This window comes from Geotrypetes seraphini, chromosome 1 (genome assembly GCF_902459505.1).
Source record: "Geotrypetes seraphini chromosome 1, aGeoSer1.1, whole genome shotgun sequence".
Taxonomy (NCBI): Eukaryota; Metazoa; Chordata; class Amphibia; order Gymnophiona; family Dermophiidae; genus Geotrypetes; species Geotrypetes seraphini.
The window spans coordinates 164,059,025-164,131,113 of record NC_047084.1 but is presented as its reverse complement, the minus strand read 5'-3'; the positions used below and the strand labels follow the sequence as shown (position 1 = coordinate 164,131,113).

At 42.0% G+C, this 72,089-nt stretch overlaps 2 protein-coding genes across 4 annotated transcripts in view; both read left to right on the top strand.

Annotated features, from left to right (window-relative positions):
• Positions 1–11,697: 11,697 nt before the first annotated feature.
• Positions 11,698–39,083, top strand: FGG (fibrinogen gamma chain). 2 transcript variants are annotated; one of them, XM_033931132.1, is made up of 10 exons: positions 11,701–11,895; positions 12,015–12,062; positions 12,172–12,352; positions 12,720–12,813; positions 20,325–20,455; positions 25,680–25,813; positions 27,777–27,961; positions 33,909–34,186; positions 37,161–37,318; positions 38,803–39,083. In XM_033931132.1, the coding sequence occupies exons 1-10, from the start codon at positions 11,824–11,826 to the stop codon at positions 38,815–38,817; spliced, it is 1,296 nt and encodes a 431-aa protein (XP_033787023.1). In that variant the 5' UTR covers positions 11,701–11,823; the 3' UTR covers positions 38,818–39,083. The 2 variants fall into 2 exon arrangements, with proteins under 2 accessions (XP_033786144.1, XP_033787023.1); XM_033930253.1 differs by lacking the exon at positions 38,803–39,083 and having other exon boundaries at positions 11,698–11,895; positions 37,161–37,522.
• Positions 39,084–59,731: 20,648 nt separating this feature from the next.
• FGA (fibrinogen alpha chain) overlaps positions 59,732–72,089 on the top strand; it is a 45,500-nt gene continuing 33,142 nt past the window's right edge. Inside the window, exons 1-2 of one of the 2 annotated variants that reach the window (XM_033941147.1) lie at positions 59,732–59,812; positions 64,957–65,085. In XM_033941147.1, the coding sequence (XP_033797038.1) occupies positions 59,759–59,812; positions 64,957–65,085 (183 nt within the window). In that variant the 5' untranslated portion in view covers positions 59,732–59,758. Of the gene's footprint in view, positions 59,813–64,733; positions 64,772–64,956; positions 65,086–72,089 lie in introns of those variants that run through there. The other variant, XM_033941157.1, reaches the window with a different exon arrangement.

Below are 72,089 nucleotides of genomic sequence, written 5' to 3'. Positions count from 1 at the left end.
TAGGACGGGTAGCATCCTGGCGGCGAACTCCCAGACGGTGCGCTCTCTCAATCCGCAGGGGCCCCGCAGTCGAAGGAAGCTGAAGAGACTGCACCAGCCAGGATTCCAGAAAGGAATGCAGCTGCCCATCCAACACCGACTCGGGAACGCCAACAAGTCGCAAATTGCTGCGCCTGGAGCGATTCTCCAGGTCCTCCACCTTGAGTTCCAGCTGCCGTATTTTTGAGTCTGCCGCTGTCTGGGCCTCCCGAGACTGCCCAGCCGAGTCCTCCAAATCGGACACCCTTTGCTGAAAGGAACCAAACTCCGCTCTAAGATGGCTCACAGAATCATCCAATCCATCCATTTTGTCAGAGAGCTTTTGGAGCTGGGAGGTAAGGGTGTCTTGAATCGCTGCCCGCACCTCCGTGATAATATCCGCCACCCACTCAGAGCGTGGTGAAGAAGGAGACACGAGGGCCGGTTCCGCCATCTTGGAGTCAGCAACCCGAGGCTACTCCCGATCCTTGCGGGTCACTTTAGCAGCCATAGCTCCCCAAAAAGAGAGCACGAAACGCTGCAGGGACTTCCCCTCCGAAACCGGAAGTCGGGGAAAGCAAACTGCGCCGATAGCAACGCCGGCAGAGCACAGGAAAAGCGAGCGGGCCCGGGAGCTCCCTTCACGCGCGTCGGCTCACCAAGACGGCATCACGTGACTCCCTGTATCTGGTTGAACATAATTGTTTTTTAAAACAACACACATTTTTTAAATTTAAAGACAGACTAAGTAGAGTCTAATTTTACAGTGAGAGAGGGCAGAGTCTCAGCGGCAAAAACTGGGACTTAACTGTTCATTTTTTAAATGCCTGCATGGTTGAAAATGTTGTCCATTTCCTTGGGCAGATCATTCTGTCTATAATACTAGTTTATACTTATTACAAAATGGTCTAAATGGATAAGCTTTTTTTTTCCTGTTTCTTTCAATATGTAAACAGATTGCCAATGGTGAGAGAGAACAAAGCTGTTACTGTATTTTTCTAGCATCGGGGAAGCGGCGAGAGTAGCTCCGCCCCCCCCAACGCATCAGCAGTAGGCGCCGGGCCCCTGCGAGCCGACGGTCCACCACTGCACAGGGAGCCAGGCGGAGAGAGGGCAGTTAAGCGCAGTGCCTGCGCGGAAGGATGCAGCTCGGGCGACTTCGTTGTGTGAAACGAAGTTCGTTGTAGGAAGCAAGACCTGAAGTTCGTTGTGCGCAGCGTTCACTGTGCGAGGCGTTCGTTATGTGAGGCACCACTGTACTTGTATTGAAAACTGCCCATTCAGTAGGCACTGAAATGTACATGCATTTTCTCCCGGATTCTATATAGGGTGTCCAAAGTTGTGTGCCGAAATTTGGGCACACACTGCCGAGCTCTTAACTAGCAATAACTGGATGATTACAACCAATTATTGCAGTTAATTGACATCAAGTGGGATCTGTGCATGCTATTCTATAAGGCTTGGCCCCTAGCTCTCATAGTATGTATCTGAAAAGGGGCATGCCCAATAAACACAGTATGATAATCACAGCAAAACACTTTCGCCAAATATAGTGCAATGGATGGAATCTTCACCAAAAACCAGCAAACACAAACCAGTCTAGCCTGCACGAGTTAATGTAAATGCAAAAAAGGAGGGAAAAGCCTCAGAAAAATGTAGCGCAAGACAGCCACCGCCGCAGCTTAAGGCCTGCCCCAAGAGAACCCCATGGACATTAACAAAACCTCCTTTTTGCCAAATTCAAAATGACTCTGTGCAATGCAGTGAATAAGAACTGGAGAATAGTATAAAAACCACTTATCTTGTGCAGAGGATTGGCGCACCCAATGATGGCCAGCGTTTCACAATTCTATGCTGCCTCAGGGTGTAGCCGCCGGTCAATCCTCTTCTGGGATTGCAGTGCGGTGCGGGGAGAGCTGTTTGTTTGAGCTCCCCGAAGAGGATTGGCCAGTTCGTATTCACTGCATTGTACAGAGTCATTTTGAATTTGGCAAAAAGGAGGGTTTTTTTTAAATGTCCATGAGATTTTGTTGGGGCAGGCCGGCTGGCTTGCGCTACATTTTCTGAGGGGTTTTTTCCTCCTTTTTTTTTCATTTAAATTAACTCGTGCAGGCTAGACTGGTTTGTGTTTGCTGGCTTGGGGTGAAGATTATGTATAGCAATGTCTGTAATTATTATTTTTAACTCACTTCGAAAATTGTTTGTTATATTTGTCACCCCAACTGATGTTTAATGAGATTGTACATCGCCTAGGAAATGTGATAGGTGATTAATCAAATTTTTCTAATAAACTTGGAAAACTTGGAAAAAAATCCATTGCGCTATATTTGGTGAAAGTGTTTTGTTCTGAAAAGGGGCATGACCGGGGGCATGTCAGGAATATTCCAAAATGTTGTGCTCGCAATTACTGTATACCACTTAAGTGCACCCAAGTTGGGCACTGGCATTTAGACCTGGTTTCAGCAGGTGTAAGTCCAGTGCCCAAAGGTTAGGCAAGGGGTCTGCCGTAAACGTTATTCTATATAAGGCATGCACCCTTTATAGAATAGTGCTTAGCGCTGAATGTTTGCGGCACCCAAGTTTCAGCACCATTTACGGAATTCCCTCCATTGTGCACACTTTTACACATTTTGGGGGGGACATTTGTCAAAGACCTTTGGTCTGCATGAAGCTTCAGTGCTATTAGAAACTCGTGGCTTGGAATAGACTTCCATACCAGTCCTCATTAGCTGAGGGGGGAGGAGGAGGGAGACGACAGACTGTCCGTTATTTTATAGAAATTGAAGGGGAGAGGCCTGGCAAGGACAAGTGTTGGTACTGAAAATTTCTTTTTTCTGACCGACAGAAAAAAACTATCCTAATTTTCCATTGTTTCAGAAACATGAAACAGCTGATGATGGGAACAAACAGTACAGCTGGTAAGGTAAGGGTAGCACGGCTCTGCAATGACTCTCTAGCAAACAAAGTGATCAGTTTCAAGTTTATTAGGTTTTTTTATATACCGCCTATCAAGGTTATCTAAGCGGTTTTTACAATCAGGTACTCAAGCATTTTCCCTATCTGTCCCGGTGGACTCACAATCTATCTAACGTACCTGGGGCTATGGAGGACTAAGTGACTTGCCCAGGGTCACAAGGAGCAGCGCGGGGTTTGAACCCACAACCCCAGAGTGCTGAGGCTTTAGATCCAACCACTGTGCCACACACTCCCCTAGATGTTGTCTATCAGCTGAGACTGTATGTGCTACAAACAGTAATAGATTGTTTAATTAATGAATACACTAACAGCCTTCAAAATTTAACCAACACTTGTCTTGGTTGTTTGTTCAAAACTAGCAGCCCACGACAAAAGCTAACATTCAGGATATCTGCTTGCTGCCTGTGTTTAAATACTGATTCATTTGTACCTTGCAGCCCAATAAACAGAGTTCCATTGGGTAAATTTGCTTAAGACATTTGTACTGTTTGCTGTGGTGCATGACTTGTGACATGCAGTGACACAGACTTACTGTATCCATTACCTTGCAGAGGAAAAACATCCTTGCACATTATCTTTTCCTCTTATGCAACGCTTGCCAGCAGTATTTCTTATCCTCAAGTTCAGAGACTACAAATCACCTTTCAGACATTTACCTCCTCAGTCTTCAAACTTGCGGGTCCAGTTTTATACTTGGTATGCAAAGCCGCGTGCACAAATTATAGAATAAGATCGGTTGTGTGCGTAACGTAATGGAGGAATTACCGTAGATAGTAATTGCGTTTAACAAGCAATTATTGGCTACACTTTATGCCAATAGCATTGTATGTGTAACTGGCATTAGTCGAAGTCTATAAAATGTGCATGCAAAAGTGTTTCGGACATGGTTTAAGATTCTCGTCATTGCACACAAAGGCCCGGGTTCTATAAACGATGCCTTAAGTTGAAAATGCCTAAAAAGACGGCACCGGGATCACGCCTACAGAGGTGTTTTACGACACCTAATGCCACTGTAGGGCACGGCTAATGCTGGAAGTGGCGTTAGGCGTTGTTTTCACTTATGGCACCTACACTCCGGAATTCCTTACCTTACCTTTGCATCGTGAGCTCGTTTTCAAAATAATGTTCAATTAAAGGCATATTATTTTTTTCAGGCATTCAGTTTATATTTATTTATTTAGTTTTACAGCCTATCCTCCTCAGGAGCCCAGAAAGGGGTTACAAGGAGACATACATAGAGTTTTCAGGATCCAAGATACATACGCTACAGACTCAATAACATGCTACAGGATCAGAGAGACAAAAAGTTACAGTAACATAGTAGATGACAGCAGATAAAGACCCGAATGGTCCATCTAGTCTGCCCAACCTGATTCAATTTAAATATTTGTTGGGTTTTTCTTCTTCTTAGCTATTTCTGGGCAAGAATCCAAAGCTCTGCCCGCTACTGTTCTTAGGTTCCAACTACTGAAGTCTCCGTCAAAGCTCACTCCAGCCCATCTACTCCATCCCAGCCATAGAAGAGCTCCCCAGCCCATCCTCCACCAAACGGCCATATACAGACACAGACCGTGCAAGTCTGCCCAGTACTGGCCTTAGTTCTTCAATATTTGCTATTATTTTTTGATTCTAGATCCTGTGTTCATCCCACGCTTTTTTGAAATCCGTCACCGTTTTGCTCTCTACCACCTCTCTCAGGAGTGCATTCCAGGCATCCATCACCCTCTCCGTAAAGAAGAATTTCCTTACATTGCTCTTGAGTCTCCCACCTCTCAACCTCAAATTATGTCCTCTGGTTTTACCATTTTCCTTTCTCTGGAAAAGATTTTGTTCTATGTTAACAGGATCAACAATAGCATACAACTTATAGAGAAATTAGACTGTTTTGTAAACGTTTGCTATGGGGAGCTAAATGCATACCATGGGGAAACTGGGAAACACATGCTTTGCAGAATCTAAGAGGATACAAGCAAGAGAGTCTCGTAATGGATATCTACATGGTTGCAATGGATTGGAGAACTGGTTGGCAGGCTCAGGTGCTCCGAGTTATGGTCTGTTAAAGTTTGAGACCAGGAATGTTCCAGTTCATGAAAAGTAGCTTCTTTACTGCTTTCCGGAAGGGCAGTAAGTTGTCAATTGTCCTCATGGCAGAAGGGAGTTGATTCCATAATTTGGGTATGCTGTAGGAATATGATCGCTATGATATGATAGTTCGGGTATAAAAAAAAAAGTGATTTTTTTTTTTAATCCTATACCTCATGTTTTACCCTTCTCCCTTTACCCCAGAATTTAATGTAACCAGTCCATTCTTTTTATCCTCATGTTCCTGTAAATGACTCCAGTCTGTATTTGCGTGTGGTTTGTATTCTCCCCTCTCTCTTTTTTACATCGTAAACCGCTTAGATTTTTAACCCTGGTTTTATATTTGCAGTATATCAAATAAATTGAACTTGAACACACATATGGAATCAAGCTTAGTGCTCCTAAGTGACATTAGGCATCACTGGGCACCCTGACCTTAAGTGCATCATATGATTTTCTTTGCCTAAACACCTGCGCCTAGGTTAGACACCTAACAGTGCCTACCGAATTTAAAAAGAGGTGCCTAACTCTAAAATCTGCCCATGACCGTCCCTAACCATGCCCACTTTTAGGTAGGGCTTGGGACTAGGCACCTGCTTTTTATAGAATCATGTTTTTCAGGTGAGGCGCCTAACTTTCAATTAAGTCCAATTAATTAATTTCAGCAACCATAAAGTGTTAAATGCCAATTATTGGCACCGATTAAACCTCTTAACTAATCAATTTAGGTGCCTACATCGGCTAGGCGTGCCAAGGTAGGCATCTAACTTTAGGCGGACTGTATAGAATTTGCCAGTGTGTATTTGAAAAGGGTGGAACATGGGTGGGGCTCCCACTTATGCGCATAACTTATGGAATACTGTAAATTACACAGCCTCAATATATAAGGGATTACAAACCTTATATACTTAAACCTTTTTCAATTGCAAAATCTCTCACATGATCCTCAGCGAGGCCATCTCCCCACTCAATAAATCTTCATAGTAGGTGGCTTTACACCTCCTCTCGTCATCGGATCCTTATAGTTTCTTAATTTTCTTAAACTTTTTTTGTGCTTGTATTCTTTATAATTTTTTATATAATTTAATGTTTAAATACTTAAATAGTTCATAAATAGTGGCTAAAATAAATTTACTTAGCTTTAGATCAGCTCAATTTCTGGTCTCAATTCATAGAACGGGGGGATAACCGACATGTTTCACCCATGTGTTCTAATACGGTTTTTTCAAGGTTATCTCTCCCAATAAATATCACTCCATTCCGAACAGACCATTCTCCTCACCAGAAGTTATATGAGTTGGGTGCCTTTGAGTCTAATATACTGTAAATTACATACATATCTCTGACGTTTTGGAGATATGATAGAGACGTTTAAATACCTACGTGGCGTAAATGTGCATGAGTTGAGTCTCTTTCAATTGAAAGGAAGTATTGGAATGAGAGGGTATAGGATCAAGTTAAGAGGTGATAGGCGCCGGAGTAATCAAAGGAAATACTTTTTTTACACAAAGGGTGGTAGATGAATAGAACAGTCTCCCAGAAGAGGTGGTGGAGACAGAGACTGTGTCTGAATTCAAGAGGGTCTGGGATAGGCATGTGGGATCTCTCAGAGAGAGAAAGAGATAATGGACGGTTACTACAGATGGGCAGCTCTATGACCTCACAATGCAGGTGCACAGAGCCTCAGCCTATAGGAAGAGGAGATGCAAATGTTAAGAGCCTTAGCCAATAGGGAGAGGAAGAGATAATGGTTACTGCAGATGGGCAGACTAGATGGGCCATTTGGCCTTTATCTGCCATCATGTTTCTATGCTTAGTTGATTCCAAAATTTTGCTAATTGATATTGGATGGATAAGGTAATTTTGCTCTGTTTCTATGAAAAGCACTAACAAGCCAAATAAACAACGGTGAACAGTGTTTTTCAGAACACCTAGGATTAGATTTAGAAAAGTGCATTACCACATTAGCACACACTAATAATAATAATAATAATTTATTTCTTATATACCGCTATACCGTGAAGTTCAAAGCGGTTTACAATAAAGATACATTTTGTCAGTACATGAGATACAAGGTGAGAGAGACATGCGGTCAGAGCTTGAGATACAAGATAGGCACTGATGTGTATTATTTACTCCAGCTCCTATGTTATGCAATAAATTATATGTAATGTTAATGGAGTTAAGACATGCTAATGTAGTCGCATACTTTAATACAGGGATTCTCAACCGAGCCCTTGGTACGCATCAAGAAGGAGGTTGAAACCAAAACTGTCTAAAAGCTTTCAGCTGAAACCAAAATTGTAGCCGAAACTCATCACATGGTTTTGGCTAAAGCCAAAATTCATTTGTCTGAATCTGAACAAGTGAGGGCCACTGGGTATTATAAGAGCTTGCAGTCTGTATCCCTCTGCTAAACCCACAATATCCATAGCAGAATATAATTTATATTTGGGCCAGCGCCCAGACATTCCCCTCCCAGACTTATTGCAGGCCTCCGCCAGGCATTGCACCCGGTCCCCCCTCCCTGCTCTGTCCATAGTAACACCTCTGCAGCTGGAATCCCTGTTGATCCAGAGATGTAGCGGGCAGGAGTGAGCTCTCCACGCTCCTGCCCCGCTGCTAACCCAGTCGGTCAGTCGCTGTGAGGTCTGGCTTCAGCTGCTGAGCGGTACTGAGTAGGAGCATGCTTTGGCACTGCTGCTCAACGCTGAGCGGCTTTCTGAATGGCTCCCACGAATTATTAAAAAGGACTTCTACTTATCATTTCTATAGTGCTTCTAGACTTATGCAGCACTATGCATTAACATGTAAGAGACAATCCTTGCTAAATAGAGCTTAAAATCTAATTAAAACAAACAGGGCAAATAGAGATAACAGAATTTCTCATAGAGGAAATGATAAATCAGGCATGGGTACTTGACAATTGAGTGGGAGTGTCCTATGTGTCCTTTATATAAGAAGAGAGGTGGTTATTGACTAATTTAGATCATGCAGCATGCAAGCTAATATTGTTGATTTATTATATGGATGTAATGCTATTATTGTATTGGAAATTCCAGTAGGAAACTTAAGGAAATGTTGCATAATGTGCATATTAGGCTGGTTCTGTAACCCTAGTTTAAAAATACAAGTGAGACTAATACAAATCCCTTTCTTATGTCCTAATAATCTCTGCTAATTCTAGAGAACTTCCTAGAATTTTCATCACAAATTATTGCCCATAATTCTGTTTGCCACCGACAAAGCTGTTTTGAAGAGACAGCTGGGGGTCCAATGCACTGAATAATTTCTGCAAACTGCACTCAACAAATAAAATAATAATAATTTCTGAACTGGAATTTTTGAAACAAATTCCCAATCTGGAATGTAATCTTACGGTGTTAATTGACCCTTGCCCAGTCAAGGCAGCTTCCTTTTAAATTTAGTCAAAATCCAAAATTCAATTCCCAGAATAATCCCATTAAAAAGCACAGTGCAAGGCTGGGCATAGCCAGGCCTTATTTCTGTTACTGAATAATATTTAGACACCATATTCTAATCTTTTTGCATCATATTTTATATTTTTTAATAAGAAATGCAATTGCCTGGACTTAAACGAAGGGGTCTGAGCGTTATTTTGCCACTGTAGCTGAAGAGTGTTATCTTATTTCGTTAAGTGCCAATTTGCAGAAACGAAGTTCTTTTTTTTTTTTTTTTTTAGTCAATGTTTATTTATTGAATTTTTACAAAATTACAAAGTATGGAATAAAACAATCCATAATAGTGGAAAACAAAAGATATGCCAATGAATGGAATCAACAAATACAGAAAATGAAATGCAGACCATGAACATGGATTCGTACATTCCTCAAGAAATTTTCTTCATAGCATATCTAATACAACAAACTGTATCCTAACTACCTAAACAAGCACGTTCCAGGTAAAATAAAGGTAAAGAAAAAAAAAAAATACATAAATAAGTGAGTAAATAAATAAATAAACAAATGAGTGAGTAAGTAGATAGACGAATAAGTAGATGAGTAAAAGAAAAAGGAGGAAGGGATAAGAAAGACTAGAGAAGGGTCATACAGCATCACACTTTTATAAACTTCTCAAATCTCTCCTTCCTTCCTCGCTAACCCCATTACACTCCGCATGGGAAGTGGACTTGGGGATTCAAATAACCGATGAAGTCTGGAATATGGTTTACAAATCCACTTTTCGAACGTCCCGCTCTGCATCCATTCTTCAACATATGTTTTTCTTGCTTCACAGAACTCCGTGGACCCCAGTCAAATCTCATAAAATCAACCCCACTTACTCCAATAAATGTTGGACCTGCAGAAACGAAGTTCTATATTTTGACATTGTTTAGGATCACTGATTGAACCATAGCCACGTCATTCTCTTCTTGGTAGAGCTGAGAACTTTTAAGCACCCCCCCTTGTAGCATTCTGCATTTGCAACGGTCACTGCTAATCAGTAAAGTCTTATAATAAAACGAAATGAGACCTATGTTTTTAATTCAGTAGATTATGGGCTCCTTTTACTAAGCTGCATTAGGGCTTTAACGTGCGGAGTAGCGCACGCTAAATTGCCGCCAGCGCTAGACCTTAACGCCAGAATTGAGCTGGCGCTAGTTCTAGCTGTGTAGCGTGGGTTTAGCGCGCGCTAAAATGCTGCTTGCGCTAAAAATGCTAACGCAGCAATATATGCAAAATAACTTTAGCAACCTGTATTTGAAATTTTACTCTAGTTATTTAGGAAAATAATCACTCCATTCAAGCATATATTATTGTTGGATAATTTTTTTTAGCTCACCTTTTATCTTTTTAAAGCACAATTTAGAAATACATATACTTTTTTTCAGCGTCACGAAGCTGTTGATGTACTGATCTCTTTGTCATTTAAAGGTAAATTATTTGTTAACCCTATAAAGAATATTTAACGACCCCACCCCCACCCCCGAGGAAGTCAAAGTGCTGCACAAGAAATAAAATGATTTCTGGGGCTGTGTGATATTTTTTTGGTACTCCATTATAATTTCAGCAATCAGATCTAGCAAAATGTGCCATGGAATATAAAGGATCAACAAACATAAATATTGGACAAACCAAATGGAACATTGCATGACCATGCAACAGGGACGTTTAAAGAATTTTATGGATGTTTGGGAGCCATTGGCTAAATATTGTAAAGAGGAATAATTAATTTAATTTTATAGTCAAGTAAACATACAGATCCGGGGGGGGGGGGGGGGGTAAGGGAATAGAATAGAATAGAATTGGAATTGATTCAAGGATTTTATGAATAATTTCATGAAGGTTTTATTATATTTGTTTATTAGCTGGGAGGGTGGGGGAAATTTCATTATGCAGTAGTATTTGTAAGTTTTGTTGCGCTTATTATGTAATGTGCAAATATGTGAATCATTTATTGCGCATTTGTAGTTTGAAAAATCAATAAAGATTAAAAAAAAATATTGGACAAACCATAAGCTGCAATTGTATTTTCTAAGTGATAACAGAATAAATCTATTTAAATGAACACATTTTCTAAAGAGCTTAAAAATACTGTGCTAAGATAAAATTAATGTTAACAAGATATGTTCTTAAAGTAGGAAGTGGCGCTAGAAAATTATTTTGTTAAATATGTAATTTTTCGACATGAAAAGATTGGGATACAAACTGAGCATTAAACGACAAAAAAATCCCAGAAAAAAATGATGAAAACTGTAAACAAAAAACGAACCCCAATTGTATTTATATATCTTAAATAAATAAAACAAAAAAATAAAATAAAATGACTTGTAATATTCAGATTGATATGTTGACTTTATTTACTGTGCTTCATATGAATCCTAGGGCTCCTTTTATCAAGGCGCGCTGTAGGGATTAGCACGTTGGACATTTCATCACGCGCTAACCCCCATGGCAAGCCAAAAAACTAACGCCTCGTCAATGGAGGCGTTAGCGAGTAGCGCGGCAGGCGGTATTCCGCGCGCGCCTTGATAAAAGGACCCCCCTAGTCTACCAAGCATAATTTGCAGGCGAGGTGCCCTGTCTTCCTCTCTTGTTGACGAAAGCCTCACCACAAACTCCCGCCTTTAACTGCAACACGTTCTGTTTTACTTGTAAAAATGTATCCACGGGTTCGAAAACATGAGTGAACAAGACCTGATTCAAATATTAAAGAGGTTAAAAGTCGTGACACAAGCGCATATCTATTCATATGCAGAACGAAAACTGCTTTCGTATTTCGTCTTTAATTCGGGCTTCAAATTCCCTGGCACAAGCCTTGCGGTAGTGTTCTCGGGCGGACTGCGAGTACGGGAAAGTACTCGGAGAACCGTCGCCTCCTAAATGCAGCGCGAGCTCCCCTGCTGGCCGACGGTTAGGCCCGGGGAGTGGAAAGCGTGACAGGGGGGGGCAGGGCGCGCGCCGGCAGCATATTCTGAAGTGGAGCGCGTGCCGGTCAGGGACAGCAAGCTAGTGACGGCAAAGCGGTCGATTAGGGAGCCTCCAGTTCTCCGGTGTCCTCAAAATCGGGGCAGCTCCGCCTTTTCACCCCCCCCCCCCACGAACGCCTCAACTCCTCCCGTCCCTCCCTCTCTCTTCCGTTAGCGCGCGCACACTTGAAGCGGAAGAGCTCGTGCTTTCAGGACTGTGTCGCGTGGGTCACGCGATCAGATAAAAACCGCGGGAAGCGGCTGCATTTGTGCACTTGGTATTTCTCAGCGCAGGCAACGGGTGTAGGAGAGCCGAAATGCTTCAGACGTACAGCCGAGCGCTGCTCGCTTTCCATTCCTTCCTTCTGCTAGTTTCAGCGTGCTTGGCGGTAGGTATCCCCCCCCCATCCTGCTGTCATATATGTATATATTCACCCACCAGCACATATAAATCAAATGGCAATACAGGACATGCCTACAAATTTTTTTTCATCTTTCTTTTTTACAGCAGTATGTTCCAAACAGAGATAACTGTTGCATCTTAGATGAACGATTTGTAAGTATGCAAGCATGTCTTATGTTAAAGGAAAAGTCGAGTACAGTGCAACCGTGCTATGCTGCGCTAGATTAATACATATGTCTCTATGCATTTGCCTTTTCTATAGGGTGAATTTTGTCCCACAACGTGTGGCATCGCAGATTTCTTCCACACCTACCAGACAGATGCAGACAGGGATTTGACCATCCTTGAAAATAAGATAAAACAGATCACCAATTTCACAAACGAAGCTGCTCATATGATTCGAGAAATTAAAATTACAAATCCACAAATGACAGCACCGCAAAGTGAGCATATTAAATAGATTATTAAAAAAAAATGTCTAAGGGGTCCTTTTATCAAGCTGCGGTAGAGGGTTTAAACGCGCATAATACCACGCATTAAACCGCCTGCTGCGCTAGCTGCTAACGTCTGCATTGAGCAGGCGTTAGTTTTTAGCCGGCCGCGGGGGTTAGTGCGTGATGAAATGTCCGACGCGCTAACCCCGCTAGCGCAGCTTGATAAAAGGACCCCTAAATTCTTTCCTTTCTGATATCAGTTTAGTTCTCTTTCTTCTACTTCCTTTTTTAAAAAATTTTATTTTCTCCTGAAAATTAATTTGTGTGTAGTAGTCATCAAGAATTTTAAAGAGTTTTGTTGACCTTATTTTTACAGACTTGGCAGATCCTTTCATCCATAAATCTAGAAATATGATCGAGGAAATTAGAAGATATGAGAACACTATTATTGAGCAGGAAACCAACATACAGTAGGTAGTTTTTATCTTTTCATTTGCATTTCACTGACATGTTGCACATAGGTGATTCTAGGACTGATTATGCTGAAGTGCTGAAGGACTGAAGTGGTCTAAAAAGTTGACAGGAGGAAATACAAGGGATTATGTCTGTGAAAAAGCTCCAGCATGTCGGCAAGATAATCCCGATTTGTTGGATCACAGTTTAAAAGCTAAGTACTTTTACAAGCATTTTGAAAATTAATAAAAAAGAATCACTTAACTATTTCAAATTGTTTAATAAATTAAAATTCTATAAAGAATGCACTTAAAAAAATTGAACCGGTGAGGAACGTACATGTCAAGCTCAAGGCTAAGAGCTGAGTGAGCCTGGAGTGGTGTTCTGAGGTTCTTGGAAGAATACAGTACTTGAAAAAATTGAACACGTTTTGGATACTATGGGCTCCTTTTACTAAGCTGCGATAGCGGTTTTAGCGTGTGCTTAGCACACGCAGAATTTCCGTGCGCGCTAGACGCTAATGCCAGCATTGAGCTGGCGTTAGTTCTAGCCGCATAGCGCGGGTTTAGCGCGCACTAAAATTCTGCACACTAAAAATGCTATCACATCTTAGGGCTCCTTTTATGAAGCCGCGGTAGCGGCTTTAACACGCGTGATGTTTAATCACATGCTACCCCTGCGCTAGCCGAAAAACTACCGCCTGCTCAAGAGGAGGCGGTAGCGACTAGCGTGGCTGGCAGTTTAGCGCACGCTATTATGTGGGTTAAACCGCTACCGCAGCTTCGTAAAAGGAGCCCTATATGTATGTATCTTCTTACTGGATATGCATATTAGGTGGATAACATAGATATGCTACAGGTTAAGGCCACATGCTTCACTAGAAAAAAGTAATGTAATTTCATTATTTGTAAATAATGAAAATTACAATATAAAATAATCATAATTCTCATTTTATAATTAAATGTTGGTGGGTTTTTTTTAATTTATGGTGTACTAAACCTAAAATTTGTTTCTTAATCAAGAAGGGGGGCTTTTAAATGTTACAGCTTAGGGGACACTACAACCCCCCCTTTTTACTAAACCGTGATAGCGGTTATTAGCGCAGAGAGCCGCGCTAAATGCTCCACGCTACTGCTGCCCGATTCAGGGAAAAAAATTTCAATTCGATTCACCATGTTGAATCGATTTTTCAATTCGAGTCGATTCACTTTCAGTGACACAGCTTTTTAAGTTTAAACATTTTATTTAACCAAGGCAATATCATGTCAAAAATAGGAACATCCAAACTATAACATAGCTGTAAAATTAGTTAGAAACATAGATTCACAGCTTCCCCAAAGCAAATCATCCCCAAAGCTTGCCCAGCCCCCCCTGCCCGATTCACAGCTTCCCCAGCCCCCCTGCCCGATTCTCAGCTTCCCCAGCCCCCCTGCCCGATTCTCAAACATACACTGTGGAATCGCAGGCAGGAGAGGATAAATGCTTTCGCAGCACGAAGGAGAGAGCCAGCAGGAGGTCCGCTTGGCACTCCCAAGTCCTTCTGATGTAATTTCCGGTTTCGCAAAACCGGAAGTTACATTAGATGGGAACGACTCCGGCGGGCGTCGGTGGCAGAGGGAAATCATGAACGCCGTGAACGGGTCTCGGGGCCGACATGAATCGGTGAGTTCGATTTTGCCAAACCAAATCGATTCGAATTGATTCAGGAATCGATCAGCACTACAAAGCCCTGCCTCCTGGCTAGAACACTTGCAACCAGGGCATGCACGAAAACTGAGCATCTGAGAAGAGTGGGGCTGGAAGTGGCTTGGACACACTTTTCGCAGGCTGTCTAGGTTGCAAGTATTCCAGCCAGGAAGAGAGGTCTTTAGCTGGTAGGGCTTGAGGATCCCCACCAGCCCCACTAAGGGAGCACCAATTTTAGGTGAGCCTGAGCCCAAAGTGGTTAGGCCCTAATACTCCTGGGCCCACCTATGGAATGCCACAGCGTAGTTCAGTATATGCTGTAAAGTATCAGTGTTACTAATAAAGGACCAGCAAATGCTGGCAGCATCTTGTGAGAATTTTGCCACTTTGAATGGTGCCTATAGGACATGATGATAATCCTGAAAATTTTAAACATATCCTGCTACTGGGGTTTTTTTTTCAGAATTTACCTATAAGGCTGTACACTGGTTAACATCTTTGATGAATCAGTTTTTAGATCATGGATTTTTTTTCCTTACCTATAGGCCAGATTGTGCATACCTAATTTGAATGGGCCATCCCGTTTTTAGGTAGCCTATCCCATTGTCCCCAAGCACAGCTTCGGGACGCCAAAATGTCCCGTTTTCAGAAAGAGCAATTTCAAAAAAAGGCACTGTGCTTGGGGACAACGGGATGCGAGTTTACAAGCGGTGGGCCCACAAGCCTTACTCCCCCCCCCCCCATGTCAATTCGGATGTTGGAGAGAAAGTTCCAGGCCAGCTGCCTGGCTGGCCCGGAACTTCCTCTCCAATGTCAGAATTGATGTCGGGGGGGGGGGGGGGGAGAGTGGTGGAGAAGGCTTGTGGGCCGCTGCTTGTAAAGTCGCTGCACACACCTAGCCTGTTGCATCAGGAAAGCAGGAAGAAATCAACGGCGGCTTGAAGAAATCAGCAGTGAGAGAGAAAGAAAGACAGATATCTACAATGTTATTACCTAAAAATTAGTAGATATCCCATTTTGAGGAAAAAAAATAAATGGTCACGTTATGCATATCCCACCAACAAGTTATCATCCAATAGCTATCATCCCTAAACTGACCACATTATTGGAATCAATAGTTTCAAAACAACTTTCAGACTTTTAAGATAAATTTTCAATATTACATCCATTTCAACATAGCTTTCATCCATGTTATAGCACTGAGATGCTATTACTCTCTTTTACCTCTCAGATTAAAAAAAATATTAAGTTTCAAGTTTATTTAAAATTTCCTATACCTTCCAATCAAGCCTTCTAGGCGGTGTACAAAAACGCCAAAACCAAATGCCAAATAAAATACATTTTACACAAAAACAGACCGGGGGTAATGACAATTTTTAAAGATGTTGACAAACGGGAACAAAAGGGAAGAAGGGTTGGAACTACAATTGATAGAGAGAAAGAGAACATGCAAAAGGAAGAATAACAAAGGGAGGGAGGAACTGAAGGTTTTACAATTTGATTTATCGGCTGTGTTTGATGTGGTCGATCACAACGTTTAAACATTCCTCCTTTCACAAATAGGTGTAAGAGGTAGCATTTTTGAAATGTTTCTATCTTTAAGATCCTACAGGATACAAATTGGTGGAAGAACATCCACAGCCTGGTTTCCTGATTGTGGTTTGCCCCAGGAACCTCTACTGTCCCCCATCCTTTTCAGTGTTTATATGACATCCTCAGGTGCTCTCTCTTTAGGTCCAGGCTAATTTCTTTTTATATATGGAGAAGATATTTTTATACTACAAGAAGTTAGTTCAGATTTAAATAACTTTACTTCCCTACAAGGGGCCACTGAAAAATTCTCAGCCTAGCCAAGAAGCAAATGATGTGGAGCCATGAAACGTAGACGTTATTTCACACTTTTCTTGATACTTTTTGTTTCATTTCATATCATTGAAATGAAAAGTGTCAAGAAAAGAGAGAGACACTGAAGCCCAGGTCTTTCTCGGGCAACATTCTAGAATATTGGGTATTACACTAGATTCTACATTATCTTTTCATTAACAGATAAATAATCTAGTTAGAAAATGCTTTCTAAGCTTATGTCAGTTGAAGTCAGTACGAGCCCTATTTTATCAATATCATTTTGCCACGATTCTTCAGCTCTGAACTACTGTAATTCAGTTTTTTGTAGTATTAGTAAAGGTCATTTAAAATAGTGTTTCTCAACACACAGTATGCGTACCCTTGGGGGTATGCGGGCCCCCTGTTGGGGGTATGCGGCGTGGCCGCTGCCAGGGATTCCTCCCTGCCCCCCACTTAAGCCGCAGCCACCAGGGATGCCTCCCTGCCTCCATCTGCACGCCCACTCTACCACCCCCGGAGCCGACATGCTTCATCCCTCCTCTCCCTAGTAGCAACTCCACGCAGGGGATGGGCCATGGCTCATTCAGCAGCCAGCCTACAAGCCTTGCCCCCAATGTCAATTTTTATGTCAGAGGGAAGGTTCCGGGGCATCCAATCGCTGCCTGGCTGGCCCAGGACTTTCTCTCAGTTGTCAGAATTGATGGGAGGGATAGGGTTAGGGGGGGAAGGCTTGTGAGCTGGCCTCGTGCAGCTTGTGAGTCTGTGCCTGCTTCTACCTGTCTGGTACACTTTGATTCTAATATTAAAATCAAGATCCATATGGATTGCACTATTTCATCACAATGAGGACTATTTGGAAAAAGGCCTTTAATAATTACTTTCCCTTAGTGCCAGATCCTCATGCTGTTGCACTGATGTCATGTTGTATCAGTGGTGCCAGATATATGGCCAAATGTATTATTTTGTAGAGTTAATTAACCAAACTGTGGAAAGTCGCTCAGTGTGAGATTCTCTGTAGTGCATCCTGTCTAATAAAATATGTAGGGTTAGTAATTATGAGGTCAAGGGTCAAGACATGCAGTGTTTTTAGTGTGAGCCGCAAGTAGATTTGCCACACTTTAAAAAATGAGTTAATTAAAAAGCTTTGAGGGGCCCATCTGATGCTGTTTTAACACATTATTAAAGATAATGGGCCTGTGGAGGAGAGTGTGGCCTAGTGGTTAGAACTACAGCCTCAGCACCCTAAGGTTGTGGGTTCAAAGCCCATGCTGCTCCTTGTGACCCTGGGCAAGTCACTTAATCCCCCATTGCCCCAGGTACTTAAGGTAGATTGTGAGCCTGTTGGGACAGATAAGAAAAATGTTTGAAGACCTGATTTGTAATCCATTCTGAGCTGCTTTGGGAGGACAGGCTAAAAAAAATCAAATAAATTATGTGTGCATTGTCTTGAATTATTTATTTAATTCAATTTTTATCTCATCCTCCCCAAAGCGCCCAGGACAAGTTACAGGTCAACTTACATAATATACAGTTAACAGGTTACCATTTGCCATAGTTACACTACAAGTTTTTATCGTAACTCGACACATACTATGGATCTAATACCAATATCCATAATATACAGTTTATGTTATAATTTATTTAAAAATTTATATACCATCTAAGGTCTAAGCAGTTTACAAAACAACATACAAAATAAATAAAATAATACAACATGTGAAGGGGCATAATCGAAAGGAATGTCTAAGTCCGTTTTCATCCAAGTCGTAAGTCATCCAAAGTAAAAAATAGCTTTGGACACATTTTCGAAAAATACATCCAAATTTGTTTTCTTTTCGAAAATCATCTAACTATATGTCCTGCTGATCTAATCTTCCATCTTTATATCACATTGTCGTCCAACTTTTCGTCCAAGTCAAAAACACCTAGAACAAGCCCTGTTGGACGTGGGAGGAGTCTGCGAAGTGATGGACTGAACACCCAGACAGGGCACCTAAATAGTGGGGTACCTTACAGGGCACTGCTGTGAACTTCACAGAAAGGGTGCCATGTCTTCATCTCACTACAGCTCCTTTATAGGTCATGGTGAGCCCCCCAAACCACTTCCAGAATCCCCTAGACCCACTTATCTACCAACCCAATAGCCCTTATGGCTGCAGGAATCACTTATATGCTAGAAAAAAAGGGTTTGGGGGTATATACGGGAGTGCACATGTTTCAATATCAATGCAGTGATTACAGGGGCTTATGGGCATGGGTCCACCTCTCTATGGGTCCCTAATCCACCCCCAAGACAGTTTAAGACGCCTCGGTGCAGCATGACTAGGCTTTCCTATGCCAGGCTTCCAGGTGATGATGTTCTGGAGGCACAATTTTCAAGTTGTGATTAATATTTTTATGGGGGGGGGGGGGTCGGTGATCACTGGGGTAGTGTGTGGAGGTCTGTATTATGTGTTTGCAATGCTTATTTGGTCACTTTAGGTGGTTTTTTGTGACTTAGCCGTGTTTTAAATGGTCTAAGTCACAACGTCCAAGTTCCGTCTAGGCTATGCTGTATAACTTTCGGTTATACATGCAGTATGACTAAGTCTAAGCCTGCCCACGTCCCGCCCAAATCCCGCCCTCGACACTCCTCCTGAAACACCCCGTTTAGCTGTGGTCGTTCAGCGGCACTATGAAAGTCTAGGTCGTTTAGAAATACGTCCAAAACCCGGTTTGATTATCGGCACTTGGACGTCTTTCGTTTATGATCGTCCAAGTGACGATTTAGGCCGGTTTTTGGATGTTTTTCTCTTTCGATTATGACCCCCTTACTGTGAAATTTAAGAGCAGGCATAGGGCTGTAGTTAATTGCTAGTGTACAAGATGGCCGTGCTTAAGAGTGCTTACATTCTTTTCAAAACAAACACAACAAATAAGAGATTAGGGAGTTTCATTTATTATGGCAATGATTAAAACAACCTGGGTTAAGATTTTAAAAAAACTCAAAAAGCTGGATTTTAGGCCTGAATTTGAATAGGACCAAAGGCACAGAATGACATACTTACTCATGAAGTCTGTTCTAGGTATAAGGTGCATCAAGGTAGGAGGAACAGAGTCTGAAGCTGGCAGTGGAGGAGAAGGGCACAAATAAGGGTGACTTATCTGATCAGAGTTCCTGATGATGGGTCTACTAATAATAATAAAAAAGGAGAGATATTGAGAAGCTGCATAATGAATGCACTTGTAGGTCATTAGGAGAAGTTTGAACTATATGCAGAAATAGATACAAAACCAATAAAGAAAAACTTGAGAATAAGGGTTATATGAGTGTGGCGACATTAGTGGAAAAGACATGCTGAAGACTTTTGAATAGACTGAAAACAAGAGAGATGATTTAGTGGGAGACCATGAGAAGCAGGTTGCAGTAGTCTAAGTGGGAGGAAATGACAATGTGAATGTGTTCAGAAAGGAAGAGATTAATTTTGATGATAAAAAGAAAGAATTTTTTTTTAGCAATTTGTTATATTTATACAGAGTGAGAGCAATCAAAGATGAAACCAAGTTTAAGAGGACAGAGAGGATGATAGCATTATCCACAGAAACAAAGAATGTGGGAAGGGGAGAATAGATGTGGGTTTAGGGAAAAGTCGTGGGGACCAGGAAGTGGCATCAGAGAGAAGGATGAAGCCAGTGTGCTCGCGGCTGGTGAAGATTTGAAGAGGTGTGGGGGTGGGGATCAGGGGTGGGGCACACGGAACAGCAATACTAGTGGTAGTGCACAGTGTGGCTATGCCAGGTACCTCCACCCCAGACGCAAGCTTCTTTTATTACACCACTGCGCTCTACATAGGTTAGTCATTAACCTATTTAAATGTATTGAAGTACTGTACATTTAGTGAAATAGATTAAATATGGTGCAAATTTCAGAAAAAAATGTAAACAATCCTCAAATTTAAAAGAAAGTAAAAACAAGGCAAAACCTTTAATTTAAGCCAACCTGGTTCCTCTGCTCTAGGTATCTCCAGGAATTGTGGCAAATGAACAACAATGCAATTCTAAAACTGAAGCAGAGGGCTGCTCAGCTTGAGAAGCAATGCCAAGAGCCATGCAAACAGACTGTACAGATACAGGAGCTCACAGGAAAAGGTAATAGGAAGGGTTGGTCACTGAACACACTGTACTTTGCAGTAGAGAATGACATGGTGACAGAATTAATCACGGTTCCTGTCCCTGCGGGTAATCACTGGGAATCATCTTCGTGTCATTTTTTAAGGAGAGAGGGAAGAATCAGAGCATGAATGGGCACAACCGCTGACCCTCAAGCCTTGCACTGAAGAATGCTGGTGTTGAAGGACTGAGGATGAGATAGTCTCTAGTATCCAGAGCAGATATTCTGATGTCATAATGCCTCATTCCACCAATGCCTAAGAACCAATCACATCAGTGATGTCACAATGGCTTCATTATCCTAAATTTGGCTCACATAAGAATTGGAGGATGATTGGGCACAACCACTGACCTTCAAGCCTTGTACTGAAGAATGCTGGTATAGAAGGACAGAGGCTGAGATAGACACTAAAGAATGACACGGTATTGTTTCTCGCGGTTATCTGCAGGGATTGGAACGGTGATGAATCTTATCACCATCATTCTCTACTTTGCAGCAATGAAATATCTTCTACCCACAAAGCTAAAACTCTTTGCGTGATTGCCAGATGCGACTCCCTTCCATAGAAAAACTCAACTTTTTTTGGGGGGTGCTTCTGTTGTAGAAATGTCTTCAATGGGGTGGCCACCAGGTTCTTTGTCAAAGGGGCAGCCTGAGCTAATCTTGGTTTTACCTCATGAAATCTAGGTACAGTGGCATAGCGAGGAAAGTTTGCACCTGGCTCCCTTCTGATTTCACGTCCTGATCCCACGACCAAGAAGTGACATCAGAAGGGAGCCAAGTCTGGTGCGAGCAGCAGGTGGAAGATGCTGCTTGCGCTGGTGAATATTTCAAGAGGTATATGTGGAGTGGGGGTGGGGGGAGATCAAGCAGTGAGGAAGAGTGAGATGCATACAATGCAATGATGCCGGGCACTACCGCCCCAGGCGCCAACTTTCCTCGCTACGCCACTGTACCTAGATTTCATGAGGTAAAACCAAGATGGAAGGCAGATAATGACCAGTCTGTCTATGCATGACATTTACTGTCCCTTTCTCTCCCAAACTTTCTTGAATTCAGATACATGTTTTGTTTCCACCACCTCCTCCAGAAGGCCAATCCATGCATTCACTATCCTTTCCATGCAAAAGTATTTTCTGAGATTACTTTGAGTCTATCCCCTTTCACCGTCACCCTATGCCCTTTCATTTCAGAATTTCCTTTCAGCTTCATATGCATTTATGCCACTTAAGTATTTAAACAACTCTCACAAGAAAAATCGTCAATAGTAACAGAATCAATCAACAACAAAAATGTTACTAACATAGAAACATAATGGCAGATAAAGGCCAAATGGCCAATCTAGTCTGCCCATCTGCAATAACCATTATGTCTTTCTCTCTCTGAGAGATCCTACGTGTCTATCCCAGGCCCTCTTGAATTCAGACACAGTCTCTGTCTCTACCACCTCTTCTGAGAGACTATTCCATGCATCTACCACCCTTTCTGTAAAAAAAAATATTTTCTTAGATTACTCCGGAGTCTATAAACTTCATCCTATGCCCTCTCATTCCAGAGCTTACTTTCAAATGAAAGAGACTCAACTCATGCTTATTTATATTATGTAGATATTTAAACATCTCTCAAGAAAAAATCAGAGTTTTTGAATTTAAACATCTCTATCATATTTCTCCTCTCCTGCCTTTCCTCCAAAGTATACAGGTTGAGATCTTTAAGTCTGTCCCCATACTCCTTATGATGAAGACCACAGACCATTTTAGTAGCCTTCCTCTCGACAGACTTCATCCTTTTTATATTTTTTTTTTAAGGTACGACCTCCAGAATTGTACACAATATTCTAAATGAGGTCTCACCAAAGTCTTATACAAGGGCTTCAATACCTTTTTTTTCCTACTGGCCATACCTCTCCCTATGCACCCTAGCATCCTTCTAGCTTTCATCATCACCTTTTCAACCTGTTTGGCCACCTTAAGATCATCACATACCATCACACCCAAGTCCTGCTCTTCTATCGTGCACATAAGTTCTTCACCCCCTTAACTGTACCATTCCATCGGGTTTTTGCAGCCCAAATGCATGCTGCCAAATTTCAGACCATTCTTCAAGCTTCGCCAGATCTTTCTTCATGTTATTCATACCATCCTGAGTGTCTACTCTATTGCAGATTTTGGTATCATCAGCAAAGAGGCAAATCTTACCTGACAGCCCTTCAGCAATATCACTTACAAAAATATTAAAAAGAATAGGCCCAAGAACAGAACCTTGAGGCATACCACTGGTAACATCCCTTTCCTCAGAGCAATCTCCATTGAGCACTACTCTCTGTCGCATTCCACTCAACAAGTTCTTGACCCAGCCCGTCACTTTGGGACCCATCCCGAGGGCACTCAGTTTATTTATTAGACATCTGTGTAGAACACTGTCAAAGGCTTTGCTAAAGTGTAAATACACCACATCTAGAGCAAATCTTCTATCCATTTCTCTGGTCACTCAGTCAAAGAAATTGATCAGATTTGTCTGACAAGACCTACCTCTAGTGAATCCTTGTTGCTTCCGGTCCTGTAATCCAGTGTTTCTCAACCTTTTCAAGCCAAGTACTCCCTAGGCCTAACAAATGCCAACCAAGTACCTCTGGGCAAGGAAGGGTCAGAGACTGGCGTGTGCAGTGATTGCATGCCGCCGACCCACAAGCCTTCCCCCTGACGTAAATTCTGGTGTCAGAGAGAAGGTTCGTGTCATCCAATTGTCGTCGGGAAGGTTTGTGGGCCAGCGGTGTGCAATCGCTGCACGCGCCTGGCCCTTCTTTGCCCAGAGTTACGGCTGCAGCGGGGGATGATTAAATGGTGCAGTCAGGTTGTGGCGGCGGGGGGGACAATGGCGGACAGGGGGGGAAGAATCAGCGGCGGCTTCAGTGGGCGGGGAGGATCCCGGGTGACAGTCAGTCTGCGTACCCCCAACAGGTGGCCCACATACCCCCTAGAGTACACATACCACAGTTTGAGAAACACTGCTGTAATCCACAGAATTTCAGAAACTTCACCATTCTCTGTTTTAAAAGTGTTTCCATTAATTTGCTTACCACAGAAGTCAGACTTACTGGCCTGTAATTCCCTACTTCCTTACTTCCACTTATGTGGACAGAGACCACATCCGCCCTTCTCCAGTCCTCCGGTACCACTTCCTACTCTAGAGACTCATTGAAAAGGTTAGTCAGTGGAGCCACCAGAACTTCCCTAATTTCCTTCAGCACCCTTCGGATGGGTACACCAGCCGACCCCATCACTTTATCTACCTTTATTTTAGCTAGCTAGGTGTACAACAACATTGGAAGATGGTGGACCCCATGCTCCAGAGCTAAATGAAAGCTTTCTCTTTTTTCTATTACCCTGTGTACGGTGGTGGGCTTAGGCCCTGTGTGAGATTTACATTCAGACATGAAGTTTTTTTTTATGCCAATGACAAGTAATTGGGCAGCTTGAAATCTGTATGGATTGCAGCTGAAATATGAAAATATGAGGCTTTTTCTATACAATTGATTACTAATGTGTCTCTCTTTGTGGCAACCCCACTGCTAGCTATTAACATTTTTTTAAATTATTATTGTTGATTTAATCATCTCTATCGTGTCTCCCCTCTCCCGCCCTTTCTCCAAAGTATACATATTGAGATCTTTAAGTTAATTTAAACATCTCTGTCGTATCTCTCCTCTCCCGCCCTTTCTCCAAAGTTTACATATTGAGATCTTTAAGTTAATTTAAACATCTCTGTTGTGTCTCCCCTCTCCCGCCCTTTCTCCAAAGTATACATATTGAGATCTTTAAGTCTGTCCTCGTATGCTTTATGATGAAGACCATCAACCATTTTAGTAGCCATTCTCTGGACTGACTCCATCCTGTTTATATCTTTTGGAAGGTGCGGTCTCCAGAATTGAACACAATAAAAGCCATGCTAGTGATTCCAACATGGGAAATGCGATTATACCTATAGGAGTTGTCATAATTACTACACAGGAATCACTAGGGCAGCTTTGTAAAAGGAGCTCTAAATAATGTCTCAGCAGAGTTTTATATGGCTGTACAATTTTCTAAAAGGCCTTTTTTAAATGTAAAACTGACTTTGTGCATAGAAAATCCATTCTAAAATTACATCCACAAAGTGCATCTTTCACAGGAAATTGCAAAATTATTCATACTGGATGTAAATCAGATACAGATATTATGTGAAGGAAGATGTTGCTATCGGGCTCATTTTCAAAAAAGAAAGATGTTCAAAAGATGGCATAAACTAGAACCTTGCATAAGCGCCAGGACGTCCAAGTGCCAATTTTCAAAACCATCTTTCTAGACATCTTGCTAGACTTTTTGTCCGCTGTGTATCCAAAGTTCAAGGGGACTTAACACTTGGACGTCTTACGGTGATAAACTAGACCTGTTTTAAAAGGATCTAAGTGCCAAAAAGGAACATAAATTGGCCAGATGACCACTGGAGAGATAAAGTAATGACCTCCCCCCCACACTCCCCTAGTGGTCACTGTCCTCCTCCCACCCCAGAAAGATCTGAATGAAACAGTACCTACCTGTCTCTAGTACAGCTGCATCTGTTATGCGAAAGCCTATTAGAGTGTTTTAAGTAGCCTGGTGAGTGGGCTACATTTATGGTGGAAAGTGTGAGCCCGTGAAAACCCTACTGTACTGCCATATAGGCGCTACCTGCAGCCATAAGGGCTTTTGGGGTGGGAGACAGAAGGGTATAGTAGGTTTTGGGAGTGTTTTGGAGGGCTAAGGATACATTATAAGAGGGTTATGGTGAGCTGTACATCTTGCACCCTTTATGTGAAGTTCACAGCAGTGCCCTCTAAGGTGCCCCACTTCACTGTTGGCGTGTCTGTGTGGTGAGTCCATTGCAATGCTGGCCCCTCTCACTTCTGGATTTAGACGTTGTGAACGTTGAACGTGGACATTTTTGTGGTCGAAAATGGTGTACAAAGTTAGACATCCTAAGGTTGGACATCCTGATGACCAAAATATCTAAATAGGTGATTTTTGAAAAAAAAAAAAATATATATATATTAGGACATCTAGCAGTTTTACTGTTTTACTCTGGACATCTTGCAGGAAACGTCCAAAGTTGGACTTAGACGTCCTATCAAAAATGCCCCTCCACCTCTACATATTGTAAGCAAATCTTGTGTTGTGTTTGCAGATTGTCAAGATGTTGCAAACAAGGGTGCCAAAAAAAGCGGCCTTTACTTCATCAAACCTCTGAAAGCAAAGCAGCAATTTTTGGTCTATTGTGAGATTGACTCAGCAGGCAACGGATGGACAGTATTACAGAGAGTATGTTATTTTTTTTTAGTTTTTAAAATTCTTTATTCACCAATAGTAAGCCACATACACAGGCAGAATGCCAACAGCAATAGAAAACAAGGTCCAGCAGAACAACCCCCTCCTCCCCGCACGAGTGATACCCATCATCAATATACATAACAAGGAAGCTACAGAATGGGCTAAAGGCATTAGAGCAAATGTCCCAAACAGTTAAGTTATGTTTTTCCATCATCCATAAGGGCGCCAAATGCAGTGAAAAGTACCACAACTGTCATGGCTGCAGTGCATTCAATTTTTGACATGGTCCACTTTAAGGAAAAGATCAGACTGTGTAGGAAGAGAAGATTGTTTCCAAAAGGAGGCCACACACAGTCTGGCAGCCGTAGCGACCAGCGCCACAAAGTGAGCTTGCTCAAGATCCAACCCCCGGGCAGGAGAATTAAGCAAGAATACATCCATCTTCAATGGTACAGGAGTATGCAAAATATCAGACATCACTTGTTGAACCATTCCCTAGTACAGAACACTCTGAGGACAGTCCCACCACACATACCAAAAATTCCCCATCCCCCCACAGGATCTCCAATAGCGGCCATCCCCGTGGGTGAATAAATGGTACAACCGCTCAGGAGTGTAGTACCACTGAAAGAGCATCTTATACCCCTGTTCAATCAGTGGAATAGCCAAGGAGACCCTAAGTAATGCTCCATAAATTTGCTTCCATTGTGGAAAGTCCAAAGACCTCCCCAATAAGTCCATTTATGCTCATAAGTTCTCACCAGAGGGCGACTATACAAGAGAGCCCTATACAATCTAGAAATAAATCCCACCCCAGAGCCCAGGCGAAACACTTGAAGAAATGCAGAATCTGCCCCCTCCTATTCAGGAAGAACTCTCCCTAAAATTTGTCATTTTTCTCTCCTTTCTTCTCCTTTTCCTTCTATACAGTTTTCAATTTTCCTTTTTCTTACTTTGTCTACTTATAACTTTCCATTTCTTTCTCTCACTCTGGTTCTTCTTTTCACTTCCTCAAGCATTTGCCCCCTCTCTTTCTCTCTTCCATCCAGTATGTGCCTTCTTTATGTCCCTTCTCTTTCCCCCTTCCATCCAGCATATGTCACCTTTCATTCTCTCTCCTCTCACTCCCCACTTTCATCCAATGCCTGTTTTCTGTTCCTCCCCATTTCTATCTAGGGCCAGCCTTCTCTCTCTCCCCAACACTATCTAGCACTTGCCTTCTCTTCCCCCATTACTGTCAAGTGTTTCTGTCCCCTCCCCTTAAATCTAGCATTTTTGTTCACATGTCCCTCTGTTATTCAGATGCTGTCTCCTCTCTCCTCCTACATCTCTGTCTTCCCCCTGTCTTCCTCATCTAGAAAGTCCATCCTCCTCCCCTTCCATCCAGCCTGTCTATCCCCTCTCTTCCTTGTATCTAGACTCTGCCTCAAATCCCCTCCTACATCCAGCATGTCAATCCCCCTATCTCCCTCATCCAGTGTGTCTGTCTCCCTCCCCTTCCATCTAGCGTCTGTCTCCGTCTCCCCTTTTATCCAGTGTGTCTGTCCCCCTGTCTCCCCTTCTATCTGTTGTATCCGTCCCCTTGCCTCTCCTTCTATCCAGCGTGTCTGTCCCCGTCTCCCCTTCCATCCAACATGTCTGTCCTCCTCCCCTTCCATCCAGCATGTCTGTCCCCCTCCCCTTCCATCCAGCATGTATGTCTCCTTGTATCTCTCATCCAGTGTGTCTGTTCCCCTGTCTTCCATCCAGTGTCTGTCCCCCTGCCTCCCATCCAGCGTGTCTGTCTTCCTATCTTCCTTTTTATCCAGAGTGTCTTTCCCCCTCCTCTTCCATCCAGCATTTGACCCCTTTCTCTCCTTCTATCTAGCATATCTGTCCCTGTTTTCCCTTCCATCCAGCGTATCTGCCCCCTGCCATGAATATTAAAATGTTTCTGTTATCTGTTACCTGCCAGAGACTTGATGGGAGTGTGGACTTCAAAAAGAACTGGGTTCAGTACGCACAAGGATTTGGACATTTGTCTCCAAGTGACACAACTGAATACTGGATTGGAAATGAGAAAATGCATGCATTAACTACTCAGTCGACTCTCCCATATGTACTGAGAGTGGAGCTGAAAGACTGGAACAATCAAAAGAGGTAATTTCAATATACAGCTTACATTTCAAGTAAACTTTTTCTTTTGAAGCCGTGAATTTTGGATAAATTATAGGAGTTTTTTTTGGTAGAAAAAATATTTCAGATATTGAACAGTCTTCCTACTTGAGAATATCACAACAATATAAAGACTAAGGGGCTCATAATCAAAACTTTAAAATGTCCCAAACCAGCTAATAGCAGGGATGTCCAAGTGCCAATAATCAAAACCAACTTTCTGGATATGCATCAGCACTTCTAAGCTGCTGTGTGTCCAGAGATCAAAGGGGCATGTTGGTAGATGTGTTATGGGCAGGAATCGGGTGAGCTTCAACTTGGACGTATCCCAGCCATAATCAAAGCTTTCCTAGAGGGAATTTAGATGACGCCGGCAGTTAGACCTGTTTGAGTTGCATCTAAGTTCCGCAAAGGTGCCCAAACCGACAAGAAGGACACTGGAGGATTTAAGGCATGACCTCCTCCTCCCACTTACTCCCCCAGTGGTCACCACCCAAAGAGCAAAAAAACCCCCAAAAAACCCATCAGCTGATTATGGCAGAGGAACCCCTATCAGCTGAGTCGGTTTTGGGGATTCTTGGCAGCTCAGCTGATGAGGATTCCTCCCTGCCAGGATCATCCCCTGACATCTCCGACATCCCCCTGATTAGAGAGTGACACTGTGACAAAATTCATCATCGTTCCCGTCCCCGCGGATAACAGCGGTAAACCATCTTCATGTCATTCTTTAAGGAGAGAGGGAAGAATCAGAGTATGAATGGCCATAACCACTGACCCTCAAGCTTTGCTTTGAAGAATGCTGGTGTAGAAGGACTGAGGCTGAAATAGACACTAAAAAATGACATGGGATTATTTCTCGCGGTTATGGGAACGGTGATGAATTTTGTCACCGTGTCATTCTCTACCCCTGATATCTTCTCCACACCCCCACCCACATCCCTCCATATTCCTGGACTCCCCCATACCTTCGGATGAGAAAATGGCAGGAGGGAAGCTCACTCCCTCCTGCCTACAGGGCTGCGTGCTGCAAATGACGGCTCAATGAATATTGGCTTGGTTGGCTACATCCACAGCGGCTGCACTTAATCCAGAAATTCAATGCCGGTGGCTGGATTGGACCCCAGCTTTGAATATCTGGATGTACCGCCAACCACATAGGATAACTTATAAAATAGCCCTTTTGACATTTAAAACCATGCAAACTAATTCTCCAGCTTTTATTGACAGATTATTGATCCCTTATGACCCACCAAGATCTTTGAGATCCATAACCCAATCTAATCTTAATATCCCTTCATTAAAAATAATTGGCACACGTCGTACTACCATTTTTTCTGTAACAGCCCCAACGATTTGGAACTCTCTTCCACTGTATTTAAAAATGGAAAATAATTTAAAATCATTCAAAAGCAACTTAAAATGCTTCCTTTTCAAAGTTAATTTTAACTGATGTCTTATTTTAATTTCTTTTTTTTTTTTTAACTCCCTGCCCTTTTGTACTTGCCATTAATGTTTCTTCCATTTACTATAGCTATTGTATTTCCTCCCTCTTCACCTTGTGTGTCTTTTGTTCGTTCGTCCACAATAACTTTGCATGTATTATTGTTCGCCTTGAAGTTTTTAGAAAGTATGTAATAATTGTAATATTGTTTGTCTAAAGGAAAAATTTTTTACTCTGTACAACGCTTTGTAGAATCGATAAGGCGTTTAATCAAATAACTAAATAAACAATAAACAAACAACCAGGAGATAGCTAGGCTGCCTTCTACAGTCTGTATATACCAAAAATGCTTGAGTACCTGAATAAATTCATAGAAACATAGAAACATAGAAATAAACGGCAGATAAGGGCCCACGGCCCATCTAGTCTGCCCACCTTAATGTCCCTCCCCTACCTTTGCCCTGTGAATAGATCCCATGTGCCGATCCCATTTTGCCTTAAAATCAGGCACGCTGCTGGCCTCAATCACCTGTAGTGGAAGACTATTCCAGCGATCAATCACTCTTTCAGTGAAAAAGAATTTCCTGGTGTCACCTCGTAGTTTCCCACCCCTGATTTTCAACGGATGCCCTCTTGTTGTCGTGGGACCCTTGAAAAAGAAGATATCTTCCTCCGCCTCGATGCGGCCCGTAAGATACTTGAACGTCTCGATCATGTCTCCCCTCTCTCTGCGCTCCTCGAGCGAGTATAGCTGTAATTTGTCAAGCCGTTTTTCGTATGGTAGATCCTTGAGTCCTGAGACCATCCGGGTGGCCATTCTTTGCACCGACTCCAGTCTCAGCACATCCTTGCGATAATGCGGCCTCCAGAATTGCACACAGTATTCCAGGTGGGGCCTCACCATGGATCTATACAATGGCATAATGACTTCCGCCTTACGACTGACGAAACCCCTTCGTATGCAGCCCATGATTTGTCTTGCCTTGGACGAAGCCTGCTCCACTTGATTGGCAGACTTCATGTCCTCACTGACGATTACCCCCAAGTCTCGTTTTGCTACCGTTTTTGCTAGGATCTCGCCATTAAGGGTATAAGACTTGCATGGATTCTGGCTGCCCAGGTGCATAACTTTGCATTTTTTGGCATTGAAGTTGAGTTGCCATGTCCTAGACCATCGCTCCAGTAGGAGTAGGTCGTGCATCATGTTGTCGGGCACTGAATCTTCGTCTGTTGTGCATTTGCCCACTACATTACTCAGTTTGGCGTCATCGGCGAATAATGTTATTTTACCTCGAAGCCCTTCAGCCAAGTCTCTTATAAAGATGTTGAATAGGATTGGGCCCAAGACTGAGCCATGTGGTACTCCACTAATCACCTCCGTCATTTCGGAGGGGGTGCCGTTCACCACCACCCTTTGGAGCCTACCTCCAAGCCAGCTCCCAACCCATTTCGTCAATGTGTTACCTAATCCTATAGAACTCATCTTGCTCAATAACCTGCGGTGTGGTACGCTATCGAATGCTTTGCTAAAGTCCAGGTACACGATGTCCAGGGACTCCCCAATATCCAGCTTCCCCGTCACCCAGTCAAAGAAGCTGATCAGGTTGGATTGGCAGGATCTCCCCTTAGTAAATCCATGTTGTCGGGGATCCCGTAGATTCTCCTCATCCAGGATCTTATCTAATTGGTGTTTGATTAGAGTTTCCATTAGTTTGCTCACTATCGATGTTAGACTCACTGGTCTGTAGTTTGCTGTCTCCATCTTTGAGCCTTTCTTGTGGAGTGGAATGACGTTAGCCGTCCTCCAGTCCAACGGGACGCTGCCTGTACTAAGGGAGAGGTTGAAGAGCGCGGACAGTGGCTCCGCCAAGACATCACTCAGCTCCCTAAGCACCCTGGGGTGCAAGTTGTCCGGCCCCATTGCTTTGTTAACCTTGAGCTTTGACAGCTCACCGTAGACACTGCTGGGCGTAAACTCAAAGTCACTAAACGGGTCAACTGAGACAACCCTTGTCTGTAGCTGAGGGCCGAGCCCTGGCGCTTCTCGGGTGAAGACTGAGCAGAAGTATTCATTTAATAGTTGGGCTTTTTCCGAATCCTTTTCCACATAGTCTCCGTCTGGTTTCCTAAGACGTACAATCCCGCCTGAGTTTTTTCTTCTATCACCGATATACCTGAAGAAGGATTTATCTCCCTTCTGGATGTTCTTTGCTAGAGACTCCTCCATGAGGAATTTAGCCTCCCTGACTGCTGTTTTGACGGCTTTTGATTTGGCCAGGTAGTCTGCTCTAGAATCCTGCTTCCCTGATTGTTTGTAAGAGATGAATGCTTTTTTCTTCTCCTTGATCAGGTCTGAGATCTCCGCAGTAAACCACTATGGCTTATTGTTCCTTCGCCGTTTACTTACTGATTTTACATAGCGGTTTGTTGCTTCCCCTGGGAGAACGGTATAGAAAATTGAATAAATAAATAAAAAATAAAAATAAATAAAAAGTATATTGGCCCCATAGACTCTCTATCTGTCTTTTAAAGAGAAAGTGAAAGAGAGAGTACATATATTTGTGTATGCCAGTAAAATTTATTCAAAGCACTCCGGTATAGCAAAAGATCATTTATATGTAATTTTTTAAAGTTTTTATTGAATCTTATACAACTTGTTTGAATAAATTTTTCTATTAGTGAATTTGGTCTTAAATAATTTGGCAGCCTTTTTACTAAACTGTGTTAAGCCTTTAGCACATGATTTATTGCATGGTAACGGCTAGCACAGTGCTTCATTAAAAGGCTTTGTGGTCATTTAGCCATTACTGAGCAGTAAACTGCACATTAGAGGCCCTTTTACTAAAGGTCAGCGTGTGATAATAGAATTAGCATATGCTAAAAGCTAAGAAGCCCCTTTTGGGTTGCACGCTGTAAGATTTGGGTACCCAGCATTATAGAATATCGTGCAAATCCAACTAACAAACTGCACACTGCACTAGAAACAGTGTCAAAACGGATGAGAGACCACAAATTAAAGCTGAATCAAGACAAAACCAATTTCTTACTTCTAGAAGAAAACAAAACCCCAACCATAACAAACCTAGAAATAGATTCCATCACATACCCCATGCAACCCAACCCTAAAACTGCTGGGAATAATGATAGACAAAGGCCGCACCACGCAACTTCAAATCAGCAAAACGATCCAGAAGGCATTCGCAACCATGTGCAGCCTAAGGCAAATCCGAAAATACTTCAACAACGAACAATTCAAACTCTTGGTACAAGCGCTAATCCTAGGACTCCTGGACTACTGTAACATCCTATACCTGTCATGCCCAACCAACATGCTAAAACAATTACAAACAGTCCAAAATACAGCTTTTAGACTGATTTACTCGCTGAGAAAATATGACCACCATTACCACCGCCTTCCGAGATTCACACTGGCTCCCAGTACAAGCACGCATACAATAAAATATTCTACTGCACCCTATTCAAAGCCCTAAATGGAAACGGACCAAGCTATCTGAGCAACCACCTAAACAGGAAAAACACATCCAGACCAAGGAGAACTCATTTACATTTTACCCACCCCCTAATCAAAGGTATACAAAGCCAAAAAATATACGACGGACTATTAGCCACCAGAGCAGCGAAACTAGACCGCCACCTCTCTAGTCTGCTGACTATGACGCCAACTACAAAACATTCAGGACCCTCCACAGAACCCGACGCATACTACATCTATTAACCATGTATTCTCCCTGGAAATGCCAAGGCCAACTCTTGTTGTAAACTGCCTAGAAGTGAAAGGTATTGGTGGGATAGAAGACACCAATGTAATGTAATGTAATTGGTTCATAGTCTTAAGCGCGCGAGACTGACGCACGCCGACAAACATGCGCCGACAATTCAGTGCAGGACTTCATCGTGCCGAAGAAAAAACTTATTTTAAAGGGCTCTGAAGGGGGGTCTTGGTGGGGAACCCCCCCACTCTACTTAATAGTGATCGCGCTGGCGTTGGGGGGTTTTGGGGGGGTTGTAACTCCACATTATACTGTAAACTTAACTTTTTCTCTATTTTTTTAGGGAAAAAGTTAAGTTTTCAATATAATGTTGGGGGTTACACCCCCCACACTCCCCCAACGCCAGCACGATCCCTATTAAGTAGAGTGGGGGGGTTCCCCACTAAGACCCCCCTTCGGAGCCCTTTAAAAGAAGGCTTTTCTTTGGCGCGATGAAGTCCTGCGCTGAATTGTCGGCGCTCGTTTGTCGGCGCGCGTCTGTCTCGCGCGCTTAAGACCCATCACCATGTAATTGGTGCTAATTAATGTCAATAATTGATTGTTAGCCCCCAATTATTTGTTAATGACTCGTTATCCAATTAAGCTACACACACATCTAGGATCAGTGCCCAAATTTGGGCACCGTATATAAAATGCAGGGAAATATCTATGTTCATATTTATTTAGTTTTGCATGCTACCATGTTTGTGTTTGTCAACAGAACTGCTGACTATCACACATTCCGCGTGGGACCTGAAACAGACAAGTACCGCTTGACTTATACATACTTCATGAGTGGTAATGCTGGGGACGCATTTGATGGTTATGACTTTGGAGATGATCCCAGTGACAAGTTTTTCACAAGCCACAATGGCATGCAGTTCAGTACATACGACCAAGACAATGATAAGTTTGAAGGCAACTGTGCTTTACAGGTTGGAGCTGGCTGGTGGATGAATCGATGCTCTGCTGGCCTTCTCAATGGCAAATATTACCAGGGTAAATTGCTCTTTACTAGGTTTACTTGTTCTTTCAGAGTTTACATTTTTAACATAAGTTCACAATAAACCCTTGTACTTCATCTCTGATCATCAGAAGGGATACTGAACTTGGCACTGGGAATGTATACTTTTGCTTTGAAACTTGACCAGGGCTGGCTTAACCATTGGACCAAGTGAGGCTGTGGCTCTGGGCACCTACGAAGAAAGGTGCCAAAATATCCAGCCTCTGACTTCACCTAGTCTACAGGTTTCTTCCCTCTCCCGCAACCCGATATGATTTCTCCCCTTCCCTGTTCCCCTTTCCCACAGGTCTGGCACTACTCCCTCACTTCTTTCTTTCCCCCAGAGTCCTGTAAAGTTTTTTGTCTGTCACTGTTGGTAGCAGCAGCATGACAGGTTGTCTTCAGAGAGTCCCTGGGTATTTTCTCTGCCATGTCCTGCCTCCTCTGATGCAATTTCCTGTGGACGGGACCAACAACATGGCGAGGGTGGGAGGCACCCAGGGCAGTGATGCCCTCCCCCACTCCTCCTCCCCACGCAAATCCTTTCCTTTCCCTTTGTACCTCTTTAACTTTGTCACACACTCATAGAAACATAGAAATAGACGGCAGATAAGGGCCCACGGCCCATCTAGTCTGCCCACCTTAATGTCCCTCCCCTACCTTTGCCCTGTGAATAGATCCCATGTGCCGATCCCATTTGGCCTTAAAAATCATTCCTTCCCGAAACCCTCCACATGCACAACCCTTCCCCTTGTACCTCTTTAACTTTGTCCCATGCTCCATCCCTAACTCCCTCCACTCGCACACCCCTTCCCCTTGTACCTCTTTAACTTTGGCCCCGCTCCTTCCCCACCCCCTCCACATGCACACCCCTTCCCTTCCCCTTGTACCTCTTTAAATTTGTTCCCCGCTCCTTCCCCACCTCCCTCAATTCGCACACCCCTTCCCATATACCTTTTTAACTTTGTCCCCTGCTTCCCCACCCCCCTCCACTCGCATATCCCTTGTACCTCTTTAACTTTATCCCCCACTCCTTCCCCACTCACCTCCACTTGCACACCCAATCCCTGCCCCTTGTACCTCTTTAACTTTTTCCCCCGCTGCTTCCCCACCCCCTCCACTCGGACTCCCCTTCCCTGCCCCTTGTACCTCTTTAACTTTGTTCCCTGCTCCTTTCCCACTCCCTCCACATGCACCCCCTTCCCCTTGCATCTCTTTAACTTTGTCCTCCACTCTTTCCTCACTCCCTCCACATGCACACCCCTTACCTTCCCCTTGTACCTCTTTAACTTTGTCCCCTGCTGCTTCCCACCCAACTTCCCTTCCCCTTGTACCTCTTTAACTTTGTCCTCTGCTCCTTTCCCTACCCCTTCCACATGCACACCCCTTCCCCTTGTACTTCTTTAACTGTGTCCCCAGCTCCTTCCCCACCCCCTCCACTCGCACATCCCTTCCCTTCCCCTTGTACCTATTTAACTTTGTCCCCTCCACCTTCCCCACCTCCCTCCACTCGCACACCCCTTCCCTTCCACTTGCACCTCTTTAACTTTGTCCACCACTCCTTTCCCACCCCCTCCACCCGCACACCCCTTCCCTTACCCCTCCACCTCTTTAACTTTGTTCCCCGTTCCTTCCCCACTCCCCTCCACACGCACCCCTTTTCCTTCCCCTTGTACCTCTTTAATTTTGTCCTCCGCTCCTTCCCCACCCCCTCCACTCGCACATCCCTTCCCTTCCCCTTGTACCTCTTTAACTTTGTCCCCCTCCACATGCACACCCCTTCCCTTGCCCTCGACGAGCAAGGTGATTAAATTTGCAGGAGATACAAAGTTATTCAGAGTAGTGAAGACACAGAAGGATTGTGAAGACCTGCAATGTGACATTAACACGCTCGAGAAATGGGCTGCGACATGGCAAATGAGGTTTAACGTGGATAAGTGTAAGGTGATGCATGTAGGTAACAAAAATCTTATACACAAATGCAGGATGTCTGGTGCATTACTCGGAGAGACACCCCGGAAAAGAGATTTGGGAGTACTGGTAGACAAGTCAATGAAGCCGTCTGCGCAATGTACGGTGACGGCAAAAAGGGCGAACAGAATGCTAGGAATGATTAAGAAGGGGATCACAAACAGATCGGAGAATGTTATCATGCCGCTGTACCGGGCCATGAACGCCCTCACCTAGCACTGGTCGCCGTACAAGAAGAAGGTCATAGTACGACTCAAAAGGGGCTTGAGGAGTTGCCGTACAGTGAGACATTAGAGAAACTGGGCCTCTTCTCCCTTGAAAAGCGGAGACTGAGAGGGGACATGATCGAAACATTCAAGATAATGAAGGGAATAGACTTAGTAGATAAAGACAAGTTGTTCACCCTCTCCAAGGTTGGGAGAACGAGAGGGCGCTCTCTGAAGTTAAAAGGGGACAGATTCCGTACAAACGTAAGGAAGCTCTTCATCACCCAGAGAGTGGTAGAGAACCGGAACGCTCTTCCGGAGGCTGTTATAGGGGAAAACACCCTCCAGGGATTCAAGACAAAGTTAGACAAGTTCCTGCTGAACCAGAACGTACGCAGTTAGGGCTGGTCTCGGTTAGGGCACTGGCCTTTGACCTAAGGGCTGCCGCGGGAGAGGACTGCTGGGCACGATGGACCACTGGTCTGACCCAGCAGCGGCAACTCTTATGTTCTTATGTTGTACCTCTTTAACTTCGCCGGTGTAAACAGCATCGTGCCGGCCTCGGTTCTCCCTCTGATGACACTTTTTGGGTCCCTGGGTTTACAATTAAAAGGACCAAATGAAAGTGACACAAAGCAGCTTGATTATATCTTTTGTTTGGTCATCTCCACTTTTTTTCATCTTCTGTTGCTGAGTGTTGAGCGTTTGTTCCTGTTTCTGGATCTTGAGTCTTTTATACGAGACATACATTTAAGAACATATCTTGCATTAATACCATTTCTTTTATTTTTAGGTGGAAATTACAAAAATCCCAACTTAGTCTATGATAATGGTATTACCTGGGCAACCTTCCATGACAGATGGTATTCTATGAAGGAAACTAAGATGATGATCATTCCTTTCAGCAGAATGGGACTAGATGGACAGCAGGCCCAGGATGGTAGCAAAAAGGTCGGATCAGATAAACGAGGGGACATTTAAAACCAGAAAATGGCACTAGTTCAGCTTAAACAATGTACTGTACTTCTTTGTCTACATTATGGTGCCTAACATTTAAGAAAAATGTTGTAGATAAACTGTCAAAGAACTGTTTGTACAAGAAATTCTTGTTAGGATGCTTTGGTGGGAAATAAAAGGTTGCTACCGTTATGTGGACAGTGAAGCCTATCTTTGTGTCCTTACAAGCTGCGTCATTGTCTAGAGTTAGGCTAAAATAGTTCTTATTTATTTATTTTTAAAATTTCTATACCGTTTTGTTCTAAAACAGTTTACAAATAACATAACATCGGATTTCTAGACCAGTGTTCTTCAACCTTTTGACACCTATGGATTGGCGGAAATAAAATAATTATTTTGTGGACCGGCACCGGTTCGCGGACCGGCAGTTGAAGAACACTGGGCTAAGTCATGCCCATCTCCGCCCCAGATCCCACCCCCATAATAATACTAATTGTAACACCATTTTTTCTATCCATTTTTCATATATACACATATACAATATAATCGTATTAACAACACATAATGGTTAAGCACAAAATTAAACTACACAAAACACACTGTAAGCTTTTCAACATTCTTTCCTACCAGAAAACAGATAACCCCTATGCAAATGCAGGACCAAAAGCTAAAAGTACTAATATTCACAAACAAACCCAAGACTCTGCAAGCAGTACAACCCCCAGAGAAAAACAAACAAATGCATTTCTTCCTGAACAGACAGCAGATGTAAAATCACTAAATAAAAAAAATAAAAGCATTTCCCCTGCCATTGTCTCTCTCCCTCCATGTGCCTTGCCTTCTGGCCTGCTCCCCGGTGTTAGCTTCAAGCTAGTCCACGGTGCGATCAACACAGGGTCTTCGGGCCAGCTCCCTGTGCTGCATTGCACAAAGCTGTGGGAAGCGGCTCTGCGTGCGCGTCCCCCACCTCATCTGGAAGCCTTCCCTATGATGTTGTGATGTCAGAGAGAAGGCTTCCGGGTCAGGCGCAGGCCGCGGGTAGGAGTCTTTTCCCACGGCTTTGTGCACTGCAGTACTCAGGGAGCTGGCCTGAAGACGCCGCAGTGATCGTACCGAGGACCAACGGCTACAGAACAATCTCTTGGGCCCAATGGAGGTGCCGGCCTTGCAGACCGGCAGAAAATTTCTGCAGACTGACACCAGTTCACAGACCAGCGGTTGAAGAACATGGTTCTAGCCCGCTTAACCAGCAAAAGTTGCATACATAAAATATAAAATTCAGAACAAGATAAAAACAAATAGATTCAATCCTTGCATAAGATCAATTTCTCAAAGAAATGCATCTACAAATAGTTGTGTTTTCAGCATTTTCCTAAATGAGCTCCGCAACTTAACCCCTTCACATGTAAAAGATCCATAAAATTCTCTTGTTTTCTGTTTGTTAATAAATGCATTGATATTTATTTCTTTTGTTATAGGTTGGAGACATGTAAAAGAACATTTTCAATTTAAAAAAAAAACAAAACAAAACCCAAAATTTATCTGAACAGGGAAAGAATTCCACTTGCCAGCGAGACTTCATGAATATGCATGATGACCCTTCACCACTTAACTTTGACTGTAAATTAAGACCCAACACCCACACAAGAAGCAAAACTTATTAAATGCGAAAACTGCTCTTCAGTGGAAAGGTGATTTTTGTATGTTATGTTTTGGTTTTCCCACCTAAATTTTCAATAAACAAATTGATTTGCCACCACATTATTAGTAAATAAAATATACATAGAAATGTAAACAGCACTGATGATGGCAACACTGGGTCAGTGTGGACACCCTAGACTTGAGTGTTCTCTGCATCACCGGCATTGAAGATCTGCTGTGGACTGTGCACATCTAACACATTTCTCTTGGGTTTGCAACATTCTATATCAATGATGCTCTGTGTTTCAGATCATTGTTCAGGCTTGTGTGACAACCCAAAAATAACCCTCTGAACCTAGGTTTCAGTGGAGAGAAAATCAGATCTGTGCAAAAATTGATGCACAGCAATAGATTTCTGTCGGACAAAGTTGAATGTCACCATGAGCCAGCTTGAATATCTAGTTTTGTAGCATGAGATGAAAAGACACAGTTTCCCAGGTATTTGACCATTGTTGTAGCTCAAGAATTTTGCAAAGCTGTGGCCAGTTTACTGTTCTGTTGCAGTGATACAAGAAACAGGGGTGATTACTTTAAGTTGAAGATGACCTGGGAAGTAGCACCGTTCTACAGCGCACTTGAGCCGTCCAATACCCTTGTCAAGAAGCACGGAACAACAACTGTTTCAGAGGAGAATGTGATGCAGCATTGCTGTTGCTAGCTTTTTGTGTGCCAACGCTGAACTTTGCAGCTCTTTTTCCCTTTGTGATTCAAGGAACTTGATTCATTAAATGGCTTCACAGATAACTTGTTTTGTATATATATATATATATATATATATATATATATATATATGTTTAAATCACATCACAATCACACACTAAGGTGCTCAATTTCAAAGGAAAAAAAAAAATTCTCAAAAACAGCACAAAGGGACAGATGGACATTTTTCTTACCTAAATGTGTAAATTGTGATTTTTAAAAAAGCAGAATTGGGATGTTTTTCACTGAATCCATCCAAACAGCAAGGGGGCATGTTGGTGGTATGTTTTGGGTGGGACATGGGCAGATTTAAAATCTGGACAGTTACTTATGTTCCATTATCGCTAAAAATAATGTCCAGGACAATCAAGAAGTATATTTTATCTAGACCTGTTTCAGTCATGTCTAAGAAACAAAAAGGTGCCCTAACTATCCAGCTGTCCATTGGAGGGATAAAAGCATGACCCTTTTCTAATCTAATCTAATCCTCTATTTGTGTATCGTGCATACCTATGCAGGCTCAAGGTGACTTATAGCGAGAAGAAGGTAGGAAAGGCAGACCATATACTAGACAAAGTGAAAGAGAGGAGAGAAAAAGAGACAAGACAGACAGATGGAGGGGGACAAAGAGAAACAAGAAGGCTTAGGCATCAAAGAGAAGGGTTTTCATTTTTTCCCGGAATGCGGTTCGGTTAGGCTGTATTCTGATCGTTTCTGCGAGGCCATTCCAAATTTTCACTCTTAGAAAGGTTAGCATGGAGTGAAAGATACGCTTGTATTGGAAGTTTTTGGTAGATGGGAGATTGAGTTGTATCCTGTTGAGAGTTCTCCGAGAAGTTGACCATGATGTTGTGAAGAGATGGATAAGTGGAGCATCAGAATTTACATGGAGTAGGTGGTGAATGATGCATGATATTTTGACTTTTATTTGTGAGGTGATGGACAGCCAGTGCAACTGTTTGATGAAGGCTGTGACCAAGTCACAGGTTGAAAATTAGTCTTACTGCTGTGTTTTGAATAAGCTGTATTTTGTGGATTAGTGCAGTGTTAATTCCCATATAGGCAGAGTTACAGTAGTCCACTTGTGGTAGAATCATCATCAGGGTGAAATGGTGCTGGTGAAAGTATGGTCTGATGAGTCTTAATTGCCTCATGGTGTAGAGGGATTTCTTCTGGAGATTGGAGATTTGTGGTTCCATTGTAAGTGTGGAGACCAGAATATAGCCTAGGATTTTGGAAGTTTTATCTACTGTAAGAATGCTGCCCGATGATGCTTGTCGGTGCAGCCTGGCGGGTGGTGTGGAAGTATAGAATTTTGGTTTTGGCAGCATTTAGCTTTAACTTGTTTATTGTTGCCTAATATTGGATTATTTTTTATGTTGACTGAGATTTTATTTTCAGTGTCTGCTTGGTTTTTGGTGTAGGAATGAGAAGAATGTCATCAGCATAGGACATTATGCTTTCGTCTTCAAATATAATGTTTCCAAGGGAGCTCATGAAAAGGTTAAATAGAATGGGGGATAGTGGCAAACCTTGTGGAACGCCACAGAAGGCCTTCTAGGAGTTGGAGTACTCCCCATATTTTTTTTATGGTGTATTCTCTGTTCTGTAGGAAGTTGTTGAACCATTTTAGCACTATTCCTATCTCTGACAGTTTTTTTTAGGAGTAGGTGGTGGTCCACTGAGTCGAAGGCTGCAGAAATGTCAGATTTGAGGAGTACAGCCTGGCAGCCCATACTGAGTAGTTGTTTGGTTTTAGTTATTATCGTGAGGACAAGAAATTCTGTGCTATGTTGTTGTCAAAATACGAACTGGGATGGATGTAGACATGAATATTGCTCTATGTAAGTAGTAAGTTGTTTGCTGTTTGCTTACATGGGTCTTGAGAAATTTGGTAAGAATGGGGATGCCGGCGATAGGCCTGTAGTTTGAAGCTACAGATAGATCTGCCTTTGTTGTTTTAGGTATAGGGGTGAGGACAATTTTTCCCATTGCTTCCGGGAAATGGCCTTGGTTTAGAAACATAGAAATATGATGGCAGATAAAGGCCAATTGGCCCATCTAGTCTGCCCATCCACAGGAACCGTTATCTCGTTCTCTCTCTGAGAGATCCCATGTGCCTATACCAGGCCCTCTTGAATTCAGACAGTCTCTGTTTCCACCACTTCTTCCGGGAGACTGTTCCATGCATCTACCGCCTTTTCCATAAAAAAGTATTTCCTTGGATTACTCCGGAGCCTATCACCTCTTAACTTCATCCTATGCCCTCTCATTGCAGAGTTTCCTTTCAAATGAAAGAAACTCGACTCATGTACATTTATATTATATAGGTATTTAAACAACTTTATCATATCTCCCCTCTCCCACCTTTCCTCCAAAGTATACAGATTGAAATCTTTAAGTCCCCATATGCCTTATCACGAAGACCAGACATCATTTTAATTAATTAGCCTTCCTCTGAGCCGACTCCATCCTTTTTATATATATGGAACACTGCCCATACGCCGAGAAGTTGGATAGGCTGGGGCTCTTCTCTCTGGAAAAAAGGAGGCTCAGGGGAGATATGATAGAGACCTTCAAGATCATGAGGGGCATAGAGAGGGTGGATAGGAACAGATTCTTCAGACTGAAGGGGACAACAAGTACGAGGGGGCATTCGGAGAAACTGAAGGGAGATAGGTTCAAAACAAATGCAAGGAAGTTTTTCTTCACCCAAAGGGTCGTTGACACTTGGAATGCACTACCGGAGGAAGTGATCAGGCAGAGTACGGGACAGGGATTCAAACAGAGTTTGGACGGATTCCTGAGGGATAAAGGGATCGTGGGATACTGAGAGAGGTGCTGGGATGTAATACAAGTATGGAAGGCTAACCAGGTAATAAGTATAGAAAGCCAACCAGGTCGTGCATGTGCAAGACCGGGGGGTTAGGACTTCGATGGGACAATAGGACTTCAAATGAGAAACCAAGGGGGCCCCTTCTGGTGATTCAGACAGGTCGTGACCTGTTGGGCCGCCGCGGGAGCGGACTGCTGGGCAGGATGGACCTGTGGTCTGATCCGACGGAGGCACTGCTTATGTTTATGAAGGTGTGGCCTCCAGAATTGTACCCAATATTCTAAATGAGGTCTCACCAGAGTCTTATACAGAGGCATTAATACCTCCTTTTTCCTATTGGCCTACCTCTCCCTATGCAACCTAGCATCCTTCTAGCTTTTGCCGTCACCTTTTCAACATGTTTGGCCACCTTAAGATCATTGACCCTCCTAGTGTGATGTGTATAAGACGGAATTCTTTTCAAAATCTTCTTAATTATAAATACTGATTTTTATATATAAATACTTTAAAAAAATATATTTAAAGGTTAGAAGACCTCAAGTGTTCACGGCCATCTGTCTTTGGAACAAGTCCTATCAGAACAGCCCCTTGTGAACTATCATTAGTCTCGTATGCCTTTTCTTTTATCTTTTTATCTCAATTAAATTCTTTTTTCTTTTAATCTTTTATAACTTTGAAACTCATTAATAAATGCCTATGGGTGTGGTGGTATACCAAGTACTGAACCTAGAGTAATATTGCTCAATATTCAGGCTTATTAGCTTGTAAAGCCTAAAATACTTAGCACTGTTAAATGAATGCTCTGCTCAACAGAGTGTCTCTGTTTCACTCTAATAAGAGCTTCCTCAGGAGATCTTGAATTGTTAAAGTTAGTTGCTCATTCTTATCTGGCCATCTTGGTAAGAAAAGAAATACCATCAATCAGGAAAAGCAAACTGACTTAAGCAAAATGGATCCGCAATCATTTACAATAGCATTGTCCTCCGTCGAACAATACAACGGGGGAGCTCAGACTGACTTACAGCTTTCTTCAAATCCACATAAACTGATTACTGAAAGTTAAATTAAGACAACCTTAAAAGGCTCCTTTCCAAACTAGAGACTACTTAAACTACCCTAACAATACAACTGTTGTACTGTTGACTTGAGGTACCTACTTGGGCCAATCGCTCTGCCTACATAGAACAATGGAGAAACAAGCTCCCTAGTAATGCCATAGTGAAAAAAAACAATGGCGAACTTCTAAACGAAGGCGTCTTGAGTTTTAATTTTCCCCTCCTGGTGCACGTGTGGGTGCAACAGCGTCTTAAACGTAATGACGTGAATATCTTCTGAGCAGCACCAAGTCAGAGGAAACTAAAAGTTAGCCCACAGTGTAACACTAGAGGCACACTAGATTCTTAAAGGAGCCATTCAAAGGCACACTAAAATATATTGAACTAAATGTATTGAACTAAAATTTTATATTGAACATATGAGCAAACCGAATATTGCCAGTCATCCATTCACCTACTATTTTTAACCCGTGTTCTAATCTTCATAAATAAGTTTTTAAAAACTGACTTTAAGTTATATATTTTAAGAAGAATGGTAATCATACTGTGGTCATTAATTAAAAATTAGATCCATTGTTTAAGTGGATTTATATGAAAAGCCTATGATTGAGACAGTTTATGATGAATTGAATGACATTATTTTATAATAAATTAAATAGAAATATGTTGCACTTATTTTTGGCTTTAAAATGAATAAAGATGTTACAAAAAAAAAAAAGAAATTTTTTAAATGAATTAATTAAAAAGGTTTTTTATACTAAATCAACAAAAAATATACTTTTTTTTTTAACTAAAATTGATGTTTTCAAATGACAACTATAGATTAATGGAGTGGCCAGAGAATTACATTTACATTCAAAAAAATGTTTGCCCATTTATCATGGTATTTGAGACCCTTAGGATGTAAACATACAATCACACCCATTTAGGAGGCTGGTGATCCAGATGATGATTTGTTCAGGGGCAGTCGCGAGGAGATAAGAGGGGCAATTGTCCAGGGGGCTGCTGTGTGTGGATACTAGTTTTCTAGTATCGGTGATGGATAGATTAGAGAATGTGGCCCAGATTTGGCCCGCTTTTATGGGCAGTGGTGTACCAAGGGTGGGCTGTCCGCCCCGGGTGCACGCCCCACCCTCCCTATTCTTCTGCTGCCTTTCCTTAACAAGCAGCAGCGGCAGTAAACAGGGGTGTCCGCGGGTACTCACCGGCATTGCTGAGCTTCTGGCTGGTTCTCCTGCTGAAAGCCACGCGTGTCCGCCCCTCAGAGTGAAGGCTTCAGACGCAGCCACAGATCGGTGAGGTGTAGACGCCCGCGGCTTTCAGCAGGGGAACCAGCCAGACATGCTGGGCAGGGAAGGGGGGAGGGTAGAAATACTGCACAGGCAAGGGGGGGAGAAATGCTGCAAAGGCAAGGGGGGGAGAAATGCTGCAAAGGCAAGGGGAGACATGCTGCTGCTGCTGCATAGGAAAGGGGGGAGAAATTCTGCACAGGCAAGGGGGAGAGAAATGCTACTGCTGCACAGGCAAGGGGGGGAAGAAATGCTGCACAGGCAAGGGGGAGAAATGCTGCTGCTGCACAGGGAAGGGGGAGAGAAATGCTGCTGCTGCAGCACCCAATTGGAGAGAGAGAGAAGGAGGGAGAAGGAAGACAAGGGAGAGGAATCAGAGATGCCAAGTCCATGGGAGGGAGGGAAAGGAAAAAAGGAAAGGAGATACCAGACCATGGAGGGGGAGGAAGAGATGCCATGGCATGAGGGAAGGGAAGGAGATAGGGATACCACACCATGGTGTGGAGTGGGAAGGAAGGAAAGGAGAAGAGAAAGAGAGAGATGCCAAACTATAGGGGAGAGGATGGAGACAGAAAAATGGAGAGGGTGAAGCTGAAATGAATCATGTGCAAAAGAGAGAAGGGACTCCAGATATACTGTTTATTGAAGGGACATAGAAAGAGGGAAGATGCCATATGGAAGAGAGAGAGGATGGACAGTAGATAGAAGGGGCAGAGAGAGTGTGGGCAGTAGATGGAAGGGGTAGAGAGAAGGCAGAAGCTGGGTGGAAGAGGCAAAGAAAGGGCAGATGTTGCATGGAAGGGAGAGAGGACAAACGCTGTATAGAAAGAAGAGAGCAAAGAGAAGATGATTAAAGCAGAAACGACAAAAGGTAGAAAGATTTTTTTGTTGCTTTACTTAGAATCAAGTAGTACTGTAACTGTATTGATAAAAGTTTATAAATAGGAAATGGAAATAAGGCAATTTTTTGGTCTAAACCCCTTTCCTCAGGTCAGGACAGGATACCATAACAGTAGTATACTGTACTGTTCTGAAGAAAGATTTGGCCTCTGAAAGCTAATTGAAAAATGGATTAGTCCAATAAAATAGTATTTTCTTATTTCTCATTATTTGTTTTATTTTTATTTGTTAATTTGTAAAGTGGTGATTGTTATGTATCAGTTTTTTCAAATTTACATTTCAGTAAATTTACATCTACATTACATTTACATTACAGTAGATTTACATCTACTGTCTTTATATTTTGCACAGTATTAGGGGACATGTGTCACTGTTTTTGTGATGTTGTGGTGTTGTATGCAGAGTGGTTTCTTGGTGGTTCAGTTTAACTTTTGTCTACATATTTCTATTTTTAGTTTGTGATTACTCCATATTGGGCGAGGGTGTATCTCTGTTCTGTGTGTATGAAAAGGACATAGTTTTCAGTTGGCATTGACTGCAGGATCAATTGACTGTGCGGGATCTGGCTTGTTTAGTTTTACAATGTATGTGTTGGTGTTTAAAACACTGAAATGTTTAAAATGCTGCCTTTTCCTAGGTACACTCTTGTGCGATATGTGGATTGTTTCTAAAAATCATATTTTTGATATAGATTGGGGGGGTCATAAAATGATGGGCCCCGAGTGTCACATATGCTAGGTACAAAAAACTCAGATATTATGAAAACAAAATGCATAAAATAATAAACACTTTCAAAGTAGATTACTGTGATGTCCTGTGCAGGACATCACAGTAATCTACATATGCTAGGTACGCCACTGTTTATGGGTTCTGTTCAGGAGTGAGTGTCGCTGTGCTGAGTATCTTGGATATTTCTGATTGAACTGTTTTGATTTTATTTAAAAAGAAGTCTGCTAGTTCTTGTGCTGTAACTTTTGTGGTACTATTAAAGTTAACAGAACCCAAATATATATGGAACACCAGCATAAACTGAATCTGTCTCTGCTGCGCTGGGTGTTCGTCAGTTTTTTTGCTGCCACTTTTGTCTTGAGCTCTCAATAACTGGAGGTTCCTGAAGAAGGATTTTTATCAGAAACCGAAGCTCAGTTGAACCATCTACACTTTGAGCAACTTCTGACTTATTTGTAGCGAATCATCTTCATGCATCCAGGCTTTTGGTTTTGAAGCATCTCTGGGAGTCCTGGCTTTATATTGGTTCTCCCATTGAGATAAATTCGTCTGATTAACTTTTATGGCCGTGCAGTTTCTGTTTTTTCAAATTGTGTTGGCACAGCACCGTGAGTGTACACTTTTATATTAATTATTAGTGTGATTACACTTTACTTTCACTTAATTTATACAGTACACACGAAGACTCTATGATGGTGTGGTGTGCTGGGCTATTGCCCGTACATGGGTTGAAGTATTCATTCATTTTCATTCATTCATTTATTTGATTTTTTAGCCTATCCTCCCAAAGGAGCCCAGAATGGGTTACAAAGTACATCCATAATAATCCAGACAAAGCAGAGATGACATAGTTTACATAAATTACAATATAGACATGACAATAATTTACAATATAGACATGACAATAAAACATATGCACTAAGTAGCATCTGGTGAGATTAAGTGGCATAGGTGCGTTGACTGGGTGGCATTTCAGGGTGAATGACTTTGAGGCGCTGGGTTACGTTTATCTAACTTTTCAATCCACACTGAGATCTTCTCACAAAATTTATATAAAGTTTTGATATGCATTATACCTCCCGTGGCTGCGCGCCACAATTTGTTAGACAGTGATACCATAGAACTTTTTTGATTCAGTAATTTTTGTGGAGGCATTTGGATCCTTGAATCGGGGAGTGGGGGTGGGTGGGCGGGTTTAAGCTGTCACACCAGGATAAATAATTTACTATTGTCTCTAGCGTTTTGGTTCCTAAACTGCTGGCTAAGTAGTTTTTCTGGGCTTCTGAAATGTTGAGTTTGTATTTATTTATTGCATCTCTCCACTGTCTTCTGTGTTCTCGTACTTTGCCCTTTCACCATTTCCTTTCTCTCCGCCGGCCTAGTTGTTTGTCATTTCTCAGTGACTCGGTGAACCATGGAGTACATGTGCAATGATATCCAGAGAGTATAACCTCTAGCACATCAGCACACACAAGATGTTTCTATTATTTTCTGAAATTTATTTTATTGAATAAATGTAGCTAATTTACTCGCAGTTTGTAGATTCTCAGAAGCTTGTCACCCTAAGGCAAGAGACTTTATAGTCCTGAGAGCTGTACCAGTGGGGCGGCCATGGAAATTTGAAGAGAAAGGGGTTTTATGGCAGAGGCGGGTGAGTCGTCAGAAGGTAGTTCTAGAGGTGAGAGGCTGAGCTGTGCAATATTGTGGTAAAAAAAAAAAAAAAGACAAACATTCAAGGGGAGCAGAAAGACGTGGTTCTGAGACAAGATGGACATGTCTGTCCTTGTAGGAGGGAACTAAAGAAAATAGAAGGCAGAGGGTGAGGTGAAGGGACCTATAGGGACAGATTCTAAGACCAGGTCATAGAGGATGGTCTTTGATTGGAGAGAGAGGCCATATCCTTGCAGACCCATCAAAACAAAGATAGAGATAATCAGGAAGTAACAGCAGATAAACAAAGGATCCAACCTCAGCTGGGAGAAAGAGGAGGTCTTTCAAGGAGAGAAGACCACCAGCAGGAAAGATACAGAAAGGTAAGAATGGCTGCAATAGAAGTGAGACTATATTACACACATACGATGGCAGGAAGTGACTGAAGCACTAAAATGGGGAAGCTTCGGGGCAGTGAGAATGCTTCGGGAGAAGCTTCGGGGCAGTGAGAATGGCTTCCCCATCAGGGTCCATCTGAGAGAGAGAACTTTGGTTTTGGAAAGTGTCCGTGAAGGTGAGGGGAAGGGAGGGAGATGGTGAGGGGAAGAGGTTGAGTAGCGCTTTAGGTTTATTGTGTGGAGAAGGACAGATGCTGAATGGAAGTGGGGTGGGGGTGAGAGAGGGGAACAGACAGTAAATGGAAGGGGGTGAGAGAGGGGAGCAGACATGGAAGGAAGTGGGGAGGAGAGAGAAAAAGGCGCATGCTGGATTGGAGGATGATGATAGAGTTAGATACTGGAAGGGGTGAGGGAAAGTGGTGGCAAGCTTTAGGTAGACACAATGAAAAAGGGAAATTGAGGACTGAATAGTAAGAAAGAATTTAGACAGAGGCAGAAAATAAATTGAGAAGGAAGACCAGGGAAGAAAAGAAGGAAAGGAGAGGAGAGAGAGATGCCAGAGCATGGGGGGAAGGGGAGGACACAGATACCAGATCTGGGGGGAGGAAATGAGGAAAGAGATATGCTAAAATCTGCTGGGCGGGAGAGAGAGATGGAAGGGAAGAAGACAGATGCCAAACCACGGGGGGAGCAAAAGGAAGTAGATGGATGCCAGACCAATGTGGAGGAGGGAGAGATGGAAAGGGAGAGGCAGATAGTTTCTAGAAGAGGCATAGAAATAAAGCAGATGCCGTATGGAAGAGGCATAGAGAGTGTAGACAGTGGATGGAAGGAAGAGAATGATGAGAAGATGAGAAAAGTATAAACCAGACAACAAAGTTAGAAAAAATTTTCTATTTATTTTATTTCTTTCTCTTTGCTTTAGGATAAAGTACTATTGTAGCTGTGTTGATAAATGGAAATAAGGTGATCCTTTTTATTGGACTAATTTTAATACATTCTTTACTAATTCAGAGACCAAAACTCCCTTCCTCAGGTCAGGACAGGGATACTCTCCTGCGGTCCTGAATCTCCTCCTCACCACCCCGACTCTCCTGCCCTTCCCTGCACTGCCCCGAATCTCTCCTGCCGCCCCAACTTGCTGCCCTGCTCTCACCCCAAATCTCTGCTGCTGCCCCGACTCACCGCCCTGCTCTTGCTCCAAAAATCTCCTGCCGCCCCGAATCTCCTCCTCTCGCCACCCCAACTATCCTGCTCTTTCCCGCACTGTGAGCCCGCAGTTTTAATCTGGTGCTTGCTTGCTGTGGAGCCCAACTGTGAAAGTTGACTCCTGCTCTGGTCCTCAACAAATAAAAATAACTTTGTGTCCCTTTCCAGTTACTGGGTTACACTAGTAATAAATTAATTCTATCGGTCAATAAACCTGAAACTGTTTCTGTACTAAAAGATAATCTGAAACCAGATTGTGAAGAATGGATCCATTGATCCATATAGCCTGAAAAAAGTCCTTCCATAAGCTTTGTAAAGAAAGGGATAGATGTTATTGGTCTAAATTTAAATGTTAAATTACTAGACTCATTTCTGTTCTTTACAATTGGAGTAATAATAATCTCACCCAAATCTGATGGAAAGGTACCCAAAGACAACATTTCTCCTAACCAATTATAAAGTTGAAATTAAAAGTCAAGTGAAGCAGTTTCAAAATATATGGAGGCCAGTTATCTAAGAAACTATAAGATTTTAAATATTTTCAATAAAGAGGATTAACTGGGGACCATTCAATTGGTGCAAATTCTGACCATTATTCTGTCAGCTGATGTTGTAGGTGTACCGTATAATAGGTATTTGCATATCCCATCGTGACGAGTATGCTGAGACTAGTAAAATGCCGTTCTGTTGTGCAGGACTTAATAATACTGATGTTTTGCAACAGTCAGAGGAGGAAGATGAAACTCTTCATATTCTTATTGTGGAAGGTTTTCTTCTGTACACCTGCAAGCCATTAACTGATATATTTAACCAACGTTACTTTCTTTCTATTCCCTATGAAGAATGCAAAAAGAGAAGAGGCTTATTCACAATTATTTCTCACTTCAAGAAACTACACTATTCCTTTTTTTAAAATATATTTATTCATTTTAAATCCAAACTTAAGTGCAACATATTTTACAGACATTTTACACTTTAACAACACTTAGGGCTCCTTTTACGAAGCCGTGTTAGCGGTTTAAAGCGCGCAATAGCGTGCGCTAATTTGCCGGCCACGCTTGCTGCTACCGCCGCCTCTTGCGCAGGCGGTAGTTTAATGGATAGCGCAGGGGTTAGCGCATGCTAAAAATGTGCTTGCGATAAAGACGCTAACGCGGCTTCGTAAAAGAACCCCTTAAATTCTATTAAATTATATTTATGACAAACACATATATCAACCCCCCCCCTTTATAAATAACCAACAATTGCACTCTAAATAAAAATAACTCCCCACCCTCCCTAGACATGCATGATCAAAGGGGAAAATCAACAATCACTCCTTGCAGAATTCCGTCAATGGCTCCCAAACATCCATAAATTTCTTATAATGTCCCTGTTGTATGGCCATCATACGTTCCATTTTAAAAGTATAACAAAGAGATTCCCACCAGACAGTGTAATTTAATCTATCACAGTTCTTCCAATTCCTCAAAATAAGTTGTATGGCAACTCCTGTCGTTATAAAGAAAAGTTTGTTATTTCGAGCAGATATATGGCTTTTAGCCCTCATTAACGTACCAAATAGGATGGTATTGTACGTCAACGCCACTGGATTTCTAAGATATTGTTCACTTGATCCCAAATAGATCTCCAAAATTTAAGTATCAAGGGACAATAGTATAGTAAATGATCCAATGTCCCAGCTTCAAGATGACAATGCCAGCTCTATTAGACTTTGAACTATCTAATTTCTGTAAACGAACTGGGGTCCAAAATGCTCTTTGTAATAAGAAAAACCAAGTTTGTCTCATAGATGCAGACACCGTACACTATTCCTGATCCACCTGGACTGTTTGTCATGCCTGGCCCATGTTTATTAAACATAAGAAAATAGTGGAAGATCTCAGTGTTGATGTGCAATTAGATGGAACAAAATCTAGAGAAGAACTTCTTAATACAGTATATGGAGACATGCAGAATAAGCTTGATGAACTGCTGAACATAAAGATTTAAGTGCCACATTTCATGTCTGTCGCAAGTTATAATGTGTCGTTACCTATTTAAACTCATCTTTTCAGCTTGTGTCTATGTTTTAATTTGCGATCAAAGGCATCTCTTTATATTCTTAAGTCTTGCACCCAGAAATGCCACTCAGTCAACACACCTACGCCACCTAATCTCACCAGATGCTACTTAGTGCATATGTTTTATGTCATATCTACATTGTAAATTATTGTCATGTCTATATAGGCAGCTGATCTGTACAATTCTTACTCCAAAATAACTGTTAATCAATAGCTGTTAATCACTAGCTTTTAACTCTGTTTATTCCACTCAAGTTGTACCATCTTTTAATCATTGAAAACCGCATAGAACTTCATGGTCCTGCGGTATATAAACTATTATTATTATTATATTATAATTTATGTAAATTATGTCATCTCTGTCCTGTCTCAATTGTTATGGATAACCCGTTCTGGGCTCCTTTGGGAGGATGGGCTAAAAAATTGAACAAATAAATTAATCAATTAATTAAGTTTTTTGTTCAGATAAATGGAATGGCAACTGGATGGCTCTCTACTAAAAACACTCCACATCAATAAAGCACCTGTAAAATAAAATAAAAATAAATAAAAAATAGGGAACTCCCTTGAAAGCCAAATACAAAAATGCTGTGAAAAGGGCAGTTTTAGAAAATTACTCAAGACGCAATTATTTGTAGACACCTTTTTCTAGACAATAACTTTTTCACACCCCTCTTCTATGACACCGCACTTGTGTTTTTTAGTACAGAGAGAGAACAGAGAGCCAGTGGCGTACCAAGGGGGTGGGGTGGGGGGGGAGGTCCGCCCCGGGTGCAAGCCCTGAGGGGGTGCTCCCAGCCTTGAAGCCGTTGACGTCTGGTTCCCCCCCCCAATGTCTGGATTCTCCCCCGGCCCCCCTGCACCGTTTGCGGTGGAGAAGCAGCCTGCAGTGGGATCGTGATGCCAGAGATCCCTGCGCTGCTTCGGCGCTGCTTCCTCCGCCGCGGTCCCACCCCTCCTCTGATCTATAAAGTGCAAGAAAGTCGAATCGAAAAACCAATTCAATAGGCTGAATCGAATCAAATTTTTTTTTTTCCTGAATCGGGCAGCACTAGTTTGCGCTACTGTCATAGACTTTAGGACCTGGGATTGGGGAGAGATGGCATCTTCAGTACTTTATAATGCAAGTGAAACGAGGATTTGGTCAGACTTTTGAAGGGTTTGCAGAAGAAAAATATTGTATAGGCCAGGGACATGAGACAGCAGGAAACGGGAACTTTTCTTCCTTCTATTTTTGTGAATGGCAAGGCTGAGGATGTCAGAGGGTTCAGTTAAAATATGTGCTTTATAAGAAAATATAATAATGTGTTTTATAAAGTTTATAAGCATTGCTGGCCTACCCGGTGAGGTGTCCCTAATGGTGGGGGTGGTGGCAGCGTGTCAATGTGTTGAGAGGAAGAGGTGGTCTGGGAAATTCTGCTGAACAAACTCCGGGCCCATTTCCACCCCCCCAGTTAGTCCACTCCACTCAACTGGTTCACACACTGAGTGGGTCTTTGGGTGTTGTGCCTGGGTAGTTGTTTTGGGATCTCTTCCAGTGGTTTGTCAGTATCTCCTTGAGGTCCAAGGAAGGAAACTTTGTTAACCTTAGCATTGACCTTCAGAATATGTTTGTAACAGCGCTGCTTGTGTGGCATTAGGCTATGTAGTGATCGAAAGAAAAACACAGACCTTTGCACATTTTTGCACTATATGGTGGGTGTATAAGGAGATTCACATTTCCTGCACAGCTAAGTCCTTGTGAAGTTACCATGTTCTTTCTGTATTTGACATCTAGCAAGGTCTCTGTTTGAAAGAAAGATCTAAGTTTAAAATTAAGTGGCCAGAAGATATAGTAAAAGCAGATAGCGTTGCTGGTTTTAAGAAAGGTTTGGACAAATTCCTGGAGAAAAAGTCCATAGTCTGTTATTAAAACATGGGGGAAGTGTCTGCTTGCCCTGGATCGGTAGCATGGAATGTTGCTACTCTTTGGGTTTTGACCAGGCACTAGTGACCTGGATTGGTTACCATGAGAATGGGCTACTGGGCATGATGGACCATTGGTCTGACCCAGTTAGGCTATTCTTATGTTATGTTCTCATCTGTAGGGGCCTTTGTTTTCACTTCTTATTTTAATGTATTTTTTTCTGGGAACTTATCAGTGTTTTTTATAATGGGAACAAAAATGGAAGAGAATTAATGTGTGTGGAATGGGGGGGGGGGTAACTAATTTCTTCAGCTAAATAATTAAATCCACCTCAACCAGACATAGGAGAACTCACGCACCATTCACATACCCTCCAACCAAAATCGTCAAAAGAAAAAAAACTGTTCGACAACCTCCTAACACTCGACCCCCAACTCTACAACCTATTGACCTCAACCACAGACTACAAAACCTTCAAAAAAGAAATAAAAACCCTTCTATTCAAAAAACACATAAAACCGAACTAACACAATCAGAACTGTCCCAAGCATCACCTGCAACTATTCCATATGTACTTCTGATGTCATGACAATTCAGACATAATTTATGTTATGTTTGGAATAATGGTTACATATATGAGGTTCAATAAAACAAAATTTTCACTGCCTGTTTCTATTCTGACCATTTATTCCGTTTCATGGTTATTACAAAAAATATTTTTTTACAAGGGGGGAGTCAAAAAAATGATGGGCCCCGGGTGCCACATACCCTAGGTACACAATGTGAATTGAAAAAATATAATGGAAAAATTCTATTCAAGTGACCAAATAAAGTAAAAACTGACAAAAAATGTAGGAACACTTGTGGTATATAATGTGCGTTTTTATAAACAAGGGAAAAAAGACCTCAAAATACCCCATATATGTGATCAATGAAGTCACAACATTTTCGGGGTGGGTATCATCACTGGTCAAAAACCCTTGATATTTTTGGCAAGAGGTTACAACAAGAAGAACTTAAATTCAGCATATAAAAGAGCAAGATTCAGTAATAGGGAATTACTTCTAGACCCTGTTTCTAAAAAGCAAAAACAAGAAGATGTCTGTACCTTTGTTTCTCAGTACACAAATGCAAGTCCTAGGATTTCATATGTGATCAAAAAACATTGGAAGATCATGCAAACAATGGATACTTTCAAAAACACTTATTTGAGAAGTGCATACTCTCGTGGCAAGAACCTAAAAGAGTTATTAAGTCCATCTGAACTGAAACCCACTATAATGAAGCAACCTATACTAAAGGGACATTTTAGATGTGGAAATTGTATCAATTGTGAAATCATGATACAATCAGATAATTCCACAAATCCACGAGATAAAAAACAATATTATGTTAATTTTTTCAGCAACTGTAACAGTACATATGTTGTTTATCTTCTAATATGCCCATGTGGTAAGCTTTATGTGGGGAAAACAATCAGAAGCCTCAAGATCAGACTAAATGAACATCGGTCAAATCTAAAGCGTATCAAAATGGAAGCGCCTTTGGTAGCTCATTGTAATGAATTCAAACATGGATTCCATCAGTTAAAATGTTGGGTTATCGATTCAGTCATGAAGCCATCTAGAGGAGGAGATCGTAATAATCTTTTAATGAGACATAAACAACTATGGATCTCAAAATTATGCTCATTGGAGCCTGAAGGACTAAATAATCAGATAGATTGGCATGTTTTCTTTTAAAATTGAATTTATTGTATAATATCACCAATTTCATTTGTTCTTTCGGAGCATTATTCAATTTCTATATAATATTATATATATTATTCATTTCACAACACTTTATGGGTTTACTTTAACATCAGTAATTTTCAAACATGTTCACTTCTGACTGTCATAAAGAGATACTAGATGACCCTTGTATATTGTTACTGATGTATATTGTTACTGACGTCAATTTTGTTAATGAGGGCTTAGTCGTATTTAAGTCTGAAGTAAAAACGCTGCCGCCATGTTTTATGGCTAGTGGTCACAAATCCTGGCGGAAAATTTGTAAGGTAAGCGTGATAATAGGACACTCTAGTAAAGTTAATAGTTAGTTGTGTCACTATTAAGATGGTAAATTTGGCTTCTGTTATATTCTAGGGGTTAAACCTTGATAAAGCTGTTTAGCGAAACATGTTGGTATGATGTCTCCCCTTAGCCAAAGACCACAAGATCGAGCTAAGTATTGCTTAATGTTTTAAGCTTTAAGTTTGGTTATTAAACTGTTTAAAAAAACTAAAAAAGTACAAAAGCATAAAGAGGCTTAAAATAAAAATATAAAAATATAAAATGGACCCGATGAGGAGCTTCCACGTAAAGCTTAGAGCAATGAACGAGTTTGAGCTCTGAGTGGTGGCCTGAGGTTCCAGTAAGACCTTATAGTTAATAGGTGTCTACAAACCTTGATAGTTAAGATCACTGTCAGGTTAAAGAAAAGTGATTATTGATACATTCACCTAAAAAAACATCAAAAGAATTGTGCATAGATACGTTCGTTGTTCTAAAGCACGTCATTTCCTTTGACGTTATTAAAGATATCATTGGTTGAAAAACCGGCAGCGTTCAGTTTAAATAGGAGCGCCATTTTAGCTACTGGTTTTCTCGGCAAAATGAACAGCAGTCTTCCGAATGGCAAGTACTATGCAACTTTTGGGTGAAATATATTCATCTTAATTTAAATAAAGGTTAACAAGAGGTACTTTATTTAGAAAGCATTAGTTAGAAATAATATTTGTCTTTCTTTTAGTCATGCTGTTCTTACTGAGATCATTTACAATATCGGCAGTTGACAAGAACCTATAAGGGTTTGTTCAAATACGGAGGATATTTCAGCTCCCAGTTTTTGAGTAAACAAAATTACCGATAAAATTGTAAACGACAGTCAGTTGTCTCAATATTATTGATACTATTTAAGATATATATGCTCACTCCAATATTTGTTTGAGTATTATTTAACATCTATGGGTGCTTTCTGTTGTCACTCATTGAATATTTGAATATTTCAAAAAAAAAAAAATTTTTTTAAATTCCAAAGACTTATCTAATACAATATTAATATAATGTGTTTTTTCTTCTTTTCTTCTTATATTTAAGAAATTTTGAGCAAAAAATGAACGTCATACTGGCACTATTATAAACCTTATCATCACCCTTGAAGAAGCCCATCAGTGCGAAACGGGCTGGGCCTCCGTCGGGTTCTTGAGATAAGTGCTTTTTCAGTATTTCACATTAGAACAAAACAAAAATCATGTGAATACTTGTTATAAAAGATGCTGGTTATATTTATGCTCATTTGATAAGAAGAAGATTTTTAAATAGTCACAATTAGACTTAAAGTGAAAGTAAATCACAAAAGCATATATAAAAAATTGTCTTAAAAAAATAAATATCAAGGGTTTTTGACCAGTGATGATACATACCCTAGGTACGCCACTACTGAGGATTATTTGTTTGTTTGTCTGATTATGTTTTTTACAATTTTATTTATGTAAAATTATGTAAACCGTGTAGTTTTAAACGGTATAGAAATTTAAAAAATAAATAAATAAATGTTGCTTGAATAGAAGACACTTTAATTTGAAAGTAATTAGCCAATTGTAAAGCGGCGGGTATTATCTTCTGAGAATTATGCAAACAAGAACTAGTGTCAGTAAGTTCTGCAACAATTTTAAATAAAAAATTTACTCCCTCTTCTACAAAACTGCGCTAGCGTTTTTTAGTGCAGAGAGCTGTGCTGAATGGCCTGCGCTGCTCCCAACGCTCATTGAGTCGTGAGCAGCGCAGGCCATTCATCGCAGCTCTCTGTGTTAAAAACCACTAGTGCGGTTTCGTAGAAGAAGGGGTTAGTATCCAAAATATCAGTCTGTATTAATAATAAACCTTTCTTTTATTCTTAAGAGATAATTTATATGTTTTTATTGCTTGCCTCCAATTCTATTTATTTGCCAAAGTTTCATTTTTGGATCAGATCCATTTCAATGATCTACAATAACGTTTCATTCGAAGAAGCTTTTTATCAAACCATTTTTCTGAGGGCCAAGTCAACTTGTGCTGGGTTTTACTAAACTGCAGAAGAGCTTCCTACTGCTCCTGTTATGCAATGGGATTAAAACCCGGATGTCTCAATCCGTCCTCCTTTTTCTGGAGTCATATGGTAACCCTACACAAGAGCCTCTTGGAAAATTTACTAGGGCTGGGTGCCTGAATTTAGATTCAGAATCTCGTTAAACTTAAATTTAGAAGCACAAGAAGTGAGTGGTAACCAGGGACAGATTTACGGCAAAGGAAAAAGCAGTTTGCTACTGATTTTTAACATTAAGCTCATAAATTATTTATTCATTTATAGTACATGTATTTATATACCACTTATAACCTAAGTGGTGTACATTCAGGTACTCAAGCATTTTGCCCTATCTGTCATGGCAGGCTCACACTAGAGAGTTGCAAGGGGACAGAAATCCCACCCATCCCCGCCCGTCCCCACCAGGATCCTCTCCATCCCCACCCGTCCCCGCCAGGATCCTCTCCGTCCCCACCTGTCCCTGTCAGGATCCTCTCTGTCCCCATCCATCCCCGCAAGGAATTACCTCCATCCCCACCCGTCCCCATAAAAAGCAACAATTACTTCTGACAGGATCATCAATTCCACAATTTCTGTTGCTGTTTTCCTTGTGGAATCTCTTTGGTGGAACCCTTTTTTTGTTTTCTGTTCAGGTAATTAACTTATAAATCCCCTCTTTTACTAAGGCTGACGTGTCCATTATATTATATGGACGAACCCTTCTTCCAAAGCCTTCCATCCCCGTGGGAGTCCCGTTGGCTAGAGGGGGGTCCCCGTGGGAGTCCCGTGGGCCAGAGGAAGGTCCCCATGGGAGTCCCATGAGTTATGGAGGGATTCCCGCGGGACCCCCATGGGACCCGCAGGATTCCCGCGATCCCCGTTCCCGGGCAGACCTCTAGCTCACACTCTATCTAATGTACCTGGGGCAATGGGGGATTTAGTGACTTGATAACTCACTCCACAATCACAAACACAAAGGGACTGTAATAATAAAAAAACTCACATACCCTTACTGCAAATCCTGTTCTCAGAAAAAGCGATTTCACTTTTTACTCCTTTACAATAGCATAATTTTAAACCTCTTCCTAAGGCTCTACAACGCACTGTGGACTTAAAACTCAAAAAGCCACTACTATGCTTCAGGAATCTTGAGTCTTATGAAGAGGTTTAAAGGAGTAAAAAGTGAACTCTTTTTTTGAGAACAGGATTTGCACTAAGGGTATTTGAGGTTTTTGGATTGAGTGACTTGCCCAGGGTCACAAGGAGCAGCATAGGATTTGAACCCACAACCTCAGGGTGTTAAGGCTGTTGCTCTAACCACCATGCCACACACTCCCCAATTAGGCTTTTAAACCTAGGCAAATGAATGATATGTGATCTAAATTCATAAAGAGTCAACATTCAGCTGGGTCTAATGCAGGAGAGTCTTTTGCCCATTTAACCCATACTGAACTGACTGCTGGCTGCTGAGTTAGCCGTAATTTGGAAAGAAGACATAACTGAAATGATGGGAAATACCAGCTTTTTAACCTAAAAGATTAAAATGTCAGCCAGAGTCCTTGTATGTAGCATAACATAATTGCATTATCATTGTGGACTGAGTTAATTTGTAAAATCTCTCTTTCCCCTTTGATCAAAAATTGACCTTGAAAAATGAGACAGTCAGAGGACATTAGTCCATCTGGCAGTGTCTGGAGCAAGCAAACAGAGGGTCTTGTGCAAGGCTGAGGGGGCCAGAGGTGTGTGGGGTCAGCCTGGCAGCATATGTACCCTGCAAACAGAAAAGCACCTAATGATTAATCCGCGTTCCCAACCCTGATCTATAAAGTGCCAGGAAAAAAAAGGTGAAAGTCATCACTGAAGCCTGATCCCTTCTCCCTGGTGCAGCCGAAGAGATGTTACAGGCGAGGGGCCTCTGCTTTCTGCTCTGCTTGGCAGGCGCAGTCTGGGTATGAAACACTCTCTGCTTTTTATTCTCTCTTCTCTATCACCTCCACCTTCTTATTTACCCTCTTTTACAAAGCCACACTAGCGGCTGCTGGGCAGCAAAAGCCCCAAAGCCCTTTAAATCCCTATGGGCTTTGGGGCAGTTACCTCAGCGGCAGCCGCTAGCATGGCTTTATACAAGAGGGGGTTAATGGAAGTGGCATCATTATCTATTGAGCAGCCTACCAGTCTCAGTTTTGGCGCTAGAAAACCCTTCCAAGGACTGGAATGCCCCTCCAAATCAAATAAGACAGTGCTTCTCAATCCTCTGGCGAGGCCACACCTAGACAATCAGGTTTTCATTCACTGAAGATGAATGAGATAAATCTGCATATATTGGATACCTGTTTACATGCAAATCTACCTCCTGTATATTCATTGTGGTAATCCTGAAAACCTGGATGGCTAGGCCTCCGGTAGAAGGTTGAGAAGCACTGAATTAAGGTAATACAGTCTTCCTATATCACATTACAGACTTCAGCAACTTGGGATAAACGTTTATTCATGTTTTAAATTCTTTATTCATTTTTGCATATTACAACAAGTGTATTAGATAAAATCATATGAACTTATAAATACACACTTGATTAACTCTCATATAACACATTAAATATAACATTTCATTACATATTTATATTCTATAATATCTTGAATATTATGTAATACACCTAATATCTAAACAATTATTATTAAATAGAAACCCTCTCATCCCATCCCCTCCCGTTACAGAATTTCATACAAATATAGTGAGACTATTTATATATTCATATGCATTATAAGATAAATAAAAATAATACCCACCCTTTCCCCTTCTATCAAATATCTTACTTTGGGAAAATGTTATCATGTTTATTATAGCCTTTCAATCATTTATGACATAGAACATTTTCATTCTTAGAAACGGGTTAATTAAAATATATTTGAAGTACATAAAAGGTCAAGCTCTAGAGTCTAGACATTGTTATTAACACTAAGACAATTCCGTCATCTCTAGTAAAAAGGAAGAAAACTGTATACCAGGGGTGTCCAGCCTGTGGCCCAAGGGCCCCGTGGGGCCCTGTGAAGTATTTTGTGTGGCTCCAGACGAGGGTGATGCAGTGTTTTCCTCTGCTGCCCCCGGGTGTTTACCATCTTGCCGGCTCCCTCCTCTGTCTTGCTGCAGCGTTTGCGTGTTTGTGCAGCCCCAGAAACATTTTTTTCGGCCAATGTGGCCCAGGGAAGCCAAAAGGTTGGACACCCCTGCAAGTGTATACAGTATTTGAAATATTTCTGAAAAACATCTGTCCAATGAGCAGCAGGTGGCGCTAGAAGCTGGGCACATACACCCTTTCCTTTATTCCTGCAGGACTGTTAACAGCTTTCATCCTTCTCTTTTGGGACGTCAGTTGAGAAACTCCAGGGTATGGGGGCAACTTATTTAACAAGAACAAGAATTTGGTTTCAAAAGCACCCTTGGACAGTAGACTTTCCAAGCCCATCTCTCCAGAAACATTAATGTGTTTCATGCACTCTTGAGCTACTGTCACACAGAAGGGGTGGGAGTGGGGGGTGGGGTGGGATAAGAGAAAACAGAAATTTAATATCTTCTGATTAGAGCTTGGTACCTTAAAGAAAAGCAAATCACCATCCACAAGCAACGGTGCAGGTGGCAGAAGAAGGGGTGGATTCAGCACAGCATCTTGGTCCTAAGTTTATAAACAAAACCCACCCACTACAGCATGGGACAACTAAGAATACGTAGCAAGATCCCACAAAATAAAAAAATATGCTGCTTATCCTAGGAATAAACAGTGGATTTCCCCAAGTCCATCTTAATAACAGCTTATGGACTTTTCTTTTAGGAAATTATCCAAACCTTTTTTAAACCCTGCTAAACTAACTGCTTTCACATTCTCTGTCAATGAATTTCAGAGTTTAATTACACAGAGTGAATAAATATTTCCTTCTGTTTGTATGAAATCTAATACTAATACTTCATCGCATACCCCCTAGTCGTAGTATGTTTTATAATCGTAAACAGTATTTTATAGACCTCTATCATATCTCCCCTGAGCCATCTCTTCCCCAGGCTGGAGTCCTAGCTGTTTTAGCCTTTCCTCATAGGGAAGTGGTCCCATCCCTTTTATCGCTTTCGTTGCCCTTCTCTGTACCTGTTCTAATTCTGATATACAGTATATTGTTTGAGACGTGGAGACCAGAATTGCACATAGTATTCAAGGTGCAGCCACACCATGGAAGCGATACAAAAGGCACAATAACACTCCTTTCCTGATCATTCCTATTTGCTTTCTTAGCTGCTGCCACACACTGAGCTTAGGGTTTCGACGAATCCTCAGTGATGACGCCTAGATCCTTTTCCTGAGCGGTGACTCCTAATGCGGAATCACGCATTGCATAGCTATAGTTTTAATTCCTCTTTCCCGCATGCATCATTTTGCACTTGCTTCCATGGAACATCGTCTGCCAGTGATGATAACAGGGAGCAAAGTGGGATGATGTTTTTATAACAAACTGGCAAATTCCCATATGTTGTATGTAGTCTGTCTTATCTATATCTACCTAGCTTTAAAATGAAGTATTAATGCTGAATTTTAAATTCCCTGTTCCTTTTATGTACTTTCTTTAAGATCCTTAAAGGCCCTTTTATTAAGGTACCTTAGCTGCTAATTTACACCTAACGCAGCTTAAAATAGCGTACTGTGGGGCGTATTCAGATGTCCTGCAGTAACTGCCATATCTGTGTGTAGGGTTACCAGATCTCTCTGAGGAGTTCCCCACTGAGAAAAAATGTGATGAAGAGGGGAGGAATTGAGTGTTTATTCGTGAGGTTGTAGAAGACGACTCAATTTGTCCGCCAGATAGTTTTTCTCTCCTTGAATGTAGACTGCTTTCAAGAAGGTGTTGTGATGGATCGCCCAGTCCCACACCTGTTGAGCTTCTTGACATAAAGGGAGAGAGCCTGTTCCTCCCGGTTCATAGACAACGGCGCGAAAGACAAAGGCGCGCGCCGACAACTGAGCGCAAGACGGAGGTGTGCGCCGCTCAAAATTACAGTTTTTAGGGGCTCCGATGGGGGGTTTTGTTGGGGAACCCCCCCACTTTACTTAATAGACATCGCGCCGGCGTTATGGGGGGTTTGAGGGGTTGTAACCCTCCACATTTTACTGTAAACTTAACTTTTTCCCTAAAAACAGGGATAAAGTTAAGTTTTCAGTAAAATGTGGGGGGTTACAACCCCCCACACCCCTCACAACGCCCCCACAACGCGGCACGATGTCTATTAAGTAAAGTGGGGGGGTTCCCCCCCCACACACCCCCCGTCGGAGCCCTAAAAACAGTAATTTTGAGCGGTGCGCGCCTCCACGCTGTGCTCAGTTGTCTGGGCGCGCCTTTGTCCCAGTGCGCTTTTGACCTGACACCGTTCCTCCCTGCTTGTTGACATAGTACATGGCGACATGATTGTCTGTCCAAATAAGGACTATCTGTGTGTAGGGTTACCAGATTTTTGTTTTGGAAAATCCGGACCCCCCCTAGCCCCGCCGCCAGGCCCACCTAATTCTACCCATCCCTGCCCATTTCCCGCCTTGAGCCTACCCTAGCCCCACCCCCAACTGCCTGCTCTTGTCAGACAGGGAGGACATCTGCACATGCGTGGACGCTATGTGATGACATCATGCGCACGTCCTCCCTGCCTGACACAGCTTTTTCAAAACCCGGACAAAGGGAGGACAGGACCAGGGAAATCCGGACTATCTGTGTGCATTAACCACATGCTATAAACAGCATATTTTTTGAGGTGGCATGTCAGAGGCAAACAGAGGGTATTTCTGTGATAAACAGTTAGGGGGGGAATCTATATAAGGCGCCTTAACGTAGGCGCCAGTCAGTGGCATAGTGAGGGTGACAGGCGCCTAGGGGAGTGGCACCCCTCCCCCCCTCCTCTGTGCCCCTCCCCCCTCCACATGCTCCTTCCGCCAACACGCCGCTTCCCTTCCCCCCTACCTCTGTAACATTCCTGGCGCGAGCGGCAACCCCCAAGCTGCTGTGGCAGCAGCGTTGGCTCTTCCTCTGACATCACTTCCTAGGCGGGGGTCCAGGAAGTGATGTCAGAGGACGAGCCAACGCGACAGCAGCTTGGGGGTGGCTGCTCGCGCCAGGAATGTTACAGAGGTAGGGGGGAAGGTAAGCAGCACGCACACCCAGCAGTTAGGGCGGGGAAGGAGCAGGGGAGCAGAGAGGAGGACAGGTACCTGCGCCGTCACCAGGACAGCGCCGGGGGTAGATTGTCCCTCTCCCGCCCCTCCCTTACTATGCCACTGGCACTGGTAGGCACCCTACTGGCACTTAAGTTAAGAGGGAAATGCCATTTCAAATGGTATTGGATTCAGTAAAAATGGCAATCCACAGGAAAGACCCTTATAGGTGAGCTATGGCCATTTTTTTCCCACAGCTTAGTTAAAAGTACCCTTAGTGCACTAATGTTATTTAATGGAAGAAAAATGATTCTTATGTCTTATTAAGATGTTTATAGTTGATCTGCCCTTCCGGTGTGTTTTGTAGCAGTACTAAATCTACCCAAGACTCAAGGCTCGCTGGGATTTGTTTCTGACATGAAAATGTTTGATTCTGAAACCTTCTTAGTTGTTTAGTGCTTTCAGTGGCATAACTAGAGTTGATCCTGGGGCTCCTCCTGTCCATACTCTTCCACCCCACACAATTAATAACAAAGATGCCAGATTGTCCAGTTCCAGGCTGGAGAGTTTGAAGCAGTCCTGGATTTCTGACTAGCCCATCCTGGTGAATTGTGGGGCTTGCAGTACTGATTTCAAGGGGCCGGATCAGGCACTACAAATCTCATGTTAGTTCAAAACCAGGACTGGCCAAGAGATCTCCAGCCTAGAATGGAGTAACTTAATATCTCTGTAATAATAAACTAAAAAAAAACTCCAGGGATCCTGCCATAACTGTTACTGAATAGATGCAGAACAAGAGATTGTGCAAATAGCCAGGATATAGGAAGGGGGAAGGAAGCTTTGCCAGGAATGTCACTTTTCTCCCTTTAAAATGGAGAATAATTTGTCTTTATGTTTGTCTGTAACTATTTCAGGCGGCTGATGAAGCAACTGATTTTAGCCAGGCAGGAGCCACAGGCCGGGGGCCTCGGATCGTGGAACACGCTGCTCAAGCAGGTTGCAAGCAGGAAAAGAGCTGGCCTTTCTGTACTGATGAGGAATGGGTAAGTGAGCGCCACCCTGGTGGCAGGCACTGGGATGCTCCTTTCATAGCTAGTGACACGGGGACAAAGATTCATCCCCGTCCCCTCACCGTACCTGCAGTCTTAATTTTCTTCCATGCATCTCCCCACGCAAAGCAGAAAGATGATTTTATGCAATTTTATGGGCCTAAAGTATTGCAACTAAACATTTTTAAGCCTATAGTGTGTGTGTGTGTGTGGGAGGGGGGGGGGGGTTCAAACTTTTTATTTTTTTTTGAAAGAACATCAATAAAAGTACAACTTGTGAGGCGTGCTGGGTGTTACATTGCGTACAGAAAGCAAGACATCAGCTCAATATTGGGGATATTTCAGTCCAGACAATAATTTTAGTTCTAATTATTCACGCACAAAACATATCAAGAGCAGCCCTCAGAATATCACACACAAATAATTTAGTGCTTTTCTCAGTGTGAATAGCAAACCACCACAGTATCTTTATATAGCAAAACTCTCTAATATTGTCTATAGTATATGAATTATATTATCAAGACAATATCATTTCACATTTTTAACTTTTTCTTAATGTATATATACGTATCTTCAGGGTCTTCAGAAATGTCAGTATTAGCAAAGTGTTTTCAATGGCTAAAATATTCCTTTTGCACTGGCCTCGTCATCAGACCCATTTAAATATATCTAATCTAATCTAATCTAAACCTTAAGTTTATATACCGCATCATCTCCATGAGAATGGAGCTCAACACGGTTTACAAGAACTTAAAATAGTGGGTAGAGAAGAAGAAAAAGGATTACATGAACTTATGTGTAGAAGGGGGGAGAGAAAGGGGGGAAGGATAGAGCTACAATTTGCTGAAAAGTTTATCTTTAAAGTTGCTCGTATATGGAAGGGACCTGTTGCTTCAACATGTTTCACCGATAGGCTGTATCAAGAAGAGTCTCCCCTTTATAGTTTATTGCACTATCCCAAACTTATAATTTCTCTCGAACTTATAAAGCATTAAAAGAACACAGAGCACATAGCATTTTATAATTATTTTTTTTTTATATATATCTTTATTAAATTTTTCAACTACAATTGTGCATACAAATAATTCACTTACATATAATATTACAAGAAAAGCACAATAAACTTACATATAGTAATAAGCTATTATTCCCCCCCCCCACCTATTAATCAAGAAAGTAAATACCCACAAGAAACTATTTAAAAATTCCCCAAAACAATTCCAGTACTGACCCCTCCCTCTCACCCTGGATGTATAAGTTTAAAGGTCAGTAATATAAATTCAGTTATCATTCCTCACAAAATTTAGTCAACGGCTCCCAAACATCCATAAATTTCTTGTACCTTCCCTGCTGTATAGCCATCAGACGTTCCATTTTTAAAGTATAACAAAGGGATTCCCACCAGAAAGTGTAATTTAGCCTATCTCAGTTCTTCCAATTCTTCAAAATACGTTGTATGGCAACCCCTGTCATTACAAAGAGAAGTCTGTTTTTTCTAGCAGATATTTGACTTTTAGCTCTCATTAACATACCAAATAGGATGGTATCGTACGTCAATGCCACTGGATTATCCAATATATTGTTCACTTGATCCCAGATATATCTCCAAAATTTAAGTATCAAGGGACAATAGTACAATAGATGTTCCAATGTCCCAGCTTCAAGATGACAATGAGCACTTTATAATTAAAAAAAAAAAATATATCTATTTAAATGGGTCTGATGACGAGGCCAATGCAAAAGGATTTCTCAGTGTGAAGGCATACCAAACAGCGCAAACAGACGACGTCCATTTCTAAGCAACAAAACAAACCAGCAAATAGAGAAAATAAAATTCAATTAAGTACAGCCCTCAGAATATCGCATGTAAATCACCTAGGCCCCCTTTTATCGAGCTGTGTTAGGGTTTGTTATCACCGGCCACTGCGGTAAAAGCTCCGACGCTCATAGAATTCCTTTCTGCCCTACATCCATCTTTGTTAAAGAAAAATACAGGGACTCATATATGAAAACCCTAGTCAGTAAGAGTATTTATGATGAAAGATGATAGACTGACTACATTGGTGATAAATGCCAGCGGGGAGAGAGCTGATGACAGCTTAGAAAAACGCTCAGAAAAAGTGAAACTCTGAGGGGGGTGAATACCTCCCCTTGGGCAAGAGTTTACAATCCAATCATTGCATTTGCTATTTGGAGCATCACTCTCTGACTGCTGGTAAAACTCAATTGTTTCAATAGCTTTTGGTTGACAAAAAATTGTTCAAAAGTATCATGCACAAAATCTCTTGCTCATTGAATGATACTATACACTTATCTGTGCAAGCTTTTAAGGATCGTGGTTATAAGGGCTCTAGGGGTCTCAACGTGGCCCCGTTTCGATAATCTTCTTCAGGAGACCCAATACTGCACACTCTGAAACCCTTTTGCTAACGTATCTTTCAAGAGATGATCGTTTGCCAGATTCGGAAAGTCCAAAGTCGATCATCTCTTGAAAGATACGTTAGCAAAAGGGTTTCAGAGTGTGCAGTATTGGGTCTCCTGAAGAAGATTATCGAAACGGGGCCACGTTGAGACCCCTAGAGCCCTTATAACCACGATCCTTAAAAGCTTGCAGAGATAAGTGTATAGTATCATTCAATGAGCAAGAGATTTTGTGCATGATACTTTTGAACAATTTTTTGTCAACCAAAAGCTATTGAAACAATTGAGTTTTACCAGCGGTCAGAGAGTGATGCTCCAAATAGCAAATGCAATGATTGGATTGTAAACTCTTGCCCAAGGGGAGGTATTCACCCCCCTCAGAGTTTCACTTTTTCTGAGCGTTTTTCTAAGCTGTCATCAGCTCTCTCCCCGCTGGCATTTATCACCAATGTAGTCAGTCTATCATCTTTCAACTACATCCATCTTTGGCTGTTGAGAACCCATTTGAAGTGTCCTTTTTTTTGAAGCAGTGGAAGACTAGGCAATGATTGGATGATGAGGTGTTTTCGAGGCTTCACCTCTTTTTTTACCTCCAGTTCTCTGAGCATAAACCTTCCATATTTAAAAGTAGAGAATGACACGATGACAAAATTCATCACCGTTCCCGTCCCCGCGGGAAACCATCTTCATGTCATTCTTTAAGGAGAGAGGGAAGAATCAGAGTATAATTGGGCACAACCACTGACCCGCAGGCTTTGCTTTGAAGAATGCTGGTGTAGAAGGACGGAGGTTGAAACAGACACTACAGAATGACAGTCTCTGGTATCCAGAGCAGATATTGTGATGTCATAATGCCTCATTCCACCAGTGCCTAAGAGCCAATCACATCAGTGATGTCACAATGGCTTCATTATCCTTGGCTCACATGAGTATGAATAGCCACAACCACTGACCCGCAAGCTTTGCTTTGAAGAATGCTGGTGTAGAAGGACCGAGGTTGAAACAGACACTACAGAATGACAGTCTCTGGTATCCAGAACAGATATTGTGATGTCATAATGCCTCATTCCACCAGTGCTTAAGAGCCAATCACATCAGTGATGTCACAATGGCTTCATTATCCTTGGCTCACATAAGAATCAGAGTATGAATGGCCACAACCACTGACCCGCAAGCTTTGCTTTGAAGAATGCTGGTGTAGAAGGGCTGAGGTTGAAATAGATACTAGAAAATGACAAGGGATTATTTCCCGCTGTTATCCATGGGGACGGTAACGGTGATTAATTTTGTCACTGTGTCATTCTCTATTTATAAGCTCCATACAAGTGTTAAAGTTTGATTATTTTGTTCTATCGAGGGAAGTGATTTTTCTTGTGGTTACATCCATCTTTGGCATTAACTTTTAAAATTCAACCCCCCCCCATGTCCATCAACACCTATCCCCACTCACTCCCCCCATATCCAGTAGAACCTATCCCCACTTACCCCATGTCCATCAACACCTATCCCCACTCACTCCCCCCCATATCCAGCAGCACCTATCCCCACTCACCCCCATTTCCATCAACACCTATCTCCACTCAATCCCCTTCCCCCATGTCCTGCAGCACCTATCCCCACTCACCCCCATACCCTTTATCAGTCACTAAAGAATTTTATTTAACCTCTGGTGCCTTGACCCTTACCCTTTTGAAACATGAATTCATGTTGGGAGAGGTGGCGAAAAAATTTTGTGAGGAATGATTTAAACAGGTTGCAGGAACACGTGATGTTTTCATACAATATTCAGAAAAATTAAGAAAAGTTATCAGATCGATGAAGAGTCTGGCCAGTTTGAGTTCATGAAAGGTGCAAACTCATAGGTCATCTGAAGATCCTATTCTTAACTTAAATTAGAAACATAGAAACATGATGGCAGATAAAGGCCAAATCGCCCATCTAGTCTGCCCATCCGCAGTAACCATTATCTCTTTCTCTCTCCGAGAGATTCCACGTGCCTATCTCAGGCTCTTTTGAATTCAGACACAGTCTCTGTCTCCACCACCTCTTCTGGGAGACTGTTCCATGCATCTACCACCCTTTCTGTAAAAAAGTATTTCCTTAGATTACTCCGGAACCTATCACCTCTTACTTTCATCCTATGCCCTCTCATTGCAGTTTCCTTTCAAATGAAAGAGACTCGACTCATGCGCATTTATGCCAAGTAGGTATTTAAACGTCTCTATCATATCTCTCGTCTCCCGCCTTTCCTCCAAAGTATACCGATTGAGATCTTTAAGTCTGTCCCCATACGCCTTATGATGAAGACCACATACCATTGTAGTAGCCTTCCTCTGGACCGACTCCATCCTTTTTATATCTTTTTGAAGGTGCGGCCTCCAGAATTGTACACAATATTCTAAATGAGGTCTCACCAAAGTCTTATACAGGAGCATCAATATCTCCTTTTTCCTACAGGCCATACCTCTCCCTAAGCAACCTAGCATCCTTCTAGCTTTCGCCGTCATCTTTTCAACCTGTTTGGCCACTTTAAGATCATCAAATACAATCACACCTAAGTCCCGCTCTTCTGTCGTGCACATAAGCTCTTCACCCCCTAATCTGTACCGTTCCCTCAGGTTTTTGCAGCCCAAATGCATGACCTTTTATTTCTTAGCATTAAATTTTAGCTGGCACATTTCAGACCATGCTTCAAGCTTCGTGAGGTCTTTCTTCATGTTATTCACATCATCCTGCCTTCTGCATAGCCGATTCCTACTCCTCTCCCCCCCCTTCCCTGGAGCATACCGGGTATGATTTACTGCACCCGCCGACGCCCCAGCTGCCCTCTCCTGCCTTTTTTTAAATTTTTTTAAATCATGTTTAGTAAGACAGTAGGCAACTGAACAGCAAGGGAAACATCCAATAAAGAAACAGTACATCAGAACAAGCATGAAACCATACATGAGCAAGATGTTACATCCAGCGGGAAAACAAAGAAGCCATATAACAAGGTCGAAGGAAGAGCAGCAAAACCATAAGGATAGGACTAGAAAGACCCGCCATCCAGTAGCCCCCGTCCATTTTTGGAAAATAAACCAGACAGAATCCCCAAACGATTCAACTCAACCATCCATCCCTCGTGCCCAGAAGGCACAGGCCGTGCAACCCTACACTCAAATGCACCCAACATACTCATGCACACACACATATATATATATATATACACACACACGCTCTCTCCACCGAGGGACCGTACTCTCTCCAAACCTCTCCTGCTTTTTTACAGACTCAAAACCGCATTTGTGGTTTTTCAAAAATTCGTGGGTGTTCCTGGAACAGAACCCCCGTGAATTTCGGGGGAGTACTGTAATAGTTTTTGTCTGCATATTGTATTTTATACATTTATAGACTGAAGCTTTATCTGTAGCTTTTACATCCATTTTACCATGTGTTTTGTTTCAGTCCTGAAGGGGTTATATTCTACAAACTGTGCACCTATAAGGTTTCTTAGCAATAAAATAGGTAATTCAACAACTTGTTATAATTTTATAGAAAAAAATCTGCTCAGTTCCATATTTCATCAAGAAAAACATGCAATATGAGCAGGTTTTTTTTTGGTTTGTTTTTTTTTTGGGGGGGGAGTTAATTTATAATTTCTATACAACCAAAAATGGTACAAGAAATACTGAAATACAAACAGCTAGGCAACTAGAAAGGATTTGGAATAAAACAGGAGAACTGACAGACCGCAACAAATGGAGAGCCTACATAAAAACCTACAAACAACTGATAAAAGACAAACGCAAAGCGTTCTACTCCACCAAAATTAACTTATCATGCAAAGGTTCACAAGGAATCAATACAAAAGAGTTATTCAACATATTCACAAACCTATTTGACACCACCTGCTACACCACACCTGAGCACAACACGAAGTTACCTAGCTCTATATTTTGATTCCAAAATTAAAAACCTAAAAAATAACTGTATAAGCAATAACGATGTAACAATCATCCCCAGCAACTACCAAATAGCTAATTCACATGACAATGAAATACCTACAAACATGATCTGGAGTTCCTTTCTAGATCCAGAATGGAATACCTACACTAAACTCTACAACAAATACTCTAAATCTCACTGCATCCTAGATACGTGCCCTCCGGAGATTATGAAAGCGGCACCACCAGAATTCAAAATATCACTATTACACTACCTAACCCACAACCTAAAAAATGGGACTTTCCTCACTAACAACGGCCACATAATAATAACCCCCATCCCAAAAAATAGAAAATAATCCTCAGCGCTAATAATAAACTACAGACCAATAGCATCTATCCCATTCATTGTAAAAATCATGGAAGGACTAGTACACACCCAACTAATGGACTACCTTAATCAATTCTCTCTCCTGCATAAAACTCAATCCGGCTTTAGAACCCTATTCAGTACGGAGACAGTAATCGCTGCCATCCTAGACTATCTGCGCCTATTATTTAGTAAGGGCCTCAACGCCCTGATCATGCAATTCGACATGAGCTCTGCATTCGACTTGGTAGACCATGAGAAAATGATGCAATGCTTAGACGCCA

Coding starts and splice junctions, on each gene's coding strand:
- FGG (XM_033930253.1), top strand. CDS start 11,824: ATGCTTCAGACGTACAGCCGAGCGCTGCTCGCTTTCCATTCCTTCCTT. Junction 12,063..12,171: donor GCATCTTAGATGAACGATTT/GTAAGTATGCAA, acceptor CCTTTTCTATAG/GGTGAATTTTGTCCCACAAC. Junction 12,814..20,324: donor GAGCAGGAAACCAACATACA/GTAGGTAGTTTT, acceptor CCTCTGCTCTAG/GTATCTCCAGGAATTGTGGC.